Consider the following 70,634-nt stretch of genomic DNA (forward strand, 5'->3'; position numbering starts at 1 on the left):
GAGCAGCTACAAAACAACCCCACCCTCAAACCAGCTAACATATATTAAGCAATTATTATATGCCAGTTGTAGTCCTAAATCTGGCAGCTCAGCAGGTGAGGTCACCTTTAAACAGCCCCTGAAAAGGTGAAGTAAATGGAATTCACATCAAATGGAATCCCGTTTCCCATCAACCTGTGGGATCATTGCTGAGAGCCCTTCGTGAGCAGAGGCTCTGGAGCTGTAGTGTCAGGGCGCCCACAGGGGACAGCCATCCTTCCCGCTGCCTGCCTGCACCCTTCATCTGCCCTCCCCAGTCTGTAAACCAGAAGCCCTGCCCAAGGCCCTCGTGTGTGGGCCTATTCCTTCCTCCTTAGCAGGTCCCCATGAAGCTCTTAACTAGAAACCTCCAAAACCAGGGGCAGCTGGGGCCTCGACTGGACGTCTGCACTGGCCAGACTCCAAGTCTCCCAAGCAGCGTGGGGACACTGAGCACTGAGCAGCCTGACCGTTCCTCCAGCCCCACCCCCACTACAGCCACCTGGGAAAGGAATCCTACAGGTTGGGGCTGAAATGGTGGGATCTCCCCACTCTTAGATTCTTTCAGTGAACCTAGAGCTAAAGCCTGTGCCCACCCCTAACACGTTCCATGCCATTCATTTGTTTGCTCATTTATTAACTCAACAAATAGGGCACACGCCATCCCTTCCTTGTGGACTGTGATGAGTCTGGGGAGGTGGAGCTGTAGAGGTGGGCAGGTGGGAAGCAGGACACAGGCCTGAGGGCAGGGGCCGTGTCCATCTTCCTCCCTGCTTAGCCCAGGCCCTGCAGGGTGTCTGGCACGGCGCCGTCGGACCATCCAGACACATCTGCTCACTGCTTGCTCTCTGACACCTGAGTAATGAGGAATGTGACTCAGCTAGTGGGGGGACCGTCTATGCAATGCAGGACACTGAGGAGGTTTCACAGTGGTGGTGGCTTTTGAGCTGGACCTTGAAGCATGATGGGATCTCCCCCAGGGGAGAGCAGAGTTGCGGGGGGAGCCCTCCCTCCGTACAAAGCCAGCAGCCTCGGAGGAGGTGGTTTAGAGCGGGAGGTCTTGATGAGCGGAAACGTGGGGTGGGATAATCCGGTGGGGTGAGGGTCCAGTCATGCATTTGTAACCCTCTTTGGCTGGATGCAGGCCTGGGGTGGGCAGGTTTAGAGCAAGGAGACCAGAATGTGAGGACCCCAGGATTCTAGAAGTTTAGAACAATCAAACCAGATCCAGAGAAACCACAACTCTGCTCTACTTCATTGGGAGTGTTGGTGTGAGTGTCTGGGTAGGCCAGGGAGACTCCCAGGGGGGCTGTGAACTCATGGACTTCCTAGAGAGGTTGGAGATGGGGAGCAGGACAGGACCCCAGCCGGAGGTAAGTGGGTGCTCCACCTGCCCACGCCACAGAATTGCATGGTGGGCTCGCAGTCTCTGTCTCACCCACGCCTGGCTGAGCCCACTCGGCCAGGGCACCCCAAATCTTGGGAGCATGATCTGAAGAGATCTGGCCAGGATGAGCGGGGAGAGCCTTCCAAAATGACTTCCAGGTGGAGGGAGCAGAGTCTCCATGTTGCACCTGGGACATAGTAGAGTGGAGGTGCAGCTCTAAGACCAGAGCCAGAGTCCAAAGGGTCACTGAGGTCCACTCTTGGGCTCTGCAGACCTGGAGAAGCTGAATTTACTCAAGGCTACTCAATGTGTAAAGAACACAGTGCAGCAGAAAAATAGGTCAATTACTCTGGAAGTGGCTAGAGTGGACCCTAACCCCAAGCAGAACTCTAGAGAATGGGACCTCGACACCACCCCAAGCAAGTTTCTGCCTTTCCAGTCTCTGAAAAGCAAATGCCCCCTGGACACAATGCCCTTCTCTTTGGCCCCAAGAACCCTGACCCAGGCATCCCCACCCCTGTCACGATGGCTGCGGACTGGGAGGCCCAGGAGCCCTCCCCCTGCTCCTCCCACACGTCTTGCCTCCCTGTGCTCAGCGCGGGCTGTGGAGCAGCCTGGGAAGGGAAGGATGGGACTTTGGAGGTAGGGCGGGTTCCCATCTGGCGTGGCCACCGGACGGCTGTGTAACACTGGGTCTGACTTCCTGTAAAATGGGTAGGTGTGAGCACCGGCAATGACCATCACGAGGGCCTGGCAGGTGCCCCTTTAGAGCTTCTCCTCTGAACAGAAGCCTACAGGGAGCTGGGACTTAGGCCTAGAGAGGCGTAACCAGCGCTCTCAGAACTCCCAGCCCAGCTGGGGGGATACAAGTCACTGTAGAACGTGGTCCCAGCCCTTCGAGATGTGGAACATGTAAATGAGAGCCCACAGCGTGGAAGCCTCAGGAGGGGGCATCTAGTGCATGGGGGCACTAGGAGGGCTCCGTGGAGGAGGCAGCTGTAGAAGTGGCCCTGGCGCAACGAACAGGACTTTGAAAGGCAGAGGAGGAGGCAATGCTCACCCCAGGAAAGGCCCCACGGTGGGAAAGAACCTGGCCTGTTCAGGGCGGGCCAAGATGGCCAGGGTGTTTGGAGGGAGCTGAACATGCAGGTCGTGGACAGAGAAGGAGACTCCATGGGAGGACCTGGAAGGCCATGCTGGAGTTTGGCTCGACCTATGGGACAAAAGCAATGGAAGCCATTAAGTTCAGGGAGTTGGGGGTGGAGGAGTGTGTGTGTGTGTGTGTGCACATGCGAGTGCATGCCTGTGTGCAGTGTGTGTGCCTAGTGACAGAGGACCAGAAAGAGAACAAATAGGCTGGAGGCTGGAGGACCAGTTAGGAGATGACAGGGACGTTCTACAGAAAGCAGTGGAGAAACCAGGAGGGAGTGAGGGGAACTTTCAACAGCAGAAGCTTCAAGGGTGAGGAAAAAGCTTCTTGCCGGGGGCAGCATGGCCCATGGTCAAGCACATGGACCCTGTGGTCCTTCGTGCTTGGGTTCAACCCCTGCCCCATCACTTACTGGCTTTGTGACCGGGGGCAAGTTCCCTTATCTCTGTGAGCCTCTGTGTTTTTATCTATAAAACAGGTAGAACAAGAGGGCCCGCCTCTGACCCATGATTCAAAATTGTATATGCTAAGGTGCTTGGGGTGGGGGCTCCTCCATTCAGCACACATTTATTGAGCATCTACTAAATGCCTGGCACTATTCTGTGGGTAGCAGACATAGTAGTGATCAAAGCAAAATAGAAGTCCTGCCCTCACGCAATTATAATCAAGAAGGTTGGGGAGACCCATTCAACAAGATACACACACAAAATATGCCTAATGTGGGTGACGACCAGTGGTGAGGGGAAAGGAGAGGATAGGAAATGCTGGGAGACTGCAGTTCAAGGGTGAGTGAGCAGTTGTGAGGTAGGGCGGCCACTGATAGGGCGTGAAGTCCAGGGCATGACAGGGGAAATGAAGCCAAGGGAACTGACGTCCGGGGACCAGGGGCAAATGCCCAGGGAGCAGATGTGCTGTTCCTGCAGCCAAAGGCACTAGGGGTCCCAGAAGGTGTGTCAAGGGGACAGAGGAGTAAGGATCTTAGCAGGAGCAGCAACTAGGACCAAGAAGGGCACTCGCCCAGCCCCAAGGGGTGACAGGAATCAGCGGCACTTCCTGGAGAAGGGAAGCAGGGACTCGGGCCAGGATGGAGAGAGTCTCAGACAGGCACAGAGTCAGGGGGTCCACTGGCTATGGACAGAGCAGTGGTTGCAGGGGACATGGAGATTTGGCAAGACCATCAATGCCAGGGGCCAGCACAGGGGCCCAGAGGGGCGGAGCATCCCCATGGACTTTACCCTCAGCAGTTCCTCTGACAAGTCCCTGGGCCTGATGGCCAGAGGACTTCTCTCCCTTCACTGGACCAACCAATGGGAACCTCAGAAACCACCACTTGACAGCGTCATCATCACCAGCTCTTAGTGCCAGCATGATTCAGGGCCACTGGGATTTGCCAGTGAGAAAATCGGGCCCCGGTCCCAGCCCTGGCGGAAGGCAGGCAGATGAGAAGCAGCAAATATTGATATATCACGTGCTGGCAATAGGTGTGATGGGGAAAAGTGAAGGACAGGAAGGGGTAAGGGAGCAGGCCACGTGGACATCTGGGAAGAGCGTTCCCAGCAGTGGGAACAGCCCGTGCAAATGACCTAAGGCAGAAGCATCAGAGAGGCGGCGTCAAGAGGAGGGCAGCAGGAAAGCCACTCAGTAGGACCCCCAGGGACATGGAGAGCATCAGGGGGACTGAGCCATGGGGTCACGTGACTGGATCCTTGCCCCCGGAGGATGGCTCTGTCTGCCCTCTTTGAAACAGACTGTAGGGGAACGTTGGGGTGGCAGCTGTGGAGGTGACAGGAAGAGGTCAGGTTCTGAACCTGCAGCTTTATTTGCTCTCTGTCTCTCACGTCGGTTTCTGTTCTCACACCTGCCATATTCCCCACGGGGTCCCCAGCACCGAATGTCCTTTAGCGTCCTTGGGAGCAGTGCGCATTCATTCATTCATTCATTTCACTTTATGAATATGTATACTATTCCCTTTATGAATATTTATAAATATAAATAACATCTTGGCCAGAAGGACGCCTGTCACTTGGGAGTCACCGTTTCTAGGCCATCAGAAACCGTTGGTATTTAACGGGGGCCCCGGGAACTCCCACAGGCTGCGCCGCCCTCAGACCCAGATCAGCCCGCGGTTCACCAGAGAAGCACAGGCCAGCGCCCCAGGTCGTCCCGCTCTTTCTAGGGGCCTCGGAGAGTATGGAACAGAAGCCAACCAGAGAGCCAAGGCGCCCTTCTTAATAACCCTCCCTCCTGCTCTCTCCAGTCCTCCCCAAGGTCACTCTAAGGCCTGGATCTTAAGCCCCCCTTTCTCAGCTTCCTCAGCCCCCTCACCCGCCCCGGCCCCCTCTCATCCCCCTTTGGTCTCCCTCACCCCTCCAGCTGTTTGCCATCCTAAAAGTCAGGGATCTGGGCACACAGGTTACGTGGCAGACCGCGGGAGGAGGTGGGGAAGGTAAATGCATGATGGCGCTGCTCCTGACACCAGGCACCTGTCACCCGACATGGCCCTAGGCCCAGGCTGTGTCTCTCAGTGGCCTGCAGATGTGTGGCTGGCTCCAGGGCAGCCCCGGGAGTATCCTGTGGTCTTGGAGACCCTGGTGGGGAAGGAGCCGGAGGGGAGGACACTTCACATTATTGTTCGGGTCTCCCTCTCCCACAGGGGCAGCCCTGGGTTCTTCCAGGAGAGCATCCTCCAGCAGCACCTGTGTGTCCTTCACACACCCCAAACTCACATCCCTAGCTGAACACATCTCTGGAGGCCTCACTGTTCTGTCCCCATCTACGGGAGAATAACCGTAGATGGGAAGGTTTCATGGGGCTGGGGTGAGACAGTGTATGTACCTGGCACATTTTCATTATTTAATTAACTCCAGCTGCAGTGACTATATCTTCCCCTACTCTCAAATTTCCTCTGTCGATAGATTATAAACTCCCTGTGGTTGGGGCTCTGTCTTATCTTTGTACCTCCAGTGGCTAATTCTGGGCCTGCAATACAGTAGGCCCTTATCAATGCTGGAAGAACTGACGGCAAATATACATGAATGAGGCCCCCCAGGATTTAAAGCTTACTCCTGCCAAGAGCTTCGGACATTTTAAAAGCATGGGCAAGAAGAGAAATCTGGCCTTTGTGATCAGACATCTCTCATCCAAGCCCCACTCCCAGTGTGGGAGGACTGGGTTAGATAAGATGCCCCCGGCAAGAACCCCTGAAGGACTGAAGCTTAAGTCCAAGTTCATTGCCCGTCTGGGAGCTGATTCCCTGAGGGTGCATTCCCCAATTGGCATTCTGTCAGCAGTGAACTCAGGCAAGGAGGAGGAGAGAGGGAGGGCGAGTGTCCAGGGCTGTGGCTCAGTCAGGAAATGAACTCCGCCATCTTGTTCTGCAGTGGAGGTGCTCTGGTCTCCAGGACAGGAAACTCCTGAGAAGAGACACTGGGGATCCAGCGGCTCCCTCCTGGCTCTCGATCTTCCTCCAGATATCAGCCAGCCTGTCAGGAGATAAGCAGAGCTGAGAGCTGTCTGGGCTGGAGCCACAGGGAGAACACAATTAAAAAGACACTGCTGGGCTGGTGGGGGTTGGGGGGCACCTCAGGATTTGTGCAGGACACAAAGAGGACCTAGAGAAAGGGTAATCAGGGCTCAGTGATCAGCCTGGCAATTAGATGGTAGCAGGCCACCAGCCCACGGGAACTCGCACACCAGAGAGAGAACCTGACCTCGATCTTGCATTCCAGGAGGCCCTTTGTGCGACTTTGATTCATACTCTCACCCCTCAAAGGCTTGTGGTTCCTGGGGCGGCCTCTGGAGTCCACGAGACCATTGGTGCACTGGCCTGAGGAGCACTCTGAAGGCCTTCACATGGGACATATGAAAGCCACCCGCTCCTTCACTCATTCAGGAGGATCCAAGTTCTACTTCTGCAAAACCAGACGGGATCCATGCCCACCTGTGTACCACGTGCGCTGTGAAGGCGGTGACAAACGACAACCAAATAACCTCACGGAAAAAAAAAAAAAAAAACAACGGAACATAAGAAATTGGTAGAAATATACGGCAGGAGAGAAAACTGCCCCTGGGAGAGGGACGCCCAAGGATGCTGGGCACAGGGGTCTCGCCTCCCTGCAGAGGGGACCCCCGATCACACTGGAGAATGAGGAGGTTACTAGAGAAAAGTCAGGTGTGGGGAGACCTCCAGAAAGTAGCAAGCACAGAGCTGGAGAGAGCAGGAATGGAAGCTGTCAAGGCCCACCCAGCACGGGAACAAGGTTGTGCTGGCCAAGGAGGCAGGCTGGGGTGAGCACGCCAGGCCTGGGCCGCCAGGAGGGTCTCCATCTGTTTGAAGAGTTGTGGGTTCCATCGGTGGGCAAAGAGGGTGGTGGGCATGCATCCACGATGTGTATGGGAATGTTCCCTCTGGACACTGGGTGGGGAGTGGACTCCAGAGGCAGGGAGCGGATTCAAGAGGCCAGTAGGAGCTGCGGTCTAGGCAGAAATGGTGGTAGCTTGGGACCAGGGTGCTGGTGACGAGACGGAAAGGTATTGGCCAAGGAAGGGCATCTCCAGAGAGAAACCACAGGCCCTGGTGATGGGCTTGGGAGTGATGCCCCAGAGGCCTCACAGGATTTTGGCCTGTGCTCCTGGAGGGCATTTGGGCATCTTTGGGAGCGCTCCTCCCGCCCCCACCCCAGCCTAGCTGTCGCCTGTTGTGGGCAGCTCCAGTGCAGTCGAGGAGCGGGGACTTGGTGGCATTTTGCAGAGGAAAATCTGAGGCTCAGGGTCATGGGATTCACAAAGGGATGAGGTGGGGCTCCCACCCCAGCACAGATCACAGGGTGCTCCAGGTTGGACAGAAGCTCTTTGGGCTGACTCTGAAAGAATCCTAGCGGGCCTCACTTCTCTACCTGTGAAACACAAGGGAGGAGAATGGCCGCTCCTCCCAGGGGCCATGTAGTTACCCCGGGGCTCGCTCCTGGGAGACCTTGGGGGAAAGGAGAGGCGCTCTGAGTACCCGGGAGTCCGAGACAGGAACACGGGGTTGGGGAGGGTGGGGCCTCTCCCATCTCCTGCCTCTCCTGTCTCCTGCAGGCCCTGGAGGCTGAGTAGCTGGCGGGATGCCTGGCCTGCTGAACCGCCTCACCGGGGCAGCCCTGCCCCTCACCGCGTCTGATGTCACCTCCTTCGTCAGTGGTTACGCCCTGGGCCTGACCGCCTCCCTCACCTATGGCAACCTGGAAACTCAGCCCTTCCAGGGTAAGAACTCCCACTGGGGTGTCCCCGGGGCCACACCCCCCTCCAGGTTGAGTCCCTGTCCTGACATTTACTAGATGATTGACATGGGGTGCATCAGGCGACCTTCCTGAGTCTCAGTTTCCTTGTCAGTAAAACAGCCCTTCCAGTTCTGCTCTGCGGGCCTCAAGGCTGGTCAACAGAGGGTCTGGCTTTGAGCTGAGGAGGTTTAGGCTCAGCCCCCGACAATTGTCCCAGTGCTCCTTGTGTCCCTCAAGGCACGCTCCCTGCACCTGCTCCAGGGAACCTCCCCCAGGAAGAGGCAAGATTCGGCCCAAGCCAGGAGCCTAGTTCTAGGCATGGCTCTGGGTCCTGGGACCTTGGGGAAGCCCCGGTCCCCCTCCAGCTCAGCATGCTCCTCTCTGCCTGTCCAGGCGCCAGGGCTTGTGGGGAGGGGAATCAGCAGCGTGGCCAGTCAGGGTGTGGACAGACGCTGGCGCTGGCGGGTCAGAGTTCCTTGGAAATCACATGCCTCTCCCTCTGTGGAGGAGGGCTGGCCGGGAGGCTGACTGTGGCCAGGAGTCCCTCCTTAGTCATGGTGACGGAGCCTCCCAACCACAAACCGAGCTCCAGCCCCCACTGAGGTTCTGGAATGATTTCACTGCTGCCCTGGGGACCAACAGGAATTAGCAGGGAAACGTTCTTCTCAAAAATCCAGGCAAAGCAGATGGCCCTGCTCCTCTATTTGGGGGAATCCAGAGAAGGAGACCTAAAACAAGTCCCCCGCCTCGGGGACCTGGGAGACTCAACAACTGTGAGGCAGCTCCCTGGCTCTCCACGTGCAGGAGGAACAAGGGCCCCATTTTATAGACGAGGAACCCGAGGCCAGGAGGGACAGCCAGTGAGAGTTTGCGCAGGGTTCGCCGTGGACACAGCCCTGACTTTCCAGCATTGGAAGGTAGAGGAAGTGATGCAACAGGTCTCCTAACCCTGCACCTGCACCTTAACGAGACTCCCAGGCCATTCTCAAAGTTTGAGAAGCACTGAGATGTAAAAATACAGGACACATAGTTTAGTAAGTGGCGGCTATTTTTTTGGCCACGGCAGTCCTGCGAGTTGGCTTCATCATCCGCATCTTGCAGGCGGGGCCACGAGGCTCAGAGATGCTAAATATCTTTTCTGGGGTCGCTGGCCAGGAAATGAGCCAGGCCTGGATTCAAATCTCCAGAGCCCCAGCCCCCAGTGCAGCATGACAAACTGGTGGCCGAAGACCAAATCCACCACCCAAATGTGTTCCACTAGACCGATGCGACAGGTCACCTACAAATCCAGGTCCACGCTCTTTGAAAATCAGAACTTCTGGCCACACCAGGCTTGCCCACCTGCACAGTAAGAGCAGGCCAGAGCCAGGCGCAGCTGCCCCTGCCCACACAGGCCTGGCCCCTACTCTCACCCACCAGGCCCCACCCATGGGGCAGGCCCAAGGCTCCCTTTCCAGAGCTGGGGTGTGCAGGGGTGCCGGGCACCCCGCAATGCTGGCTCAATCCGGCAGGCCTCTTCGTGTACCCTCTGGATGAGTACACCACAGTGATCGGCTTCGAGGCAGTCATTGCTGACCGCATCGTAACGGTGCAGATCAAGGACAAAGCCAAGCTGGAGAGTGGTCACTTGGACCCCTCCCGCATCAGATCCTCCACTGTCACAGGTAAGGAGACCCGAAGGGCTGTGGCAGGGCCTGGGCCTGGCTGGAGGGTGCCTGGGTCAGAGCCTCGGGCAGATGGCACAGGGCAGGGAGGGCAGGAATCCCCAGATGGTGTCCTGTGTGACCTTGAGCCAATAATTGAATTCTCTGAACTTCTCGCTTCATTGTCTATAAAACAGGTTACTGTTCCTGTTCTCTCCTCCAAAGCGGGGTGAGAATCAAAGGAGGGCAAGGGAAAAGGGGGTTTAGAGGCATCTCTGGAGGACAGAAGAGCAAATCATTCCATCTCAGAGGCTTAGAGTGAGTCATACCGAGCTCTGACTCTCCCCTATTGCTCATGAGGGGTGTGAGCTTAGATAAGAAATGGTAACTTCATGTGTAAGTGGAATAAATAATTAAAGTCACCCAGTGCTTCACCAAATCACTTACACCCCAGAAAGTACTCAAAGCTTGGCCACTGATCCTTGCTACTGAGGAAACTGAGACTCAGAGAAGATAGTGACTGGCTCAAAGTCACACAGCAGGTTAGTGGCAGAGCCAGGGCTTGAACCCAGACCAGTCATCATATGATGGAAGAGATTCTGACCATGGACTCTATGACAGAGGTCAAGACTGAGGGCATCAAGATGTTCAAGAATCTTTTAAGGAGCACTCATTATGTGCCACGCTCAAAGTGCCCTTGAGTTGAGTTCTCATGACCTGGAAATTGAGACGTGCCCAGGAGTTCCCGTGATTCGGGACATCCAAAGTGGCTGTGCCAAGAAAGATCTTGGTAATGTTAGAGGAGGAAAAGAGAGGTCAAGGGTGAACCAGGGTGGTTCTCATGGAGAGGTTGGTAGATGGGTGAGACTGGCTAAGAAGAGATGAGGGACCAGACCTTTCAGATAAAGGAAATGGTGAGCAACAGCATGGATCCCAAAGATGGGGCACTTCTGTTTGGTTCTGGATGGGGGAATAGGATGGGTGGGATGGCAGTGTGACCTTCAGCAAGGTGAAGTGGGAAGTACAGTCCTGGGTCAGTTATTGGCTGAGTAACTTAAGCAAATCGCACTTCCACACTGGGCCTCAGTCTTGTCATCAGCAAAATGGGGCTGCTCAGACCTACCATGCAGTGAGCTTAGATTGGATCAGAGCCAATACACGCACAGCCCCTGACGCCAGCCTGGCACTTAGGGAACATTCTTCCAGAGGGGGTTTCCATCACCCCTCATTCCTGCACACCGGGAAAGGTGGCCTTGGATGAGGATTTGGAGCGGATCCTGTTCGTGGTCAACCTGGGGACCATCGCCCCCATGGAGAACATCACCATCTTCATCAGCACCTCCTCCGAGCTTCCGACACTGCCCAGCGGGGCTGTGAGGGTCCTTCTGCCTGCCGTCTGCACCCCGACCGTGCCTCAGTTCTGTTCCAAGAGCACCAGCCCCTCCAACCAGCAGGCCCAAGGGTAAGAAGGCCACGCCCAGATCACGCCAGTGGGGCGGGGGCAGCAGAGTCCATCAGGTGGACGCAGCAGGGCGCAGGGTGGGGGACACAGCAGAAGGTGAGGCTCTGCCTGAGAATAATTTGCTCCTGACTCTCAGGGCACTTAAGAGTCTCCCTGAAATGTCCCTGGGTTGGTCCCAGCAGAATTGGGATCAGAACTTCCAGGGTTTATTTTTAAACTCGCTTAAGAGGTGTTTTCTGAGCAGCTACTGTGTGCTAGACACTGGGCCAGATGTTAGGGATAGAGAGGGACCTACACCAACATGATTTCTGCCATTTAGAAACTTGGAGGAAGAGTTCAGCTCATTATGTAAATAATTATTTACATCCTTGAAGACATAATGAATTATGTAATGAGTGCAATGAGGGAAAAGTTCATTGGGCTAAAGGTAGAAAAGAGGGATATCCCACCTGGATGTCCAAAGACCAAACCAGGCTTTGCTGAGAGCTGACCATGAGGAGGTCGTAGGCACAGAGAAGGGTATTCCTTGTCTGGAGAATCGCAGAGGCAGCAAGGACGCGGCCCTAGAGAGGAGCTGAAGCACAGGTGGCTTTTGATGAAACTGCAAGGCCCTGGCAAAGACTTTGCCCTTCCCCCCAAAGCGAGGAACCATTAAAAGGGTTTCCAGTAGGCAAGAGGAGAAAAGACAAGCCCAGGACCCAGACAGTCCTCTGTACTCCCCTGGAGGAGTAGGAGGGGGAAGGAGGGGGTCATGGCCTTGGGCGTCTACAGCAGAGGTCATTTTCTAGGAAAGTGACCCTGTGTTGGTCCCAGCAGAATTGGGATCAGAAAGACTGGGTGGGGTGGGTGCTAGTTTAGTTAGAAGAGAGAAGGATTAAGCAATGCCTGAGGCTGAACTTGAATAAAGGGAGCAAGCCATGGAAATACTCTAAAGGAAGAACACTTGGGACAGAGAGAGCACTAAGTGCAAAGGCAGCAGCGGGTTCCGCGTGTTTGAGCAGCAGCGGAAAGGCTGGGATGGCTACTGCAGGGGGTGGCCAGTATGGCTACAGCAGGGTGGGAGAGGAAGGGAGAGAAGTCAGCGGGCATAATGGCCAGGTTGAGGATGCCTGGCACACAGAGAATCTGTGGCACAAGCCAGTCTTAAGCAAGGGAACGCCAGCCTACTTGTCATCTGCAGTTGGCTTGTGCATGTAAATGGCAGGGCCTCCCTGGGGTCAGCTGAGAGGGAGAACAGGGTCTGGAGCGGAAGGGAGCCCTTCAGCCCCCTCGGCCGGCAGGGCTGCCTGAGACTCACCTTCTTCTCACGCTGGCCCTGCCTTGCCCTGTGCCCACCCCTGCCACCGCCTGCACTTGTTACCTCCCTAGCAAAGACCGGCCTTGCTTTGGCACGCGGACCCTGGACTCCTGGAACAGGCTGTGCCTGGCCACTCTCCTGGACACTGAGGCGTCCAACCCCATGGAATACGACTTCAGCTTCCAGCTAGAGATCCGGGGGCCATGTCTGCTCGCAGGTGAGAGACTTGCCCCGCTGGGGTGGGGCCCAAAGGGGCCCCAGAAGGGAGAGGACAAGAGGAACGGGAGGACAGGATCCAGCTGGCCCAGACAGGTGACCAGCTGCAGCACACGGACACTGTTCCATTCCCCCAACCAGCAGCTCAGAGACAAACCCTTCATAGGACAGCTTTCAGGGCCACCACCCATCACCCCAAGGCGTCTCCAGGGCAAATGTCCATCAGGGAACAGCGTCCTCGATCCTCTCCTGGAGGCCACATACAATGGCCTAGTCACCAGGTGGAGGTTCCAGGGTCCCTCCTGGGTGTGGAATATTCAAAAGCTTCCCAGGTGGTTCTAATGTGCAGCCAGGGCCGGAATCTCGGATCTGATGACTCTCTGCCCCTGTGCACGTGGGGTTTTGGAGGACGCTAGGACATGGTTTCTTGTCATTCCACTGCAAGATGCAAAAAGCACCCACCTAGTAAGTGTTGAGCTCTTCCTATCAGCTCAGCAGCATGCTGGGTGCTTGGTGCACCGGAAGGGGAAGCAGCTTCTCTGACCCCTCCTGGACCCTGTGGCCAGTGTGGGAAGGGCCTTTAGACACCACCTCTCTAAGCCCATATTTTACAGATGGGGAAAGCGAGGTGGCCCATTCATGGCCACATAGCAAACCAGGAGTCATCTCTGGCCTGGATCCTGGTGTCCTCCACTGAGCTTCCATGTATTCTGGGGCTCCTGAGCCTGTTCCCACCCTCTCTGCCTTCCTGTGCCGTTCAGGGGTGGAGAGTCCCACACATGAGATCCGCGCCGATGCAGCCCCCTCTGCCCGCTCAGCCAAGAGCATCATCATCACACTGGCCAACAAGCACACCTTCGACCGCCCCGTGGAGATCCTCATCCACCCCAGCGGTAGGCTGCCCACCCCCCGCCCCCGGGCAGAGCGCTGACCCCGTGGAACCTAGCCAAGGGAAGGTGGGGGGTAGGACCAGCTACTTGGCTCCCAGGACTCTTGGCTCTAGATGGCAGAATTAAGCTGTTCCAGAGGCCTGGAGTCTCGTCTGTCCACTGGGACCTTTGCCACCAGGTCAGCGGATCAGAGGATTTTTGAAACTCTAAGCTTAGTGAGACCCTGGTCCCAGCCTCTATCCATCTTGCAAATGGGTCCACTGAGGCCTAGACAGGGTGGTGAGTCGTTTGTGGCCACCAGGCTGTCCTGCCTTTCAGCTCAGGCGTTCTCCCCAGCCCCATGCGGCTTCAGGTGGCCAAGGAGCCTGAGTCCTGCTCCAAGAAGGATCCGCCCCGGGAAGATCTGGTCCCCGAAACCAAGGCTCTGGCCTTCCCCGCATGCCACACAAGTTCTGAGAGTTGATCTCATCTCTGCAGAACCCTACATGCCACATGTCCTCATGGAGAAAGGGGACATGACCCTGGGAGAGTTTGACCAGCACTTGAAGGGAAGGACAGATTTCATTAAAGGGACAAAGAAGGACAGCAGTGCACAGCGGAAGGTGAGCCCGCGGCGGCGGCGGCAGGGCTGAGGGGAGGAGCGTTGGCAACAGGCTCCGCTGGACCCGTGAGGGACGGACACTGAGTCTAAGTGAGGGAGGTGAAAGCCCCCACATCCCCGGGCACATGGTCCACTGGTGTGGCAAAGCCTGAAACAGGAAGCATTTCCTAATGGGGGCTGGTGGGCCATGGAAGGCCGGTGGAAATGGACTTCAGATGCAGCCGCCACCCCGTCCATCCTCCTGCTCCTGCCAGGTGGACATCAAGTACCGCCAAGGTGCCTAAGCCAGGCAAAACCCACAGCGAGTGCCAGAAACAGTCTCGGCCCTCCAGGCCTCCTCAGCCCTCCAGCTGGGTACCTCCCAGCTCCCTCTCTACCTCCTGGGCCTCCCTGTTCCCGTCTGCTGAATGGTCCCTTGCTCTTCCTCCCACTTGCTATTACATGAAGGGTAAAGGCAGAGTTGAGAAACCAGGGGACAGAGCCTTCCTTCCCCTCTGCCATCCCCCGACTCATGAAGCTGAAGGTGAAGGAGGCGCTGACAGGGGGAGGGGGAGAGGCTGGGGGCGCAGGCCCAGCTCTGCCTCATGTGCCCTGCACACGAGCCGCAAACCCAATGCTAAGGTTAAAACCCAGGGCGCTCCTTTCTACTGAACCCTTTGTAGAGGAGGAAGCTGAGCCTTTGCACCCAAAGATAACCAGGGAGTTGGAGCTGGGGTCAGAATCTCAGGAGGTAGATTTAGTGACAACGAGGCTAAGGAATTAGATTGAATCATGGGGGACCATGTAGCTGGACTTAACAACTCCTCCGCCACCTCCCTGTTGGCCTAGCCGGCCCAGGGGACAGTGAGGAAGGAAGTGACAGCAAAGTGTGGATGGCTTACTGCTCCTGTCATCCCCATTATTGGAGACACCGCTGGAAGCACATGCCAGGTGGAGGACAGGAGGGACAGCACAGGGACAACTTGGTGGCTCTATGCCCATCATCTCCTCCCTGTATTTAGAGCCGCCCCAGGAAGCATCTGCCTCCCTCGATGGAGAAGGTGAAGCCCGACTCTCAGAGTGGGCTGTGTTGCCACAGAGCTCTGAGAACTGCAGCGTGTGGGCAAGGGGGCAGGCAGTGGGCCCCCCAGGACTGGGGCCCGCTGTCCTGCCTGCCAAATCTTAAATCAATTAGCGCTGGGACTGCCGCGGCAGAGGAGAATTAATTTGCCACCTTGGGTTGGTTATGCAAATGCCCTGTATTCTCCTGGGCTCCGGGGATGACAGGGATCGACCTTGCTAAGAAGTGACGAGTTTATTGTAATTGGATAATGGCAGCTTGAAGAGACTTCAGAGAATCCTGGGCCAAAGCACCCACTCGTTCCTCTGAAAGGCAGAAATCAGGTTCCTGGAGGTGGCTTTGGCAAAGGAGCTCTATATGGGACAGAGAACAGGATCCCTAGGCAGGAAAGAAGTCAGCTGGGGGTACCCAGAGGGCAGATATTACTCAGGAAGTGTGGGAGAGATAAGCTGTCAAAACCATAATTTAGAAAGGAGAGAGCAAATAATACCAAGCGTTGCTACGGACAGGAGACAGAGACGCAGAGACAGAGACTAGCAGTAAAGATGCACATGAAGGTCAGTGGCAGGGACAGAAAAGACCCACGCAGATGCATTCTCTCATTTATTCATTCAACAAACATTCAGTGCCCAATAGATGTCAGGCTCTGTCCTGGGCATTCAGGACAACACTGAAAATGACACATGACACTCTCCTTGTCCTCATGGAACTGATTCTAGAAGAGGGAGATAGATCTGAAGTGACCAGGCAGCAAGATGAGTCTGGGGAGGGCTGGGGCCATGGAGAAATACAGCGGGATGGAATGATGATGAGCGATTGGTCCTGGGTGCTCTTAAGCAAGGTGTTTAGCAAGTGCCTGTCTAAGAAGGTGAATGGTGAATGGCTGCCACGAGTGGTGTGGACAGAGAGCACAATACTTGCAAAGAACTAGTAGATGGGGAGCAGTTTGGAAAACAGAAAGATGGCTAATGTGGCTGAGATGTACAGAGCAGAGCAGGTAGGGAGGAGGTGGACAGTGGGCAGGGGTCAGGCCAGCTAGGGCTTCAGACACCATGGTGCCAAGTATGAGGGAAGAAGAGATGACCCTGTCCTGACCCTGGTGACGGTGATGGAGACAGACAGCACAGGACGAGCTCAGGATGTGTTTTTTGCTCGACCACCCGTGATCCTTTGTGAAGAATGAGATGGGGGCTGAGGAAAAGAGGGACAACTTCTAGGTCTCTGATTTGAACAATGGGGTGGGTGGTGATATGGAGAGACCTGTGTGTGTGTGTGGGACAGAGAGAGAGAGAGAGAGAGAGAGAGAGAGAGAGAGAGAGAGAGAGAGAGAGAGAGAGAACAACAGTAAGGGTGGAGGAAATAAGATTCTGTATGGAGAGAGGTGAATGGAGAGTCGGGAAGAGGATCTACAGCAACATGAGCAAGATGTGGTTTCAGGGACAGCTGTGATGACACATTAAAAAAAATAAAGAGAGATGCCAGGCATGGTGGCCCATGCCTGTAATCTCAGCAACTCAGGAGGATGAGGCAGGAGGATTGCAAGTTCAAAGACAGCTTGGGCAATTCCGTGAGACCCTTCTTTATAATAAAAAATAAACTGGGCACATGGGCGCACACCTGTAATCCCAGTGTCTCGGGAGGCTCACACAGAAGGATCACAAATGCAAGGTGAGCCTCAGCAACTTAGCAAGGCCCTAAGCAACTTAGCAAGACCCTGTCTCAGAAAGTAAAGTCTTGGGAATGTAGCTCAGTGGGAAAGTATCCCTGGGTTCAAACCCCCAGTACTGCAAATAAGAAGGAGGAGGAGGAGAAAGAGGAGGAGGAGGAGGAGGAGGAGGAGGAGGAGGAGGAGGAGGAGGAGGAGGAGGAGGAGGAGGGGGAGGAGGAGGGGGAGGAGGAGGAGGAGGGGGAGGAGGAGGAGGAGGGGGAGGAGGGGGAGGAGGAGGAGGAGGAGGAGGAGATGATGTCTTTCCTTTTATGTTTACGGATCCATCTCCAAAACAGACACTATATTAAGTCCTGAAGACCCGAGAGAGACTAAGGTGCACCTGCCTTCCAGTAGTATAAAAGCTCAAGACGAGACAGAGATAAGAGCAAAACCCTTCATTCCTTGTGCAAACTGCCTAGATCTCCAGGACAAATGACAGCATCATAGCAAGGGCAACGGTGGCGATTACTCTCTGGCAGGCAGCGGGCTCACAGGTGTGGCATTTAATCCATACCAGCCGTGCAGGATGTCCTCTCATCCTCATTTCATAGATGAAGAAGCTAAGCGAGGAAGTCCACCTGGAGGTGGGGAAAAGCTTTCCAAATGAATGAAATTTGAAGGATAAGTAGGAATTTAACAGCAGGAGAGAATCAGTAAACCAGGAAGACTAAGTTCACAGCCAAGATGAGCCAGAGAGAGGTTCACGAACTGCGTGTAAAACAAAAGAGATGATCATGCCATGGAGGGGGGCCATCCAGAAGCTACTGCTGGCCATCACCCAGAGAAGTGAACGTATTAGCCCCATTTTGCAAATGAGGAAACACCCACAGGAAGGATTGTCCCAAGATTCCATGTCTAGATTGTGACAGAGCTGGGATTCAAACCCATGACTTGCTGCCTGCAATGTCCAAGCTTATGGTTGTAACAGTGAATGTCTAATGAACAGAGGAGCCGGGGGCAGTCAGCCTGCGAGTCTTTGGTGCAGAGTAGAAGTGGGCTCTAGGTAATACTTAGCAAGTGATGGGGGACCAGCATGGGTCCCTAGGGGTGTCTTGGGATCCCTTGATTGCCCAAGTCAGAGTCACCCTTTCTCTTCCAGACAGAAATCATCCGGAAACGCCTCCACAAAGACATCCTCCACCACTCGGTCATCATGCTCAACTTCTGCCCTGACCTCCAGTCCGTGCAGACCAACCTGAGAAAGACCAACGGGGAGTTCATCTTCCTCATCGACAGGAGCGGCAGCATGAGCAGGACCAACATCTACCGCGTCAAGGTACCTGCTAGGAGGGCCCCGCCCCCGGGCCGGCCTGCGCTCTGCTCCGCTCCCCTGACCTGGCTCCCGCAGCACTTTCTGTTCTCAGAAACAACTTATTTTGAAAAGTCATTTTAAACAGAGACAACCAAACTCAATTTGCTCCCCAAATAAAACCCTGAAGTGATATAAGCAGAGGCAGAATTGTTGGCGTACCAGGGATGGAGTCATCAATAGCTGCCCTTGATATTTTGCACACTTTTGTCGTACGCCTGCTCTGTCTCGAACACCTCACCGAGTCCTGAGAGAGAAGGGGCACAGGGAACAGAGGCCAGAGGCTGACACTGGCTGAGGGCCTGCCCTATGCCAGCTGCAGTGCTCGCCACTTAAGTGAAATTTGGTGTTTAATCCAGATCCTAATCCTATGAGGTGGGTCCATTTTCCAAATGGAGAAAACAATCTTGAGAATCTCAGTCACTCACCCAAGGTCACATGGCTAGTGTGGCCTACTGCCTGATTGTTCCCACCACCTTACATCAGAGACTCCTGGGAAACAGCCCTGATCATCTAGGAGGAATCAAGAAAAAATAATAATAATTGGTTCTTTTTTTTTTCTCAAATGCCTAATGTGTGCAAAGCCCTTTGCTTGGTCATCAGAAAAACCACCTGGATGCAAACACACAGTCAAGTGAGGGACACAGGCCTGCTAAACAGATAGCTTGAGAGCTGGGTCTCCCTGCTGAGCAGAGCTCCCTCCGGGGGAGTATAAGAAAGAGTGGTGGGACCCTCCCCTTGCCCATCCAGAAGCTTCCTCCCCCCAAGAGAGTATTCATCTTGATTCTATTATTATCCAAAGCCCCCTTGTATTTTGACTTCTGCAGGTGTGTGTAGCCCCCTCTGGAGTCACAAACTCATCAAGGAAAGGGCCAGATCTTTCTTACCTCTCTCCCCTTGTGGGGCCTAGTTCTGTGCATGCACAAAATGCTCCCAGTCTGCTTGTGGAGCTGAGTAAACTATAGTTCAGGAGAATCAAAGATGAGGAACAAAAAGAGAGTGGGGCTCTGCTGTCACCTGAAATTTCACCCCTCCTGCCCTAGTTGGTCCTTGGAGCAAGCTCTTGTTTCCAGGGCAACAGGCCACGCCAGGAAAGGAGGAGCCAGGTGGAATCAGGGAGGCCAGCTAGCTCCTCAGGCTTGCTGTGCCTGGGCTCTGTCCTGAGGTTTGACAGAGGAATCACAGAGGAGACCCAGGGTCCTATCTGTGGCATCTTGACCCTAGGATGCCCGCAGGACTGGTTGGTACCTTCACACCCCACCCACCTCCAAAGGCAGTCAGGAGAACAGGGAGCTGTCCGAGGTTCTGGAGGACAGAAGCCACACTCCAGGACCTCACGGCTCTTCATGTTCCATGCCACAGCCATGTGGATGCATGAGACATCCTCAGTTACCTGAGGGCATCACAGGAGAGTAAACCTAAAACATCCCCTAGGGGGTGATTCATCCCTTTTCCCTCTGTTTACCAGGTAAGGAAACTGAGGACCCAAGAAGCTAAGTGGTTTTCCCAGCATCACAGGGTTCTTGAGGAAGACTGAGCCATCTGTATCTTGCCTCAGTGCTCATCTTTCTTACACTGCGGATGGGGAATTATACATGGATTTCCATTTAAAAAAGGAAAAAAGCTTTCTTCTCTGATTATGTCATTTCTGCTGTGTGGCCTTGTAGACAGAGCAATGCCTGGGGGCCAGGATCGATGCTGCCACTGAGTTGCTGTGTGGCTCTGGACAAATTGATTCTCAACTGTAGCTTTCATTTGTCCTTTCCATAACATGAGAAGGAAGGATTAATTCAGGGAGGGCCCCTGTATGTCACATGCCCCTCTGCTCCCCTCTCCCAGGAAGACATCAATAATTGATCATGTCATTTTCTTTTCCTGCTAAGCCTAGACTCAGTCTCTAAATCCCCCCTCATCCCCGTGTTCCAGGAAGTTACTTTCATTAAATGGAATCAGTTTATAAGTGGAAATCCACTTCCTGAACTAAAGCCCTCTCAGCCTTTGCTCTCTGACAATACATTTCCCTGGCTCTCCTTTCAGTTCCTTTCCCTCTTGGAGTCTCCCTTGCTGTTTTCCAGCTCAGCTCACTGAGTCCAAGGTCACCCCTTTGCAAATGGCTTTGCATTGGTGCAATCATGTTCTGCTAAACATGACCCTGTCAGAGAAAGGCTCAGAAAGGGCCACACTCCCTTTCCCCCACTGAGGTTGCCTGAGTCATTCAGTGTGGCCCATTGAGCCAATGTTTCAGGGTGAACTAGGCTTAGGGAGGAGGGAGAGAGTAGAAATCCTAACAGCCAATGCCAAAGGAGAAAGTTCAGCCAATTTAATTTCCTGCAGCTGGTCTCATTCTTCGGCTGCCACTTGCTGCCAAAAACATAGATTTAAAAATTCTAATAGGGGTGAGCAGAGACAATCTGTATGAATCAGCAGAGTCTCCTGCTAGCAAGGATAGACATTAGTGGCTAATGAAAAGAGCAGATCTTGAGTTCTTTTGCTGAGACACAAAATGCATTTGGCACAAGCAATGAAGAGGCTGAGGGGACGCTAGTGTTTGCAGAGGGGGATGGGAGAGGGTCCTGGGTCTGCAGAGCCTGGAAGGAAGTGAACATTGACAGAATCCACTGGCAGCTGTCTCTCTCTGGATTCTGGAGTAAGATGGCTTGTTTCTCTGAGATCCATGGGGTGCCATCCATAAAGTATGTTAGGGAGAAAGGGAGACCTTCGTTCCTGCACTCTGTGCCATGGAAGAACTCACACAAACAAGGTCTTCAGAGGTATGTTTTGAAAACCGTGGTCATATTCTTGGCTTTGGTGATCCAGTGCAATTTCTTAACCATTCTGAGCCTCGGTTTCCTTATCCGTAAAATGTAGGTATGAATCCTAAAATATAGCTCATTGGGTTGCTTGCGATGACCATTAGCTGGATCTTTACTTTGCACCTCACTAAGTCTCACAAGGGTGACATAACTAGCCCAAGGTCAAGTTAATAATGGTAATGGTGATATTCACACCCGGATCAGTTGAACTTTGAAGCGTACCACCTCAGCCACTCTGCTATAACCTATGTTAGAGCCATTAAATTGATGATAACTTGAAGTGCTAATCGCAGTGATGGTACACAGGAATTGCTTGATGTTTATCATTGCACTTATCATCGTCTTCACCTCCACGGCCACCTTTGTCACTATTTTTTTCAATATAACTTTACAAGGCCTCCTGGTGCTAGATAGCTCCAGAGGTATAGACTCTGCCCTGTGCACAGCCTTCGGAGACAAGGTGACTCATGTTTTGTTTTGTTTATTTATTTATTTTGTAGTTGTAGATGGACAGCATGCCTTTATTTGGTTTATTTATGTGTGTTGCTAAGGATCGAACCCAATGCTGCATACGTGCTAGGCAAGCGCTCTGCCGCTGAGGTACAACCCCAAGCCCCAAGGTGACTCATGTTTGAGTCCTGGCTGTGCTGTTTACTTACTGGATGTTCACCAACAAGTCACTTGACTTCTCTGGGCCTCAATCTTCTATTGTATAAATTGGGGATAATAATGTGCCCAGCTCCAAGGGCAACTGTGAAGATTAGTGAGGTAATGTACCTAAGTACCTCTTTTGCATTTAACAAATAGGAGCTAAAAAGACTGTCCCTAGGAATTTGTCCCTGGTTCATGATAAGTTAAGTCTGATGCAGAGGCCTTGGACGAGGGCCAGAAGCCATTCCATCCACAGTGTGACCTGAACCAGCCACTTTCTTCCCCTGGATGTCGATTTTGCTTTGGCAGAGGGAGTGGGTACTCCCTGTTCTCTCTGCCTCTCCGGGTCACTGAGAGGTGAAATGGAGCTGGCCAGCTATTATAGAGTGGCTTTGAGAAGTCAGACCTGCTGCATGGATGAGAAGTTTTATGATGGTGGCTCTGGTCCAGCCTCTGGTCAGAATTAGCAAGTTTTGTGACATGAGGGAGAAGGAGGTGATGGGTGCAAAGGGTGACAGGCTCCTTTGGAGGCAGCTCCTGTGCTGGGAATGGCAGTACTGGTATGTGATGGCAGAGTGGCCGTAGCCCCTGCCTGAATCCTGAATACCCCTTTCTCTCCTACCAGGAGGCCATGCTGGTGGCCCTGAAGAGCCTCTTGCCAACCTGCCTCTTCAATGTCATTGGGTTTGGATCCACATTTAAGACCCTCTTCCCTTCCAGCCAGACCTACAGTGAGGTAAAGAGGGGGAAGCTGAAGCCAGGAGGGCAGTGGGTGCTGGAGAACAGAGGGAAGGAGGGAAAGGGAAGGAAAGGTAACCCTGCGGCCAGACTCCACCTGCCCACTCACAGACAGCCCAGATCACAGGCAGGGAGCAGAAAACGAAGGAGAAGCCATCTTTGCTTAGGCGGTTCCTGACATCTCAGCCTTCTGACATCTTTCCTCCTCAAAATAAAATAACGCACTGGGCAAAGTACGTGAGTGCACAGAGGTGGAGTCCAGGGAAGGCAGAGAGAGAACATGTCTGTGGCCTGCCACTCACTGAGGCCTATCTCATGAGGAGCCAAAGGGCTGGACAGTGAGGGTGGAGAGTGAACGGTGGCCGTGGGGGCTGCAGATGGCACTCACAGGCCCAAGCTGCCATCTGAAACAGGAGCCCGGCCCCGCAGCACATCCAAAATGGCAGCATCTACCCAGAGCTAAGAAAAGGGAGGAGTGAAGAAGAATGGAAGCATGGAAGAGAGGGAGGGGGCTACTCTTCTACTAAGAGTAACTTTGAGTTTTGAAAATACGAGGCCAGTACGCATGGATTGTCTCATAATTTTTAAATATCATCAAAAATCAGTCATTTTCAATCTCCTACGATTCATCTCTCAGATAAAAGAACAGGAGAAAACACTGTTAACAGCCTCATCTCGATCCCCCCAGACTTTGTTCTATTCATTCACAATCAAGATAGGATTAGGTCTTCCATACAGTTCTGTAAGCCACTTTCCTCATCTATCATGAACCTATTTTTGTGCCAGAAAGTATTACTCTAGCATAACTTTAAGGCTGCCTGTCATTGCACAGATGCCCTGAGACCTATTTCACAGAACCCTGTTGTCAGCCGTTCAGGTTGTTTCCATTTTTTCCGGCTCCCTCGCCTCTGTATGGTGGGGTTTGCATGCATGCTTCATGGTTCCCTTGGGAGGAATTCCTAGTGTTGCTGCTTCAAAGCCTCCACACCCATCATAAGGCTTTGGATACAGGCTGTTGCTAAGAAGCCCCCTCCCAAGCACAAAGGTTGGGAGAGCATCTTCCTGAGCCGGGGACAGGAGGACGATGTGTCCTGGGGGAATCCACTCTTACTGTAGATATCCACCTTGTGTCCCTAATCCTGGCCAATTTGGTCCCACAATGTTGGTCCAGAAGGGAGGAAATCTGAAGCGCAGATTGGGGAAACAATCTCCTTTTCAAAGTGTCATAGGGAGTTGGTGCCAGGGTCGGGTCCAGTTCCCAAGTCTGATGATTCCCAGTCTAGTGTTCCCTCCCCCATAGGGCCTGCTTTCCTCATCAGAAAGGGGAACGTCCTTCATGCTGAGGAATTAGAGGTATAGCATGTCACCTTTCTCAAAGGGGGCTTATATTTTTAAAGTGGAGCCCAGAAAGGACAACACGAGAGAATATACTACAAACGGTGGCACTTCAGACATGGGTGGAGGGCGGCTTACAGAAAACAATTGGCCACCTCTTCTTTCCGAGGCTGGAACAAAGACCTTGTCCTGGAGGTGGCTCAGTCTCCATGCCACACAGTGACCCTGGGGACTGTCTGTCCCTGACATGGCCCTTCCCTGCAGGAGAGTCTGGCCCTGGCCTGTGATAACATCCAGAGGATGCGGGCTGACATGGGCGGCACCAACATCCTTTCCCCTCTCAAGTGGATCCTCCGGCAGCCGGTGCACCAAGGCCATCCACGACTCCTCTTCCTGATCACAGATGGAGCCGTCAGCAACACGGGGAAGGTGCTGGAGCTGGTGCGAAACCACGCCTTCTCCACCAGGTCAGCCAGGCTGCCAGAGGTGGGGGCCAGACTCAGGAGAAAATGTGCCAAATGCTAGAGGAAGAAGATAGGCCCATGGTCCCCCAGTGCTTGACTTCGAGGAGGGGGGGGGGCTGGCTTTCAAATTGGCCTTTTCCCCTCAGAAGTTCAGGGTTGCCCACACCTCTGTATGTGAGCCCCAGGGAGCAGCCTAGAAGGAGGTGGCCTTGACTCTGTGCTGACCGTGCAGCATTGATGAGCTGTGTGTGTGTGTGTGTGTGCGTGTGTGTGTGTGTGTGTGTGTGTGTGAGAGAGAGAGAGAGAGAGCGTGCACTGTGGATGGTCCTTCCTCCTTCTCCCTTGCCTCTGCCCCAGACAGGACCAGCTCCTAGTTGGCTCTGTCTCTTTTCCCATCAGAGGCAAAGATCCAGAGGGCCTGGCAAGTAGCAGCCTCTCTGTCCCCGTCCCCCAGGTGCTATAGCTTTGGAATTGGACCCAACGTCTGCCACCGGCTGGTGAAAGGCCTGGCATCTGTGTCCAAGGGCAGCTCTGAGTTCCTGATAGAGGGGGAGCGGCTGCAACCAAAGGTAGGTAGAGGGGCCTCCCAGCCTCCTCCGGGACTGGAATCTCACAGACCCAGGCAACTCAGTGAGATTTCACCCCAAATCTGAGCTTTGCACCAGGCCACACCACACCCCAGTGGGAGCCACGGAGGCAACAGCCACAGAGCAGGCAACTCTTGCAGCAGCCCCAGGAGCTGGTGCGAAACCAGGTCTCCTGGTCTCCAGCCACTGGATCACATGCTTCATCCACTGGCCAGGCAGGATTGAGGCTCCTGAAGGAGCCGCCACCTTTATAGATTTGGAGCTGAGCTTGGAGTCATTTCTGGCCACACTTCTGATGCTGACCACAGTGGTTCAGAAGACTCTAAAGGACTCAGAGATTAGGAAGGCTGCCATCTTCTCTTCCTTCTTGCACATTTGTCACAAATAACCCAACCCTTAGGAAATCCAGGAGAAGGGACCAAATGGATTATTCTGGGGTTGCATCTCTGAAAGATAGGAGAAGGGGAAGCAAGAGTGAATTCATCCATTAGTCAGTGAATTAATCCAGTGATTAAATTATAGCTCTTATAATCTAATTATTTCACCTCTGAACATGCCTACACTGTCTCACACATGAACTTTCAGGGAACCTCTCAAATCCAAACCCTAACACTGAGGCAGATCCACCATCTGTGAAAGGAAATGAGGTGGGGGAAGCAGATTGGGCAGGAGCTTCCAATTGTGATGTTCTGGAAAAGTCTTAGGCAACTCAGTGGAGCTCTGGAGCAAAGACTGCCCATAAGAGTCTGCATGGCCAGGCACTAGAATCTCTGCAATCATTGCTCTAGGGCTTCCAAGGAGAGGTGTGTTCTTGGCTCAAAAGCTAAAGCCCTGGATCTGGAAGCTGTCGCCAAACTACCTACAACCCTTGCAGCAAAAATGTCATGTCTTTCTGGAAGGAAGATTTGAGGATGTATCTACAGCCACCACAACCCCTAAATCATGTTCTCTGGGAAAGGGAATCAGCAGTCTAGGAGATACTAACCCACAGTTGTCATCCACTGAACACCTGGCACGTGGCAGACACTTCAAATCTGGTGTCTCTTAGAGCCCTCCAGCTACTACCTCCCACTTCAATGCAAGGGGAAACGGAGGCCCTGAGTGGTGAATTAACTTTCCCAAGATCCCTCTCCAGTTCAACCTTCCATGTTCCCTTGAGCTAGCCATAGCCAGACTTTGAGCCTCAGACTTTCTCCTTTTTATAAAACGTTCACCTTAGAGAAGATGAGAGCGAATACCCATCCCAATCCCGACAGTCCAGGAGTCTAAAAGGCTCGGAGGTGTGTCTATTGCTGAACAAGCCATCCTAGGCCTGCTGTCACTTCCTGCCTGCTGACACCCCCTCAAGCTCATATCCACACAGTCTTCATGTCCCTTGTCTGCACAACCCCTGCCCACGCATCCATCCCACCTGTGTCCCAACAGATGGTCAAGTCCTTGAAGAAGGCCATGGCCCCCGTCCTGAGCGACGTGACTGTGGAGTGGGTCTTCCCTGAGACCACGGAGGTCCTCATCTCACCTGTCAGCACCAGTTCCCTGTTCCCTGGAGAGCGGTTGGTGGGGTATGGCATTGTGTGTGATGCCTCCTTGTACATCTCCAATCCCAGATCTGTAAGTATTCTAGAAATTGCCAGGGAGCCAGTGAGAGTCCAGAACCCCTGCCCACAGACCACACTAGTGGCTAAGACTATTCATGTCATCTAGGAACTAACTGGAACAGGGTTTAAGGTGTAGGTGTAGCTGCGAGGCCGTGGGCATTGGATCATTGATGATACTGATTGGTTGGGCACCACCGTGTCCAAGTGTGGTTCTCAGGAGCCCCTTCAGAAGAACCACTCGAGGAACTTGTTTAAAATGCAGAGCTCAAGCCCAACCCAAGACTATTGAATAAGAATAAATGAGGGTCTGGTCAAGGAATCTGCATTTGACATCACCTCCCCTAAATGATACACTGGACGCTTCCCCTCATGAACAACGACACTCAAGTTTCTTTGAACATTTAGCAATTCATATCTCCTTAGATGAGCTTGTGTTTTATTTATTTATGGATAATTCCCTTGTATTCGGTGGCAGAAGTGGGATAAAAGCAAAGAACTTTTCAGAGGGAAGTGAAAATGTGTGCTAAAATGTGGGAGATTGGCTGATAAGCTCTTTTCTCACTTACCTACCTTCTTTAATGGGTCTCTCCATTACCCTTTAAAGAACTTCTCATCTTGATTGAAGGAGTTACAAACTCAATGCCTAGGGTGATTGGGCAGGTATAAATTGGATTTGTTGTAAAAAGTAAAAGGGGCAAATGACGTAATGGACAGCAGTCATCACTGAACTCACAGTCGGAGAGGCAATAAGGAATGGTGAGAACTATGGTAAACCGGGTAGCCCTGTCTAATCTGGGCAGCTCCTACTCAGCTCTAACAAACTGCTGCCATGCAGGACCTGTGTGTGGGCCTGTATTAAATGTGTTTCCAAGAGAAATTGGAACTGTATGTGAAATCTCCAAATTTTTGCATGTTATAGAATTTCTTAAGAGCCATTGTCAGGGCAAATGTTAACGTGTTGCCAAGAGCAAATTGTTCAACTGCAGGGAAAAAATGCTAAACAAGATGCTATCCAAGTCTCTGTGCAACTCAGGCCCTCCTTGGAGGTCTGAAAGACAGCAGAGCATCATCAGACCCTCCCACCTGATGTAACCCTATAAAATCATCAAATTCATTCTTCCTTTGTACCCATGACATTGGCAGATGTTGGATAAAGAGTACCCTCACCTGTCGGTGTCAACATGACCTGCCACAAACTTCATGGAAAGCAACCTAGAAATAACTAATGAAATTAAAAATAGATAAACCTCTCAACCCAGGAATCCCACTCCTGGAACTCTAACTCGGAGAAATGAAAGAGGTTTAATGGATTTGTGACCACCTATTTTTATGGTGGCAAAAATAAACATTCACAAAGTGAATGATTAACAATAAAAAGATGGTGGAATGTCGTACCATCGAATATTAAAGAGAATGTTTGATATGCAGGATTTCCAAAATGTTTTAAGTGCAAAGGTCAAGATACTGATAAATATAAGTGATATGGTCCAGTTTTCATGAAACAAAAATGACTCCCAAAGCCAATGTGTTATACAACACACACACACACACACACACACACACGTTTATACCATGAAGAATGAAATTAAGGAACATTTGTTCATTTCGGTTACCTATTAGGAGATAGGAATGACATTAGAATTACATTTTTTAAATTTTTAATGAACAAAGTCAATCATTAAAAACATCAGCAACATAAATGATATGAAAAGATAGTCCCCTTCTCCAGCTCTTGAACAGAAGTTTGCCTCAATCCCTTAAGCAAACAAGTTTTCCTATTCCACTGGCTCCTCAGAGGTGAAACCCCACCCTCACCCATACCCCTTGCCACCCACCCAGTGGAAGTTCTTCCTGATATCTAGCCTCGCTTGGCCCTTTTTCCTCTTCTCCCTCCAGGACAAGGAGCGAAGGTACAGCATGCTGCACTCCCAGGAATCCAGCAGCTCTGTCTTCTACCAGTCTCAGGAGGAGGGACTTGGCCCAGACAGCGGAGACAGTGCCAAGAGTGTAGGCAAAGCCAGAGAGACCCGGCCCTCCAGTGGTGACTCCACCTCTAGTCGCGGTACGCTCCCTTTTTCATAATGATGGCCACCTCAGGGTTTCGGTCAGCTTTTTAGCCACTGATCCCCAAAGACTTGACAGGAATAATTTTAGAAGGAAAAGTTTATTTGGGGCCTCACAGTTTCAGAGGTCTTAGTCCATAGATGGCTGACTCTTCTGCTCTGGGTCCAAGGTGAAGGAGGACATCAGGGTGGAAGGGTGTGGCAGGGGACAGGAGCTCAGGACCTGACCATTGGGAAGCAGAAAGACTGTTCCTCACCAGGGGAAAATACATACCCCAAAGGCATGCCCCAGTGCCCCACCTCCTCCAGCGCACGTGACCTGCCTACAGCTATCCACTCAGTTAATCTCTCTCAGGAGATGAATGCACTGATTAAGGCTCTCATAACCTAACGATTTCACCTCTAAACTTTCTTTTTGGGGACCCCTCATATAACACTTATAACTCACTAGCTGCAAAGCACTTTATAAAAACCATCTCGATGAATAATTAGCAGCCTGCAGAGGGAGGTACCATTTTACCTATTTTACTGATGCAGACACTGAGATTTGGAGAATTAAAGCAATGTGGCTAAGTTCTCAGAGCGTGAAGGAGGTAGACAGAGCACAGACTGAGTCTAGAGCTATCTCTTAAGTCCCTTTTCAGATTTTGTTTCCATTCAAAGGTCATTTACCAATTACTCAGTAAGGTTAGGTGGTAAGCACAAGATGAAGGCACAGGAGACATGGTACTGTCCTCCAGGACCTACCTCTCCATCTGAGAGAGAGATACCATTGACCTTTGCTCTGATGGAAGCAGAGCAACAGGGGCCACAACTCTGGGCAGCCAAAGAGAGAAGAGAACATTCCCTCAAGTATAAAAAAGACTGCATGTGGGGACTGGTTCTCAGAAGTGAGTAAAGAGAGAAGGTTCCAGAAACTTCCTGGATAAAGATGTGGAGGTGTGATACTTAAAAAGTGATACAGGTTGGCTTCTCATACAGTTTGGCGCGCACTGTACCTTCAAAACGGGGACAGAAGCCAGAGTCATTGGGAGGACAGATGAAGGCTAGATGAGGCAAGGCTTTGGATGCCAGGGAGGTACCTGCAGGTACAGCAATAGAGAACTTAGGAACTTGAAATGTTTCCTAGTAGGAAAAGGGTATCCAAGCCCCTCTCCTTCCCCTCTGTCCTCCACCCTGACAGCTCCCTTCTCACTGCCCTTGCCCAGGTGTGGACCCCTCCCAGAGACGGAGGGCATACAGCACCAACCAGATCTCCAACCACAAGACCTGCCCAAGGACCACCACAGCCAGCGACCCCACCATGTCAGCCAGGAGACATCCACTGCGAAAAGCCAAGCTGCAGGATCTCACCAATCAGACCAGTCCCGACTCCCAGAAGTGGCCGGCTGATTTGCAGGTACTCCAGCAGGGCAGGTTGGTGAGGAACTAGGGGGGACCATGAGTGGGGAGAGCTGAGCCACAAGGAGAGGGCCTGTCTATCACATAGATAGATGATGGATGGATGGATGGATGGATGGATGGATGGATGGATGGATAGAACACAAGAGTCCAGATCTATCTGAATTTACAGCATTAGGTTTCCATTTAAAAGATAATTACCAATTACCTACAAGGACTAGGCAGCCACCAGCTTAGGGAGTGAGCCATTTCCTCCTATTTTTCAACTGTCCTACCCCTAATGACACCGTCTAATAATGATGCTCACTTACCAATGAGATCACCTGCTCTCTGCATACAGCACTTCCCAGTTGGCAAGGCACATTTATCTGCATCTACTCTGTCATTAGATTTTATAGCACATTTGGGAGAGGAGGCAGTTTGGGGTCCAATCACTCCCACTCAGTGCACACACAGAAATTGAGGCCAGAGAGGTAAAGCAACTTACCCAGGGTGATGCAACCTGTCAGGGAACTGTAACCCAGGACCCTCTGTCTTCAAAGCTCCACTTTCCCCAATGCTTCTCTTCCAATCCCAGCAGCTGGAAATTCACCCAGGGCAGAGGGGATTTCAAGTCAGGGCTGGGTAGAAAGTTCACCTGCTGTTTCGTGAAATCAGGTTTCTCACCTCAGCACCATGGCCATGATAATTCTTTGCTGGGGAAAGGGACAATCCCGGGCATGATAGAAGGTTCAGTAGCACCCTTGGCCTCTGCCCACTGGAAACCAACAACATCCCCAGTCATGACAACCACAAATGTCCTCAGACGTTGCCACATGTCCCCTGGAGGCTACATCAGTTGAGAACCACTGTGTTAAACCAAAGCGTGGTTTAACCCATTTCCTTTAGAATGGACTTCATGTCCACGGTGCATGAGCTTGTGGTACCATAGAACCAGGCATGAACTCTTCCCAGTGTCCCTTCCCCATCTCAGATGCCACCTCAACCCTCCTTGCCTCCATAGATACCTACTGCCACCTTGTCTCCCTGGGAGCTCTCCTCAGTGCTTAGCCAGGGACCACCCCATGCAACCGGAAGGCACTGGCCTAGGAGTCAGGCAGACACTTCCTCACCTGCATTGCTTAGCCTCTCTGAGCCCCAACTACCTCATCAGTGAGGGGGAGAGAGTAGCTATGTGGGCAATGGAGTCACCACCAACAACAGATATTCTGGGGGAGCCAACTCCAAGTGGAGGACTCTTCCAGCCATTGGCTGGTGGAGGATACAGTGCTGACCAGCCCCCAGCACACAGTGGGCATCTGATGGCAGCTTTACTTGGCGAGAGCTGGGGCAGGTCGGCTTCCCTTGACTTCTCTTCAGCTTGCTCCCAAGCTCTTGTGGCCCACCTTTGCTCATCTCTTCCCCTTCCCACCTCTACCCACCCCTGACTTCTTCCCAGTCTGATTCTCCCCAACTGACTTACACACATGTGCATTCTCTCTCTCTCTCTCTCTCTCTCTCTCTCTCTCTCTCTCTCTCATACACACACACACACACACACACACACACACACACACACACACACTCCCTGCAGCCTCTGGCCTGTGAAGAACTGGATCTTAGATTCATCTATAGTAACTTGGGTTTCTCTCTAACCCAGTGGGGATGATGGTGAGGGCAGGGGTCTGACCCAGCATGGATAATGGTGAAGGCAAAGGAAGGAAGAGGAATCCCAGATCTCTGAAGGGCATGGGGTTAAGGATCCCTTGAGATCCAACAGTCATGGCCAGGAACCAGCTTCCATGGAGGCCATTCTAAAAGTGACCAATCTCCTCCTCCCACAGTCTTGTGCTATACCTTGAACCTCTGGCCCAGAGCATGAATGTCACCCCCATTTAATGGGGAGGCATATTCCGCCTCCCAATAAATATTTAATAGGAAAAAGCCCCATGGTTAATGATTGACCTAAAAAAATTCTGTTACACATAGTAAGTGCCTTTGTTTTCCTCATCTGTTCCACTACCAGGGGATGTATGAGGTCCCAGAAATTTGAAATTTATTTTAAATTCATTTAATATTCTTCAGTTACGAAAATAATACACACTCATCACTTGCAATAAAAATTCTCAGATAGTTCATTCAGGAATAAAGTACAAATAAATGTCCCCATTCCCTAGTCTAGACCACTTGATTTTGAGTGTCTCACATATGCACAACACACACATATATTTTTAACAATTACACATACAAACTCCTCTCCAACTTACTTTTTAAATGTCTTTTTCATTCACTTTTTATATACAGTAAAATTACTCTTTCTGGTGAACAGTTCTGTGAGATTTAGCAAAAGTCTTTTATGATCACCACAATTAAAATACAGAACTGTCACAACTTAATATTTAAAAATACGTTTTATCTTGGACATCTTTCCACATTGGTATGAAGAAATCTCTTTTTGCTCAGTGTTGTGAGGTTCCTGTGTACAGATGTAACTAACATACCCTATTCACTCTCCCCTGCCGATGGATCGGTAGCTTCCAGATTTTTACTTTTACAAATTATGCTGCAACAAATATACAGTGCTTGCACATAGATACTTATGCCCTTGTGGATTTCTAGAGGACTGAATTCCTAAAAGTAGAATCCTGGATCTCAGGGATTTGTTCATTTTAATTGTTGCTAAATAATTGCTTAATTGTTCTCCCACCGTGTGTACCAATTTGCACTCAAACCTACAGCCCAGGAGAGACTCTGGGTCTCTCCTGTATTTGTCAATCTGCTAGATTGTTTTAATTTCCATTGCTCTACTTTTTCAGGAGGCTAAGCTTCTTTATGGGTTTATTGGATCATTTTGCTATAAACTGCTTATGAACACCCTTAACCCATGATTCTCTTAAGCTTGTCTTTTTTCCTCCAGTGATTTATAAGAGCATTTTCTTAAAAATGATCTTTGTCATGCATCTTGTAAATGTTATTTCCCAGTTTACCACTTTCCTTTTGATGTGTGTAGCAGCACAAGAATAGATAGATTAAATCATCAAAATGGAACAGAAAGCTCATAAATAAGTCCAAATGGGCATCTGTGTTGGGAGAGAGGTGGGGAACTGATAAACTGTAGGGACTCAATGGATAAACTATTCAGTAAACAGTGTTGAGGTTTGTACCATTTGGAAAATCAAGAAAAATCTGGTTTCTGTCTCTAAAGTAAAACAAATTTCATGTGATTCAAAGATTTAAACATACAAACAAAAATAAAAATTCTAGAATATTGTTGCGTGGGAAAGACCTTTTAAGCATGACATATGGGAAGACATAAGGAAAAGGGTTGACAAATTTTAACCACACACATAAAAAATGTTAAACTTTATGCCCCCCCCCAAAAAATAGGTTTAGAATTATTCATGGTATGTGATTTTTCATGGTTGTTTTGGTTTGGGGTTATGTTTGTTTATTTTCGTTTTTGGCTTAGAATTTATCCATCATTTGGTTGGTATTTCTCATGAGTAATAGTTATGAGTTACTGGGTCCTGCATAAGGCAGTGCCTCAGGGGAGTTGCAGTGCCCAGGGAAAGATCCATTATTGGGGCAGGAGGGTCCTGCCACCACCGGTTTGGGTTCGGGTTCCTCTTCCTCCTCCTCCTCCTCTTCTTCCTCCTCCTCTTCTTGTGCCCATAGCCCTTCCCCAACAGTGGCCAGGAACTCAGCAGGGGCCCCAAACTTCATGGCCCAGGAGCCCGCAGGCCCTCTCTGCTGCCCCAAGGCTGCCAGCCCTTCCTGCTCTTGGGCCAGGAACCCCAGGCCTGGGGACTAACGGATTCTGGGTCTAGCCTGAAGCCTGTTCGGGACAGTCGCAGCCCAGGGGACTTGGGTAAGTGTAGGAACGTCCAGAACCTGGCTAGGGACAAGGAGAATCCTTGGCTGTGACCAAGGATTTAAAAGGCCCAGAGGGCCAATGCCTATCTGTCCCCTGAAGGTTTATTGTGGCCCACACTGCCCTGAGGACCTCACCAATCCCACCTTCCCCATTTAACCTTACCTTTGGGCAGCCTGATCATCCTCTGCCCAAGTGCCCCACCTGCTCCTATCGGACCCCCTCAGGTCCTGGCTTCCTGGGAAGTGGGATCTGATCCTTTCTGGGAGACAAGCTCATTCCACCCAGTCGTCCTAGAAAAGAAGTTGTCTGCCCCTGGGAAGGGAGACTGGGTTCTACTTGCATAGGGATGACTGCACCAAGGGGAAGTATATATCCTCTGGGGGGTGACCATCTTGTCCCTGGGCCCACAGAACCATCCCATCACCCCTCCGCCTTCGAGACAGAGATATCCTCTGACTGGGAGCCCACGGCCGAGTCTGAGGAGCTGGGCAGCTCCAGCAGGCCCACCACCCCAGGCCTGATGCTGGGCAAGGCTCTGGTCAAAGGCCTGCAAGAGAGCCAACACTTGCAGTGGGAAGTGATCTTCGAGCTGGGGCCCCCCGGCCCGGAGCGGGGCAGCGCGCGCGACGCCGACCTGTGGAGCGAGACCTTCCACCACCTGGCAGCCCGCGCCATCATCCGCGACTTCGAGCAGCTGGCTGAGCGCGAGCGCGAGATCGAGCAAGGTGAGCCCACGCCCTTGCATCCTAGCCCCGCCCAGTGCTCCGCCCACTCCAAGACCCCGCCTCCTAGAGCCCCGCCCAGCGCCCGCCCACTTCCCTCCACGATCCACCCTCCCTCAGCGGGCCTCCAGGCCCCACCCCTTCCTTGTCTCCCCGCCCTCCCCACGGCTCCACCCACCTTCCTCCCGCCTCCGGCCCTGCCCCTTCGCATTCTGCTCCAAGCCTGGTTTCCGCCCTGCTCTTAGCTCGAGCCCCCTCAGTCTCCCCACCGCCTCCCTCTGCCTGTGCTCCATCTCCGCCTCCCACCGCTGCCTCCAGGTGCCTCCCCTCACCACCCCGCCTAGCCCGGGGCTCCACCCGCTCCTGGATCAGCCAGCGGCCCCCTACCTCCAGGTCTCCCTGCCACCATCCCTGGGCTCCTCCCAGCCCCAAGGGTTGATGCGTCCTCTTCAGCCTCCTTTCCATCTCCTAGGCCCCCAGTCCCTTATCACGGCAGTGCTTCTCCCCTGCAGTGTCCCCTGTAGAGCTCCGGGAGACAGGAAAACGTGATAAACTTTGGAATAGCCTGCGCTCTCCTCTGGGACAGTCCTTTCCCACAGGGCCCTAGACCTGTTGGTCCACACACTTACTGAGAATCAGCCGAGGCCGTAGACTCAGCTACTCAGCAAAGGGAGCAAAAGAGATCCTGCCCTTCCCCACCCAGGAGGGCTTGACACAGACTAGCAGAGAGGTGGACATTAATCAAATAGTTACACAAGAAGTGATTTTTTTTTTGTAAACAATAGAGTTTTGTACAAATAAATGGTTGTGCAACTTCCAAGCTATCACTCCAACAAAGACATTTATCCAACTAAACATCTTTAAAAGTATCCTAACAATGTACAAATGCATTCACAACAGAATCTACTGATTAAAACACTCCAACAAAGAACCTACAACAGAATTTCCAGATGCCTACAATAGTTTGTAGATTTGTTTAGTTTACAGTTGCATATATTGCCTTGTTTTAAGAAATGTCATTAATACAAATGTATGATTGATAATGTCCCCATTATGGCAAGAAAGAAAAATACATTCATAAAATAAAATGTCTTTCAGGTATTTATTATGCCAAGTATTTTAATGATTATTCTTACTATGACATAAGATAATACTCATTTAGTAATAAAAGATAAGAACAAATATGTACTTGAGTGCATTTTTCCTAAGTGCTATTAAGAAGAAACCCAGGGATGAAGCCACTGTACAATAGGAATGGACTGAGGGGAGTTCATTTAGTCCAGAAATTGGGGCATTTTTTCCTCCAAGTGGTGGTGACTTTAGGATCTTAATGGAGCACATTTGGAGAACAACAGGAGAGTTGTATGATTTCTTTGACTGAGGTTATGTTTTATTTACATAATGATGTTGTTTATTTTTTTATTTATATTTGAATAATGCCTGTTGGTTTTTGCTTCTGTGGGCACTTCTTACAGTTTACCAAGCACATTTCCACCTTTTATCCCCTTGACTCTTCACACAGCCAGAATCTCAGGTTCCATTACTAATCTGCTGGGTGACCCAGCATTCTCACCCTCCCTCTCTGATTTTCAATCTTCTTGGCAGTTTAAAGGGTCAGGTAGGTGGCTCCCACCCACCCCTATGAAGTCCTGTGGCAAGGTTTCCATTCGACATCTGCAAAATTAAAATATAAAAACAGACAATATCGTTTATTTAAGAATCAACACTGAACTGATTTAAGGGAATTAGCTCTCTTCTCAGATAATGGGTTTCCTTTTTACATGAAAACATCCTTTATTTTGTGAAATGAAATGATGGTCGTTTTCTTAACATCTTTCATGAGCAAGTGGGCAACACCTTGATTTTAAAGGCCTATTTCATCCCAAAGCTGGGGACCACAGTGGAGGAGCCCTCTTTTTTAGCTTTCAGAGCTTCTCTGTCCGGCACGACTTCCCAAGACCAAGTAGTGACTCCGGTTCCTCCCCTGCAGGGTCCCACCGCCGCTACCAAGTGAACGCGGTGCACACCAGCAGGGCCTGCAATGTCATCAGCAAATACACAGCCTTCGTGCCCGTGGACGTGAGCAAGAGCCGGTACCTGCCCCTGGGAGTGGAGTATCCCAATTCCGGTAAGGAGGCTGGCGGCCGGGCACTGCTGAGGCCACCCAACCCCAGGGACTGGAGGAGGGGTTGAGACACCAAGGAGCACAGACCTGCAGGGCAGGGCCTAGAAGCAGGAAGCTCCCAGCACCCATGGTCCACCCTCCACCGGGCAGGGGACACATCAGTCTCCATCCTACTCACTTTTCCCACCAAATGAAAATGACTTTACTGTGTTCCCCCCCAAAAAAGGGGGGGGGAGGGCAATGCTATGTTGTTCTTGTAGAAAATTCCCAAGTATAGAAAGATAAAATAACTTTCTCTTGATGGGTATCTACACGTAGAGAAATCAAAAGACAGATAATGTCACAATGATGGGGACATTTTGATATGTGCTGTATTTTACAAAAGCTGGGTATGTAAAAAATCTGTCTACGAAGGGGAATCTAGGTGCTCATTTTAATAGTCGTAGCATATTCTACGGCAGCAGAATGTGATTTGATGATCAGCTATCATCCAGATAGCCAATTAGGGGGTGGGATTGTGGCTCAGTGGTAGAGTGTGAGGCACTGGGTTTGATCCTCAGCACCACATGAAATAAATAAAGTTATCACATCCATCTAAAATTTAACAATATTTTAAAATAATAGCTAATCAGAAAGCATCCAAAAGTGCTTTGTATATATTCTAAATCATTTAACTCTCATAAGATAATTCCGCAGAGTAATGGTATTACTAGCATTTTATAGATGGGACACAGGGGCAGGGGGTGGTTAAGGAACTTGCCTGAGGTCACACAGAGTGACAAGCAAAATCAGGCTTTGAATCCAGTGCCCTGGCTCCAGAGTCTCTTCTCATTGCCTTTTAAGATCTGTCACATTTTGAGCCTATTTAGACCTTTGGTTGACTTCTCATTGGTGACTGGAAATTCTACTGCAAAGAACATCTTGGTGCACCTGTCTGGCAAGTAGGCCTTCTGTGGCAAGAGTGCCCATCTAAAATCCCAGTGTACATTACCACACTGCCCCTCGCCCCCCAGGTTCCTTCCCACCCCTCCTCTCCAGCACTGAGTACTGCTTACCTTTCTAAACTCTGCCCACCTAGTAGAGGAGAAAAGACTCTCTCTGGGGCATTCCTTTAATTTTTTTATGAGATACTTTTCGTGTTTCTGAACTCTGTGCTGCTTCTTTACTGGATTTCATTTTCCTGTTCTTTGCAGTTCCTTTTTTTTTTTTTTTTTAAACACAGAACTGCAAAAAAAAAAAAAAAAAAAGTGTTTGAAACAAAATGGGCCCTTTCTCCCTCCTCCTGTCCCTGTTCCCTATGGTACCTCAATGATCAGTCACCCATCCCTCCATCACTGCTGATTGCTGCCATCTCAGGCATGGGTCAGCAGCCGTGGATGGCAGGCTGTGGCCACTGCATGTCCCTTCATGTTGCTAGGACGCCTCTGACTCCCGCCCATCTCCCACTGGGCTGCTAACATGCCCGGTGCAGCCCGAAGGTCAAGGACCTGGCCCGCATCTTAACCCAAGTCCCAGAGCTCCCTAGGCCTGGACCAGCACCTCCCCACCTGTGTGTGTTCTGAAAAATTCAAACTCTAGTTTCTCATCTTGAGAATATCCATTTGACACATAAATGGCAAGTCCCAGGTCAGGAAGTATACACCAAGAACATTCTCTGCGGCAGAACCTCTGAGAGCCCTTAGTATGCTCATGGACTGCGGTGGGAGAAGGAGAATGGTGTGGTCTGGAGAAAACCAGCCCTTTAACTTCCTGGAAACCTTGCTGTTTCACCCACATCATCTCAGCAGTGGTATCCACCTGGCCACGCAGAGATGGTTATTCCCATCTCTCCAGGTAGGGAATCTCAGGATCAGAGTGGACCACATCCCATCTGGTTAGGAAGGGCTAAGGTTCCAATCCAGGTCTTTTTTTCACTCTAGAGCTTATGGTTTGGCCTTGTACTCTGCTCTCCTGCTTTGGGATCATTGTGAGTGGAAGCCAGAGTTGTCTCTGCAGCCTTGGGGAAGGAGACAGGACAAGCACATGTGCACCACTGATCCTTCTCCTTGTGCTCCATGAAGGTGCCCCGCTGCGGATGATCAGCCAGATTTCCCGACAGTGGAGAGGCGCTTCTACTGGCTTCGGACAGTCCCAGATCACACTCAAAGAAGACTCGGCAGCCGGAGACTGCAAATTTCAGACCCTAAGTAAGAGCCACGTGGGGTATGTTCAGAAGCCCAGGCCCCTGAAGTTCCTGCACCCCCACGTCCGAGGCCCCAGAGGCCTCTCCGAGTCTGTGCTCTGGACTCCTTAGGCAGGGCCAGCACCAGGCCAGGCCTCCCAGGGCTGTCTGAGGCCTAAGATGGGCAGAGGGCCTCCACATGGGTCAAGCACGGCGCCACTGACATGGCTCTGTCTTTGGGGAGACGGCTGCAGGGTGCCCAGGAGCAACAGGGTCTCCCTGCACGTCTCCCCTTCCCACGGGCACTAACCCCAGGGGCTGGTCCACCCTCCAGGCTCCGAGGCCGCCCCCAGCTCTAGATGCCAGGAAACCCAATAGACAGATAGGCAGCCTGAGCCAGCCCTCACCCTCTCCTTGGCACCCTCACATGCACAGTGAGGAGGCCCTGCCTTCCGCCATGCATGAGGAGGACATGAGAGGTCCCCCGAGGCCACCAGCTCAGTCGTCCAGACGGTGAGAATGTTCTATCCACGCTGTAGGAGGTGACGGAAACCCAAAGCTGCTCTTCCAAATTAAAGCATTCAGCCCAGGGCTTGGCATCTGTGCCTTCCAAACCCCAGGGGCACCTGCTCCACCCTAGAGCCAGGCTGAACCTCCAGGGAATTTCCCATCTACCCCTGCCTTCTCCACAGTTCAGCTCTTGGTGGCCGGTGGCTTTGACCAAAATCACAAATCCCTTTCTTTCCATTGTCCCTCTATTTACACTCTTCAAACTCTGAACTCTGATCTACCCCACCTCCCCTCTCTCCCTAAGGAAGGTGATGGCTAACATGGAGAGTTTTCTAGGCACTGGACACTGTTACTATCCAGGTCTCCTCATAACCATATTGAGAAGGATCTTTTGGGTTTGTTTGTTTCCCAATTAAGATATGAGGAAACTGAGGTTCAGAGAGGTTCAGTGACTCACTTGAGATCACACAGCGGATATGTGAAGGCACCAAGATTTGAACCCAGTGTTTGGCCCAGAGGCCATAAGGTTGAGCATCATCCTATTTGCCTCCTGGTCCCCTCAGTGAGTCAGCCATTAGTCTCTAGTTCACTCTTGTGCTGGTTTCTCAGGGTCACCCACAAAACTCTACCTGGTCCTTATAGTGTGAACAGTCTCATTTGGGGAGACAGAAGCTTTGCTGCACATATTTGTCCATGAAGCTTCTGTCACCGGGATACTCCCTTAGAGTGGATGATCCAGCTCATTAACCCTTGCAATGGCAATTATAAGACTAATCACCTTAATTGTGTGTTTTTGAAAATAGTCTGTGCAGCTGTTACCCCCATTTTACAGGTGAGGAACTGGGACTCAGAGCCCCTCGGGAAGTCCGTTCCATGTTCTGGCGCCTCCTCAGGGAGGCACAGCCCTGGGAGGAGATGCCCACCTCTGCCCCCAGCCACTAAGCCCCGGTCCCTGTCGGGTGGGCCGCTGAGCACTTAGCCAGGCACTAGCATGAGCTGGTGTCATCTCCTTCAGTCCTCACGATGACACGGTGACATGGGTTAGCTCCAGTTGGCAACCAAACTTATAAAGAAAGTGAGTGGGCCAAGGGCCCGTGGTTAGTCCGTGGGGGAGTCGGGATTCTCCCCCAGGCTCACTGGCTTCCTGCATTGTAGCCAAGGAGGAGAACCCCTCTGCGTCCCTGGGCGAGCTCCTGTGTCCCGGTCGGGATAAGCACGCTGCTTCGGAAGGTGAGTGAGCAGCCGCGACTGGCTCTCCTAATTAAGACGGTGACCGTGGTGGGTCCTGGGATCAGAAGGAGACCTCAGCACCAACCCAGGGCTGGGGACTTTATGGGTTCTTCAAAAAGCCTTGTAAGAGGAGAAGAGGATTATCCCCAGTTTAAAGATGGGGAAACTGAGGCTTGGAGAGGTGAAGCCCAAGGTTACACAGCAAGTTGGTGACAGAGCTAGGCCTGGAGTCAGGCCTCCCAATTCCAGCTGAGGGGCCACTGTACCACCCCACTCTGCCTAGTACGCTCCAGCCGTGTGCAGGGGCAGAGTGTCAACCCATTGTCCCCATTGGGTACGTTGAAGCTTTCACAGCTCCCAGAATAGGCCAGGGTCCACCCCTCAAGGACGTTTGGAGGTCAGTTTCTTATATATTCCAGGCTTCTCTTCACCAGCTGGCTCAGAAGCACCTGCCTAGTGGTTAGCTCAGATCTCTCGAGGCATAGGGATAGAGGCAAGTCCCTTCCCCTCTCTGGGCCTCTGTTTCCCCAGCTGAGCAGTGAGCAGTTGGTCAGGTCACCTACAGGGCCTCAGTCTGTCATTCTGTGGCTCCCCAGGTCCCCTGCACAACCTGTCCACCACTGCTCTTTCCTCCTTGAAGGCCTCAGAAACTGTCTTTGGGTCCAGGTAAGTAGAATTTCTAACGGGGACACTCAGATAGAGGGGTCGCTGTCTTCCAGGGCTCATGCTGCCTCAACATCCCCGACTCAGCCACTGTTACTGTGTCTCTCACATTCCCAGGGTCTCTCCGAGTACCCGTGTCCCCTGGGAGGGCTGGCCTGAGATTCTTCTGGTCAGTGGGCTGGTCATGGCTACAGCATCAAAAGAGGGTCACAGGCCGGGCGTGTGGCACATGCCTGTAATCCCAGTGGCTCAGGAGGCTGAGGCAGGAGGATCATGGGTTCAAAGCCAGCCTCAGCAACAGTGAGGCACTAAGCAACTCAGACCTTGTCTCGAAATAAAATACAAAATAGGGGGATGTGGCTCAGTGGTCGAGTGCCCCTGAGTTCAATCCCTGGTACCCCAAAAAAACAAAAAGAGGGTCATAAAAGAACTTGAACCTGTTCTTGTCATGCTGCTGCTAACTCGCCGAGGCCTCCGTTTCCCCAGCTGTCCAGTGAGGGAGGCTGGAGGAGGCCATCTGTTGGATCCTTCTGCCTCTGGCTTTCACAGGCTTCTGGTGGGTCCTGGGGGCTGGGATGGCCGGGGACACTTGCCTTTACCCACACAGGCTGACTCTCAACAATTCCAGGCTGCTGAGCCGAGCAGCCAAGGGCTTCCTGAGAAAGCCACTGGTCAAGACTCCGGAGGCCACCCTGGGGAGCCAGAGTTTTGACTACTTGCCCCTGGTGAGTACCCCCACCCTGCCTCAGAGCCCCTCCAGCCCCGCCTGTGAGTCTCCACCATCCTTCCCCCACCCAGAGAGTAGGAGACCTTGTCTTCGAGTTCAGATCCCGAGTTCTGGAGCCTACGAGAGGGCCCCACCCAAGTAGCCAGAGGGAGTTAGCATGAGTCCCCCCATCCAGGTGGTGGGGTGGTCTGGGGTGTCGCTAGAGGCCAGTGCTGGCATCATGAAAACTTCTATGCAATCTGCTATCTTCACCCTAAAAATTCACAGGAATTTTGCATTCTACTTACCATCTATGTGTGTCTGTTTTTCAGTACATAAAAATAAGTCTTGAAATGACTCACAAGTGAGTAAAATTAACACCCCAGGGACACGCACCACGTTTAGCACATGGCTCTGCAGATGCCCCACATGCTGCAGTGGGTGAGGAGCCCAGGTCTGGGGTGGGCTATCTGGGCCTCTAGGACTTGGGGGAATCACAGGGTGTTCAAAGGAGGAGCACCGTTTACACCTTGCTGCCCGGCACTTGTCTCTGTCCACCCAAGGGCACAGTGTCATTTTGAATCCCTCAAAATGCATTTATGCACTCAGCAGTGAGCCAGGCTACTGTGAGGCCCTGGAGAGACAACCGTGAACTAGATCAATGCAACTAGATAAACTAGTTTCCTGGGACTGCATGGCTGAGAGTCCCGGGGGACCTAGAGGAAAAGCCAGGCATTTGGTGGTGGGAAATACAGGGGGTAACAACCCAGGCCTGAGACGGGGGCAGTGGCAAGATCAAGCATGACTTCCCAGAAAAGGTCATGGCTAAGCCAAGCCCAAAGAATGAGGAGCTGCAGCCTACGGCCTGGGGAGGAGAGAGCGAGCTTGGCAGCTAGGGAAGGGAGAGGAGTGGGGGATGAAAGCCCAGGGCCAACAGGGGCAGGTCGCACGGGGCTTTGTGAATCATCTCCTGAACTTCCTTTAATAGAAAATTGAAAACATGGAACCGAGCATTCAAAAAATGCGCTCTCTGTGCCTTCTGAAGATTCCCCTGGGTGCAGGGCAGATGGATTGAGGGAGGGGGAGAGAGGGGAGAGGGGCTCATCAGGAAGCAGAGGGTGCACGGCAGAGCCATTCAGAAGGTAGAATCCTCTTGGGATTGGAAACTGATCGGTGTGCAGGGTCGGAGAGGGAGGAGGAGGCCAGAGTCCCCTGGATGTCCTGGACAGTCACAGTGGCCAAGCTGGGCCCACCCACCCAGATCAAGAGGCAAGTTGAGCAGGAAGACATTGAATTGGCCTTAGAAAGAATCAGTCTTCAGCCCCTGTGGGAACTGATGTGGGGATGCTCAGTTGGCCTGAGTTTCCCAAATATCCCCCGGGGCCACAGGGTGAGGAGGGTGGACAGGAGCAGGCGAGCTAGGAAGAGCGGGCTTTTGCCTGGCCGGGGGGCTCCGTGGGCTGACAAGTTTGAGGCCCACTGAGGGCTTCCCCACACAGGTGTCTCTGCAGCTGGCCTGCGGGGCCTTCCTGCTCAACCAAGCCTTCTGCGAGGCTATCAACATCCCCATGGAGAAGCTCAAGTGGACCTCGCCCTTCCACTGCCACCGAATGTCCCTCACTGCCCGCCAGCCCGAATCCAAGACTCTGAGTCCCCAGCTGTGCAACAGCCCCTCGCCTCGACACCTGTCCTGCGACAGTGTCTCCCTGGAACCTCTGGCAGACAGCAGGCTGAGCTTGGAGTCCAAGGTGCTGATAGAGCACGCGGGGAAGCTGTGGGCCACCGTGGTGGGGCTGGCCTGGCTGGAGCACAGCTCGGCCTCCTACTTCATTGAGTGGGAGTTGGTGGCGGCCAAGGCCAATTCCTGGCTGGAGCAGCAGGATGTACCTGAGGGCCGCACGCGGGGCACACTCAAGGCCGCAGCCCGCCAGCTGTTCGTACTCCTGCGGCATTGGGATGAGAACCTGGAGTTCAATATGCTTTGCTATAACCCAAATTATGTGTAGTGGGGGGAGGGGGCGGGGTGCAGGGGGGCGTGGGCCATTTCCGCCCAGTGGGGACCTTTTTGAAACTGTAGCCAATATACTACTTGCTAGAAAGAGCCCTGGACTGGCAGTCAGGAGGCCTGAGTTCAATCCCCTACTTTGCCACCACCCACCTTTGTAAGTACAGGCCAGTCCCTGCCCGCTGCCTGGGCCTCAGTTTCCTCATCTATAAAATAAGAGGGTGAGATGAGGCATCTGGATTAGATCCTTAAAAATGGTTCAATGCTACTTGCTGCCCAGACATTCAGGCAGTGCTGGGGGGTGGGGGGGATAGCAAGAGGCAATGTAATTAAACCTGAGTTTTTTTCTGGAGGAAGACCGTGTGGGCACAGAGCAGAAACAGCAGCGCCCCCCTCAAATAAAAGGGGAGATGAGAGAAGCCAGCAACATATAACCAGACCTACTATCTGCATCTAGGCACGGAGAGGCCTCCTGTGTCTATGCTGTGGGATAGGCTTTTGTCTCCATGGTGACAGTCTAGGACCCCACTTCCAAGCCAACTGGAGAAACAGCTCTCCCAAGACTTTGCAAAAGAGTTGCTTGAGGGCCTTTTCTTTGGGTGAAGCTCCCTCTGTACATTTCAATACTGGTTTGCTGATCATTTGTGACTTCCTGTCTAAGAAGAGGTGTTGGGCGGCACCAAGGGAGGTTATCTGTGAGCCAAAATATTAGACTGAAGCTTCAATCTGTGCAGAAATAGTTCAAAAAGGACAGATGTGCTGACAGGGATCAGTGAAGAAGCTAAGGCAGCACCTGAAATAATCTATACACTTGCAGGAGTTGGAGGAAGTGAACTCCATCCCCTGTGCTGAGCAGCTAGAGGGGCATCTCCAAGTGCACTACAGCCCGGGATAGTGGGTCCCTCTCTAACCACTGGGAGGAGGGGGGGCCTACTTTGCAGACTGGTTCTTAGTCGTAGTGCATTTGGACATGGCAGTTTTGGCTAGGAGGCATGATTTATTGGGGGAAATAATAGGACCTTGAAGGCCCCCCCACCCCAGGCCCACCATGGGATAGCCATGGATTGGTGTGCCCCAGCCTCAAAGTCCCTCATGACTGGTGTCAATCACAGACACTCCCACAGACTCCCCCCAGAAGGTGGGTCTCCACCTCACCAAGGAGCCCCCATGAGCGTGACCCCAGGCTGAATTCACCCATCCTATAACCCACATATTTCCAAGCATTAGTCTCTCATCAAATTCCTCACCCGGGGTGGCTCCCAGGGGTCTGGCGTGAAGTCCTACAGGCATCCCTCCGCAGAGAGACTCTTAAAGTCACCCATGGGGAGCCTTGTGGCTCTGGCACAAGTCCCAGCCTCATGACGAGTCAAGGGGGGGCCAGTGTGTGACCGAGGTTGGTGGGGGGATCTCAGCAGAGTGCCACTGGTGTGAAGGGGGAACAGGCAGGCCCACAGGACATGGTGCCCGCTCTGTGTGCCCAGCCCTGCCATGCTGCAGCATCCCCGAGAGGGACCGTCTCCGCCCTTGCGTCACAGCGCAGCGGGGGATAGAGGCTCTAGGTTGTCTTGCTCGAGGCCTTGAGGAGTGAGGCGAGCTGGGTCATCTCTCTGCAATCCCCCTCCCCTGCTTCCTTAGCTGCCCTAGCTTCTGGGCAAGGTGAGAGGGGTGGCATCCACTTCGAGAACTAGCATGAATGTGAAAATTGTCTGCAAGCGGGAACACCCGGACTCAGGTCTCAGCTTTGATTCTGGTTTGGGCAGTGGTTTCCCTGGAGGTGGGAGATCTTCCTCCTCCTCTGACATTCCAGATTTTCTGACTCCAAGATGCTTCCACCTCGTGAACATGGATTGGCTCTACTCTCTACGTGGCCTTGAACTAGTGGTATGTGCATCCTGGGCCTCTTTCCTCCTCTAACATGACCAGGTTGGAAACCCCTGCCATGAGTCGGAGTTGGGTCTGCAGGCCTTGGTGTGGACAATGACCAGGGCTGGGAGCAGGCCAGCCACTGTCCAGTATGGAACTAATACCATGAGATGCTTGGAAGGAATAACCCAGAAACCCAGCAAGGCAGTGGGCACACCACCCTCCTCCCCAGTGAGCCCCTTAGACCCTGCCCCTGCAGCGACCACCAGAGCGCTTCTGCAACACAGCAAAGTGCTGATCTCTGCAACCCTTGGCTCCCCTGCCCAGCACCACATGCGCAGAGGAGCAAATCCCCCTGGTTTCAAGCAACCCAAGGGCTGCAGGGGACATCTGGACAGGAGTTTCTGAAAGGTCTACAGTGTTGTTGAGATTTCTCGCAGCCTCAGGAACTGCTCCAGCATTGTCAAGCAGAGGATCACGAGACCAGCTTCAAGGAAAAGACGAGAACGTTAGGGGATGTGCGCCTGCAGGGAGACTCAGAAGGCTGCAGAGGTCCCCTAGCTGAAAACACTGCCCCTGTCATCTGGGTTATTGGATTAATCTGGTTTGGTTCATTAAACTAGCCGCTGCTTCTGAGGTCACACCAAGGGATGAAATGCCCAATGTCTGCATCCAGCTCAGCCCCCACCCACGCTGCCTTCAGGGGGACTGAGCCAAGAAGTGGGGCACTTAAGGGTTAGTCCCACTCCCACGATCAGGGTGCTGGGTGACTTTTGGCAAATTGCTTGCTTCCTCTGTGGCCATATGTCATCTGCAATGACCCCACGGCAAAAGGATGAGTGAGAAGTGAATAAGACAGGCCATTCTGAGGGCAAGCGTAGTATTGGGGAAAAACTTCTTTAGGTTGGATGTGAAGTTCATGTGCACCATTTCCAATGAGGTGACCCAGCATGCGGATCTTCCCAGGGTACTCAGCTGGTCTAGATTCCCCCAGGGTCCTTTGGCATTGACATTCAAAAGCCTTTGTGGAGTGCTTGCTGTTTGCCAGGCATAGAGGGTACTGTGGGCATCCCAGGTGCTGTCGCCATCCCTTTAGAGCTGCACAAGAAGCATTTGAAGAGACTCCTCCATGGACCACGGTCCCCCTCCCTGGTGTTCCAGGCGGGTTGTCTAGACAGACCATGCTCCCAGCCCCGAGGTCCCCCCATGTGTGGGTCCAGCCTTAGACTAGCACTGCCCAAGCACCTGGCACGGACAGCCAGCCCACCGAGTCTCAGACACTCCCTGACGGCCATGGCATTGGGCGACCAAGTAGAACTCCCACTGCAGACCCTCTTGTCCAGGTCGGGCAGGTCCCCGAAGCAGAGCCCTGAACCTGAGGCCCCTCAGCTGAGGAGACCGATTCCAGATCCCGGGAACTCTGGCCCCATGCCTAGGAATGCTGATGCCGCTGTACAGAGGCCGCTCGGTTTCCAGCCTTCGCCTATTTCCCAGCCAGTGCCCCCGGTGAGAGCAAAAGGGACGGTGTCCACTGTCCCGCTTGACCCGCTTTGGAACTTACTCTGGCTGATGAATGGAGAAGCTGGAGCCACTACAAGCTCCTGGGGGTTTCCACCTGCTCTTCAGTTGCATGAAAAAGGGTTCTTCCCCCGGCTCTCCTAGGGCAGTAAAGATTTCTGGAAGTTTCCTCTAACTCCTGCTTGCACCCTGCTATCCCTACCCTTATCTGGGAGCCAAGCTTCCTCCTGTTTTCCTGTCTCTCCTTCGTCAGGGTCTCCCAAGGAAAAGGAGTAAAGAAAGGAGCCTTCCCCCATCTGGGTGCCTCCCCCTCCTGGGGATTGGCTGCCCCGTCACCCACCTGGTTAGAACTGCATGACACCCCAGCAGTCGCCATTTAGGGCTCCCACTGCTGCCTCTCATGACTGGCACATTGTGACATCTCCAGGTGACCCCAGACCCAAAGACGTTCCATATCCTTAGTACCCTGGGGAGGGGAAGGGAAGGGATTGGCACCCGGGAACAGGGCACGTATTCGTGGCTGTGACTCTTGGAAGAGGGCTTTTTCCCCCCAGCAGGGACTAGAGAAGTCAACCAAAAAAAGAGGATGTATCGCTCAGCTGTGAACAGCATCCTCCGCCACGCCAGAGTAAAAATAACCAGGGCAGGGCTATGGCATTCTGCAGCTGGGGTAGTCTGAGCTGCAGAGATCAGTCCCCCCACCACCCCATCTGGGGCTCAGCAGCAGCACCCAGCCAGGCTTCCAGCCTCCTGCTACGGAGCACCCTGACTCGTGTGTCCGGCCCTGCCCCAAACCATTGCCTGTCGCTCAACAGCACCTCCTTCCTGGGGTACCTGACGGTGGGACTTCCCGCTCAGGTCTCCTTGGCTCGGGGCCAGCTGTCTCGAGCTTACAGCTGCTTCCAAGCCAAAGCGCCTAGCCTTAATGCGCTAACCGTGGCGACACGTCATATGGTTTCACTGTTTGCACAGGTCCGTGGCATGGCTGGTGCTTGTCCCTGGCAGAGCCTCAAGTGCCTCTAATATGCTGCCCACCCCTTCACCTGCTCACCTGTAATGACCCCACTGTGCCTGTAACACATCGTCCTTCTTATCTGCATCACCTTCTCACCCAGTAGCCAATTACATTATAGATGTTGCAAAGGTCCTGGGATCGGCCCTGGGCATCGGTCCTGGGCCCTGGGCATCCACCACACTTAGAAAATCTTGCCCCGAGGTTATGAGTGCGTCTGTTCTCAAAGGAATGCCTTCTTGTACCTGGTGGCTACTGTTCTCCTGTAGGCCTTCAGCACATAAAAACCATCCATATGGCAAAATTATACTTGTGTCTTCTCTTTTGTTCTCAAAGCCCCTAATCCTTGGCTTCCAAACTAACAGTTCAGGGATCTGCTTGCCTCGCTTAGTGAATCATCTCTCTCTTGTTTGGGTTCCTCCTAAGGTGGCCAATGGTCCCAGTTTGCCCAGGACTGAGGGAGGGTGCCAGGAAAGTTTTAAGGCTAGAACAGTCCTGGACAAACCAGGACAAGTTGGTCATGGTGATTTGCCCAGAAGCAGAGCCTGAGACAAGGATTCAGTGCCAACAGTCTACTTGGGGATCTCAGGAAATGCCCTTAGGGAAGGACACTGACCCAAGGAAACTTACTAAGCTGGTTAGTGCTGTGGGCGGGGACCCTCCTCCAAACAGGAGCTCTAAGAGTCCAGGTAGAAGCACATCTCAAAGCTCACAGAGGAATGGGGCATGTGCACACCAACTCCACTCAGTCACTGGCTGTGAGCCACTCAGGGGCATCAATTCCTTGGTGCTTCTGGCCTGCCACAGGCACACAAGGTGAGCAGGTCCCTGCAGCCTGAGTGAGCTGCCAGATGAATGAATCCAATAGATCAGAAACGTTTCTGTGATATGCCAAGAGCCCCTAACAGGGCTGATGAAAAATGCCAACGGGCTGAGATTTAAAGGGTCAGTAGAACCCTGCTCCCCACCATGGCCTGGTGGAGATCAGCGGGGCCGCAGGCTCATCCTGAGATAGATGAGCCTTTTCACCCTTCCCATTGGTGCTCCAGGCTACAGGGAGACCTGAAGGGCCCCTGGCACCTACCTAACTTGTGAGCCAGACACCGCCTCTGACTCTGGGAGAAAATGTGCTTCTTTGCTCTCATCCCCCATTGTGCCTCCTGTAAAAGCCAGGTGTGTGTGTGGGGGGGGGGGTGGGTGTGTCTGGAATAGCAGTAAGGGGCTCCTCACCCTTCATCCAGGGAAATACATGCCAAGGAAAGCAGGGGCTCAGGCCTCCTGGGTTCACTCCAGGAATTCTGAGGGGGAGAATGAAGAGAGCCCGGTGGCTGGGTTTCCGGGTCTCCTAGGTCCTCTCTCCTGTGGCAGCCAGTTTGCCCCCAAGGCACTGTTTGCCTCCTAGGAAACCTGAGCTCCCCTGAGCTCAGTTCATCTTTATTCTGGTCTGATCAGGGGAGAAAATACCGAGTTGATCCCCAGCCCCACTCTGCCAGCTCTCTCGTTCTGCATTGAGACACAGTTGCTCTCGTTCCCTCGGAATACCACCTGGAATTTCCCAGTCATGAATCCCTCCCAGAAGCATCCAGACACCCACACCCAAAGTTCATCTGCCCCAGATCCAGGGCCTTGAGGAAGAAGGGGCACACCTCCTCCATGATACACGGAAATATGGGGGCATCTAGGGTGACACCTGCTGGGAAGGGTCCTTCCCTAGCCTGGGGAAGGGGATACCTAGGATCTTAACCTAATCCCCAGATGGCTGCAGGACTAGTTCAGCCATCCTAAACTGAACAATTCTCAGGGTCCCAGATCCTCCAGATGGCAGATAGGGCCCTCCCAGGCACTGACCCAATCTCTGCCTACCCTGCATTGGGGGCTTCAGATTCTGGGGCTTCCCCAGGGCAGGAAAGCAGGAGCTATTTGCTTGGATTAGGCTGGCATACAAGGGCACGGTGCGGCTCTGCCTCTCCAGCAGAGGGCGCTGTGGGTGTGTTCTGCCTTCCGCACCCAGGGTCCCTCACAACAGAAGTGGGGAACCAGGAGCGCAAGAAGGAGAAGCTTTGGAAGCTATTCCTGTCCCCTGCCAACAGTCTTTTTTCTTTGCTAAAAACGGGTGCTTCATGATGGCCAAGAAGCCCACTGAAAGGCTGTCACATATTCGGCGTGTGTCCAGACAACCAGGCTGGCTCACCTGTCTAGAAAAGAGAAGGTGACCATTTGGTCCTTCCGTGCTTGGCTCCTCCCTGCTCCTCCTCCTCTCTGCCATATTGGCACACACCCCATAACCTCATGCAAAACCCACTTCTTTCAGGAAGTCTTCCCAGACCTCCACGACGTGGCAACTTCTTGTGGCATATTTTACTAATGCATGCATCTGTGGTCTGTCTCCCCATCACACCGGGCAGGTGCTCCTAATTGCACTTGCAGGTCTTTTTCCAATGCAGGTCCCACCCCCACCAGATTGGAGGTTCTCCAAAGTCAGAGATCTTACCTCCTCCCTCAGACAGGGGTTTTCCCAAATAGGGCTCTGCCTCCTCCATCTGCACCCTTGGGGGCAGCCCTTCTGGAGCACTGTGCATGATGGGTTTGGGGACAGCCCCTTTTCCCACCCTCCCACAAGGGTGTCTGATATGACCCCAGATACTGTGAGCTTTGCATATCAGGTGAAAGAGAGGTGAGGTTTGGACAGGAAGAGAAAGGGTGCAGGGAGACAGGTAAGGAATGAAGTCCTCCAGCTCCCCTCCCCGCACCACCCTTTGCTTGGCAGGTCTCCCTCCATTTGCACTGTCATCTCGTCACCCTGTCCTCCTCACTGCTCTCTTGTACTGTTTAACCCCTGCCCTGTCCTCCCTGCCTCCAAGTGGGCCTCTATACCTCCAGGGGAATCCTCTAAAATACCTTCAGGGGCTGCCTGCCTGCCTCCCAAACTTGGCTTGACATATAAGATTCTTTTCACCATTTTGCCCAAACTAGATTTTCAGGTTCCTTCTTTCTCTTCCTCCGTGTCATGCCAATATCCATTCCTTCGAGAGCTCTGAGCAGAGTTACTTCTAAACCCCAGGCCTTGTTCTAGACTCTGGAATGCAACAAAGAACAAATCAAAGTCTCTGCCTGTATTCATCTGCTAGGGTTCCCATAACAAAGGACCAGGGGCTTATAAACGGTAGGCATTTATTGTCTCACAGTTCCAGAGGCCCAAAGTTCAAGATCAAGGTGTTGCCAGGTTCCTTCTGAAGGCTGTGAGAGAGGCATCTGTGCCAGGCCTCTCTCCCAGCCTCTGGCAGCTCCTTGGCTTGTGGCAGCAGGTCTCTGGTCTTCATGTGGCCTCTTCCCCATGTTCATGCCCGTCTCCAAGTCTCCCCTTTTTTATAAGGACACCAGTCCTATTTAGTTAGGGCTACCCGGATGGCCTTATTTTGGCTTATTACCTCTTTAAACAACTCATCTCCAAATAAGGTCATATTCAGAGGTCCTGGGGGCTAGAATTGCAACGTATTTGCTCGGGGGAACAAGATTGGCCCCACTACACTGCCCTCGTGGGGTTGATGTTCTAGTAGAGAGAGAAACATGAACTTAGGGCCAACACCAGGCCATGATGACAGGTAGAAAAACTGAAGCAGTGTTAGGGAGAGGGAGTGAGAGTGGACAGGGTGCTGTTCACCCAGGGCTAGGAGACAGCACCTCCTGACAAGGTGACACAGGAGCACAGACTAGATTCTCAGTGTCCCCCAGACATGCAGTTCAAGTCTCTGCACCTTTCTTTCCCTATAAGGGGCATTCCCCAGGGGCAAACTCCCGCGTCCTTTCAAGTACAGTTACAGCCCACCTCTTTCAGGAAGCCTCCCCTGACCTGCCGCTGCAGAGCAGATTGGTCCTGTCCAGACTCTGCTCCCGTGGCCCCTTGGTACTCTCCATAATGGCTACCGGGAGGCCATTCAGTGCTATTTCAGGGCTGTGTGGCCGTGAGTCTCCTCCATCAGATTATGAGAGGCCAGAGAGCAGAGATGGTGTCTCCCTCATCTCTAGGCCATCTGCAGTGCCTGGAACACCTTAGATGCTCAGGAAATGTATGCCCGAGTGCACCGTTAGAGGCTGACCCAGCCATTCTATCTTTAGTAAAAATAACCAGAAGTTACCATTGGAGGAGTCCTAAATGTCAGACCCGATTCTAAGGCCTTTGTATTGATTCCTCTCATTTCCTCCTCACATCTCTTGAAGTATCATTTGGGTGGGACAGATGGGGAACCTGAAGTTCAAAGACATCAAGCAATCTGCCCAAGGTCACCAGCTAGAAACTGGTGGGGGAGGACTCAAACCCAGGTCCCTTTACTTCAAGGCATTCTCCATTCATTCACTCTGTCTGTGACTCACTCCACACCTACTGTGTGCTGGGTACTCCCAGCAGAGGCTAATGGGGCCAAGGAGGGAAGGGAAGGGGAGCTTCAAGGACTGAGCTTTTCATTTTTTGCCTGAGTTAAAGAAAGAACTTCTCTTCCCTGCTCAGCTGCTGGGCCTGCAGGCTCGCTCTCCCCTTGCCCAAGTCCCCCCTCCCCACCCCATCCCAAGAAGACAAATATAGCCCAACTCTTCCTGTCCCTCCCCAGGAAGGCAGCTGGAGACTAGGATGCTTAGGACACATGAGGAGAATCGGTGACAAATCTTCCTGTCTTTCGGCTGCTCACTGGGGCCCAGTACTGCTCCCACTGCTGCCCCAAGCAGAGGAAGCAGCAGATGGGCCCTGGCCTAGAGGACCCACGAATCAGCTGTGGGCAGTCCCTAGATGTCAGAGCTGGAAAGGATGCTTAGAAACCTCCAAATGCCCACCCCACCTCCACCTTACAGCTGGAGATGCTGAGGCCCAGGGAGGATGGGGCCTGGACCAAGGTCACTCAGGTCCCCCCCAAAAATGCCTTCATGGGGTCTAAAGGTGAGCCACCATGAAATGTGAGTGCATGCAGGTAAAGGTGAGGGCCAGAAAGGACATTTCAGAAGGGTCATCACACAAGCTAGCCACTTGGGCTGGGGGGAGTGGGAAGGAGTGAGCTGGAGAGACGCTGGCACAGACGGGAGATAAGCACACACATGCCCACCCCCAGATCCCCCAAACTGCAATAAGATGGAGAGACGCCATTCCTGACTCCCTGCCATCATTCAGTGAAGGCCCAGATTATTCCAGGTGCTCCAATTGTTTGCCCGTAGGCAAGACCCTTCCCCTCCGTGGGCCTCAGTTTCCCCATTTGTTACAAGATGGCCGAGATGGCGGAGAACCGGATGACTCCCAAGGGTTCCCTCCAACTCTCAGGCCATGAGCTCAGCATTGTCGTCCTATATCCAGAACATTCAAAGACAAAGGGGTGGCAAGGATTTCCCCCAGCTCCCTCTGAGGTTGTGTCACCTCTCCCAGAGTCAGGAATCTTCTCCTGGGCCAAAGGCGCCAGTTTCCAGGAGCTAGGATCTAGCATGGGGGCATCTGGTCCTAGGACGGAGCAATAAGCTCTGCGAACCCAGGAACATACAGAGCCGACAGCCATCCCCAGGCCACAACCCCAACCAGGCAGATCCCTGGATTCAGTTCTAGTAAGCTCTGTGACTTCCAGGAAAATGTCCCTCCAGGCCAAGGGACCCAACAAAAGTACAACCACCATCAGAGGTTGAGCCCCAGACAGTGGAAAATGCAGTAACTGCCAGACCAGCCACCAGCCAGCATCTGCCCCTGCCCCCACGCTGGGCACCTCCCTTCACCTCTCAGTATCCTGGTTTCCCACCCGGAAAACCACCACACCTACCTCACCAGGGTTGTCTGTGCTTGGCCCAGCTGAGGCATGGTGGTCCCAGGAGACCCTTGCCCAGAGGCCTTCAGATCAGTCATTACTAAGTGAGGGACAGGGCAGAGTTCTCTGGGTTTCATTAGGCTGTAACTCCCAGCCTAGAGAGGGGACTTTCGGGGTAACACTGACAAGGCCTTAGAGTTGGCAGACACTGTACCCACAGTACAGTAATAAAATTAAATGAATAAATGTCCCAGATAAGCCCTGTGCAGATGCAGGGAGGCTGGGTGGTCCCCAGCATGGAGGGGGGATGAGGGCCTCTGCTAGGCAGTGGCACAAGCCAGCCTGGCAAGGCCCCTCTCCCTTCCTCCTGCGTCTATGCGGCCTCCATATCCTGTTGTTGCCTGGCTGTATTTGCCGGTTCTCTCAGTATTTTTCCAACCCCTTCCCCCTCCATCGACTAGTCCCCACCCAGCAGAGCGGTATTTCTCCTTAACCCAAAAGCCTGCCCATGAAGCCTCTCCCTCCAGCTTCAGCTGCGGCTGCTGAGGCTGGGAGAACCAGGTGAGGCGAGGCTGCCTATGCGGGTGGGGCGGGGAGAGGCTCAACAGCCTTCAGTAGCCTGCACCAGAGCCGAGTGCAGGGGATCCAAACCTCCCTGCAAGATCCCACTCAAGTTGGGGCTCAGTAGTAGAGCGCTTGCCTTGCACGCCGTGAGGCCAAGGGTTCCATTCCAGCTCTGCAGAGAGAGAGAGAGAAAGACAGCCAGACAAGACGGGAAAACATCAGACATACACCCAGGTTCCCTGAACAGCCCCTTGGGGGCTGGCAAACTGCCCCCCACCAAACACACACACCTGCTCTAACTGCCCCGCCCGGCACTCCTCGGGTCCCCAGTGCGCTCCCAGCACCCTCCACGCCCCCGACGGCGCACTCCCCGGCCCTCTGCGCCGCCGCGGTCCCCGCAACCTGCGCACTCGGTCCTCAGTTTCCCTGCTCTGAGCAGCTCTGGCTCCGCCACCATGAAGGCATCGCCGTGGGAACCGGGAGGTGGCACATTAAGATCAATTAGCCCACGCACAGCTGGCAGCGATACCTTGATAAATAATAGTCTGAACGGCGTGTAAATAAATATTAGAGCGCACTAGGCGGGCGGGAGGCGCGGCGCGGCCAAGGCCGGTGGAGACGCCCCCGCCGCAGGAGACTGGCGCTCCCAGGTGGCGGCTGCCGGGGATCCCCGTGCCCTGGGGCCTGAGACCAGCTGCCAGGAGGAGTGGAGGGGAAGCCCAGAGAAAGAGCCCAAGAGAGACAGAGGAAGGCACCAAGACGGGAGGGGGCGGGGGGGATAAAAGGAGAGCAAGAAGCAAGGACTCACGAAGCGCCCACGTCCTCCTGCCTCCGTGACTGCCCTTTCCCAGTCTCCCTCGCTGGCTCCTCCTGTCTCCCCGGTCCCCACACTGGGGGACGGGAATAGGACTCCTTGGGCCTCTTGGCTTCTACCCTCTCTCACCAGATGAGCACATCCGGTCTGGACGCTTTAAAGGCCACCGTGCGTACCGGGCCCCAGGCATCCCTCCATCCAGACCCAGAACAACACCCTCCGGGGCTGGCGGAGGCCTCGCCTGAGCCACGTCCTCCCGCCCTGAAATCAGCCCCGCCCGCGGTCTGCCCAGCTCCACCGAAGGCAGCTTTTATCTTTCCAGCCCTTGAGGCCAAAAACTGGGAGTCATTCTTGACGCCTCCCTCACACCTCTGTCTGGCCCATCAGAGAGTGCTGCCATCTCTACCTTAAACACGTTTCCAGAATCCCTCCATTCCTCCCTGCTCCCTGGTTCCCAGTCAGCCAAGCCCCCTCCTCTCTCCCTGGGTTGTTGCAACCCTCCTCCTCCTTGGACTCCCACCTGGACCCTGAGGTTTCTCTGTGGACAGAATGGAGCTATAAAATAGGAGTGGGATCAGGCCACGCCCCTGCTCAGATGTTTCATCCAGAAGTCACAGTTCTTAGAAAGATCCTCCAGGCAACCTCCCTTCCATCTTCCCGACAGCTCCGCCCTCATTCAAGAGGCTGGCCTGGCCTCTTCCCTGATCCTCAAACCGCACCAAACCTGCACCCACCTTTGGGCTCTGGCTCTGGATGTTCCCTCTTTCTGGAACATTCCCCAGAGTAGCTTATCACCTCCTTCAATTCTTTGTCCAAACATTCCATTCTCCAAGAGGCTTACCATGGCCAGCCTATGAAAATTGCTAATTTCTCTTCCATCTCAAAAAAAAAAAAAAAAAAAAAAAACACTTTTTTGTCACCACCCTGGTTCTATTCCTCCATAGAACACAGCCCCTTCTAAAGCACTAGGGGACTTGCTGGGTTTGTCCACCCTCCCTCCCAACAGAGCGGAAGCTCCCTGAGGGCATGGGCTTTCCCCCCACCCCCACCCCTCTGGGCCTAGAATAGTTCCAGGAACACAAAAGATACCCAATAAATATGTGAAGGAAGGAAAGAGGGAGGACTGGAGGTTGGAGGGAAGGAGAGAGGTAAAGGAGAAGAGGAAGAGAGTCCTAGGGGAAGGGGACAGCAGGGGCAAAGGCAGGGTGGCGTGGGCAAGCAAACAGTGTGGGAGGGCTTGGGAGGATGGGGACTGGTCAGAGATTGGGGTGGGCCTGGGGCTGGCACATATGATCCGCTCCTTTGCCAGCCTGGTGTCCAGGCTGAAGGGAGTTAGACTGGGGATCTGGGATGCAGGAGACCCACCCAGCAACACCCCCAACCCCAGGGCCGGAGCCCCAGCTGGGAGTTGGACCCCGGTGCTGCTGGCGGCACTGCACGGGTAGGCCCTGGTAACAGCCACAGTAATTACTGGTTGTGTGCGATTAGGGGATAATTATGCTTAATAAGTCCAAAAGTAATTACCATGCAGACTGCTTGCTGCTTTGGAAAACAGAGGCCCCCAGTGAGCAGGAGCCAGGGAACTGAGAAGGGGGAGAGTGGGCCTCATGGACACTGGGGTTCTCGCCTGCTTCTCTAGCAGGTGCCGCACCCGCCCAGCTGCACCTCCACCAGGGGCTTGCTTCCCTCCAGTGATGAGGCACTCACTGTTCCAAGGCAGCTCCCTCCACCTCCAGAAGACAGCATGTACAATTCTGCAAATGATGTCACTGCACAAGGCCACCCTGAGACCTCGTCACTTCCTCACTCCACATATTAGCATGACATAGAACTGAGGCATCGTCACAAAAGAAGCAGCATGTGTCATCATGGGGTCATCCTGGATTATCTTACTGACACATGACAAGGAAGCAGGGTTCCATTTGTCCCACTGCATGATGAGGAAACAGAGGCTCTGGGGCCAAGCTCACAGTGGTATTGGGGACCAGAGTCAAAACTTCCATGACAGTCAATCTGTAGCTGAAGTCCATGTCCCCAACCCCCAGGGCCTGCAAGGCCACTCCAATCCTGCTCCCAGACACTGACCCATATATCCTTGGGTTTTTTCTTCTTTACAAAGAAGTCAATGGCTGGAGTCACTGCAAGTGTCCCAGATCCCTTGTGTTATGACAAAAAGAACACCCTGTTTCTGCTGTCAACTTCCCCTGAGGCCTTAAGGAAAGTTGCTGGACTTCTTTGGGCCTCTGTTTTGCTACCTGACCAAAGGCTCCCTCAGACCAACTAGAAGCTATAGTAGCACCAAGCCCACACTGATCCGGGGCTTCCACACCAGGGCCAGGAAAGACTGTGACCTTCTGCAACTTTGATCCTGTTTCCTTTCTTCTTTATTCATCTACCCTTAAAAGGCAGCAGAAGATGCATTACAAAGAGTATTGACCAACATTCTGATCTGGTTACACAGCCCTGCCCTTCCCCAAGCTCAAACATCTGCCTTCTACCTCATTCTTAGAACTCACAAAGAGCAGTGGAAGTTTTCAGGACTCCAGGAATATCATGTTACATTTCAGTTGTATGATTATAGTAAGTGACGATGATTTACAGGATGACAATTTGTGCCAGCTTTTTTTATTTGATCTCTACCCATAAAGACATGGACAGTGCTGTCCATATTGAATTATGTGTGATATACATTAGGCAGTCAAGACCCAGGAAGCTGAAACAACTGTCCAAGGCCACATAGCTAGCAAAAGACATAGTCCAAGATTTGAGCCCAGATTTGGTTGCAAAACCCATACTTGTAGCCACTGCTGTGTTCCTCAGAGCCTGTGTTCCTACCTGCTCTGAAATCCAGGACATTAGAGGACAAGACAGAATGCAAAGGTACAATCTACCCTTTTCTTCAGCATTAGAAGCCAGAAAGTCCTAATGAAGTCTCCTGTTCCCAACCTTCTAATAGAATGCCCCCAATGCTACTCTTTATTCACAGTAGAAGATTCTCTCCAGGGTCCCAGAGAAAATCAGTATCTGGAAGAGCAAATACCACAACCCAATCTTCTCACCCATTTCCAGAGCTGTGCAGTATGGGGACAGTGGCCCATGAATATACTTAAGACCATTTCAACCAGCCAAACCCCAGGCCTGCATGCCCAGGGGAAGGGTGGACTTTATTTAGCTCCTGAGGACTTCAGAGGATCACAGATACCAAGCAGGAGGCCCAGAGTGGAAACAATGCTCCTGCCTTCAAAATAAGAGAATTCCCAACAGCCTGTGAAATCTGTGCCATTAATATGAAACATATCATGATTTTTCCCTGTGAAAGTATCAAAATTACAATGTTTTCCAGAATGTCAGAAAATAACATGACTGATAAGCAATGATCCATGAGACAGATATGCTAGAGTTGGGATACACAAATACCCAAGAGAATGAGGTTCCAAACCACCCCCTAAGAGATGTTCAAACACGCAGAAGGCTTGTGCCAAACCCTGGGGATTGTGATTCATCAGGTGACATGCCAGACCCCGGAGACACAGTATGATGTGGTTCCTTCTCCTTCCCAGGAGATTCTGCAACAGCTCTTCTTGCTAGAGCAGGGGATTGGGGACTCAGGTGACCAGTGATGTTTCAGCACCAGGGACAGGGGCACAAACACTGGTCCTCCCAAACATCCTTTCCTAGAACACCTGTGGGAACTGCCGACACTTGCAGAGCACTTACTAAGTGCTGGGTCCTCTTCTAAGATCTTTCCATTTAGAGGCACTTAATCTCCATGGCAACCTATGAAGCAGGTACCATTATTATTCCCATTTTGCAGAGAGAGAACATGAGGCAGAGAGATCAAGGACTTGTCTAAAACATCATGGCTGATGTGCTGCAGGGCAGGGATGGGAGGCAGGCAGACTGGCTCCAGCCTCTGTGTTTCCACCACATCCCAACTTGAGGGCCTGGGGTCCATAAGCCACAGAGTGGGGAGTATGGCCCTAGACATACGCTTGTTTAGCTTTGGACATTTTGAGCAACCCATTTATATATATATATATCTTCTTTTGGTCTAATCTCCAGATCCCCTGGGCAAACAGGCAGACCTAGATGATGACTGGGAGGCGGGGGAGCCCAGTGTGGATCTCTTAATTATTATTTATTCGTCTATTTTTAATTAAGATTGGCTCTGCTGTGCAGGAAGCACAGAACGGCTGTGGAGACTTGAGAACGGAGAGAGGGGAGGGTGATGCCGGAAGGAGGGAGGGAGAAGAGAGGGACAGGAGAAAGGGAGGGGAGAGGACTGAGGAGGGGGGGAGAGCGAGGAGAGGAGAGAGGCTGAGCAAAGAGGGGAGCGAAGACGGACTCCCCCTGAGCTTCTGGGCTCGGGGACCCTCTGCCCTCTCGGCCTCCCATCTCCCCCAGGAGCAGCTGTGGAGGGTCCTCCTTCTTCCACAGGACCACGAGAGGCCCTGGTCCCTGTGGGGACAGTGCCCTGCAGGGAGTTGCCAGCAGACTTGAGGGTAGGTCTGCCTGCGAGCTCGGGACTGTCTGGGGAGGCGCCTGTCCCCTGGACCCCTCCCGGGCCAGACTCCTCTTCAGGCACTTTTCCATACAGTTTTCCCAGTAGAAATCTGCACCTGTCACCCTCCGCCAGGAGCTTCTGCTCCCCTGCTTCCTCCCTGGAACTTCAAAAAGGCCCCTCGAGGTTGCTCAGCAGAGAGTCCTCCCTCCTCAGCGGCGCTTCTCATCTTCTGGTTAAGAAATAAATAAATAAAAGTGAAACCTGGATTCTGCTTCTCTCTGCACAGGAGCCTCGGCAGGAAATTGAGCATCAGTTGAGCATCGTGGTGACAGTCCGCACTCAGGGCTCAGCCCTGGGGCTTCCTCGAGGGCATCAGCTGATGTCATCCCACTGGCCTGAGCCCTGTTGACTTCTGCCTCACCAGGCCAGCACCCACCCCTGCCTCAGGGCTCTCCCACCCCAAGTCCAGCTCCCAGCACCTCTAGGAGGAAACTTGGGGCCTGTGTTGTCATGGAAACCAGGGTACCAGTGATTGTTAGTCATTATGTTCAGGGGATGGGATTATATGACCTGGAATTCAGCAATGCAAAGCAGCCAATGTGACGGAAACGGAGGTGGGTCAGGGAGCCTGATCCGGCTCAGCCAAGTTGCTCTCAAGCAGAGTGACTCTGACCAGGTTACCTGCCCTTGCTGGGACTCAGTGTCCCCACCTGTCAAACAGTGCACCTGTGTGAGTGTTGGGAAGATGAATGATCTGACCCCTGTTATGATCTGAATCCAAAGTATCCCCCAAAGGCCGTGTGCTAAAGGCGTGGTCACCAGCCTGTGGCACTAATGAGAGGTGGGGGCCCGGCTGGAGGAGGTGGGTCACTGGGGGTGTGTCCCTGAAGCCACCACTGGTGTTCTGCCTCACCTCAGGTCCAGAACAATGGAGCCAGCCAAGCTTGGACTTTGACCTCTGAAACCAGGAGCCAAAGTAACTTTTTCCTCCCCTAAGTTGATTTTCTCCCCTACGTTGTCACAGTCCCAGGAAGCTGACTAGCACAGCCACCCAGCCCTCCAAACCAGCAGATGCCTCCAGAAGCACAGTCCCAAGGTGAATGCATGATGAGCCCCTCATGCACCCCACTCACTCTTGGGAGAGGGTGAAGAAGCAGGCAAAGGGTGTCATCAGAGCATCTGTGCTAGGTTCACTCCCACTGCCGGGAGGGAGCCGGGAGCAAGCCTGTTAGTCCACAGGAAGGTGGCTTCCCTCAGAAGGGAACTGCCCCCCTCAGGGTGGACTACCTGGACCCCTCAGCCTCTTCCCACCCACCCACCCCAAAGGCAGCCCTGCATGGACCCAGATTTCCTTCCCAGAAATAGATGCCCCTAAAGTATAGAGAAAGCTTGAGGGCCCAGAAGAGTGTCCCAGCGCCATTCACAACAGAGAAGCCTTGGAGACCACAAAGGAATGGCTAAGGAAATTAGGCCAGACCTCATATTATGCCTGACCAGACCATTATGACAGCCATTAAAAATATACTTACTGAGAGTTTCTACCCACATGGGGAAACGCTTGGACTTTAATGTTAAGTCGGGAAAAAAAGACACCAAAGGGTATATGCCGTGTGGTTTTATTTAAAAAGAAAAAAAAAAGTAGGGGGGGATTTGGTTTAAAGCAAACTCCATTTCTTTTTTGAATGCTCCTTTGCTTGCCAACACTGCTACGGCAGCCTATATTGGCACATTTTAGAAAAATGAATAAGCCATTCCTAAACCCTAGGCCTTGACAGGGAGGTCACAGGGTTTGACTGTCCTTGTTCAACTCTTGGCTCTGAGATTCTCCAGCCAAGGGCTAGAGGATTTCCGTGGCCTCTCTAAGCTGTGGCTTCTTTACATGGGATGGCCATGATGCCTACGGCAGAGGCTGGTGTGACAAGGTCCCTAGAGCACTCAGCAATGGCAGGTACATAGTCAATGGCAGCTATTGGCAGTTCTATATGGCTCCGTGGACAGGCAAGGAAAGGCATCCAGGCAGAGTGGAGATTTGGGGCCTGTGTTGTCATGGAAAAAAAGTGCCTGAAGAGGAGTCTGTCCCAGGAGGGGTTCAGGGGGCAGGGGGCTCTCCAGAACGGGCCAGGAGCTGGGAGTATTGAATGTGGCCAGATGGTGAGAAGATGACCTGCCCTTTGCATGACTTCCTTTGAGCCAGGCATCTCCCTTTCACAAATGGGGAGACTGAGGCTCGGGAGTTATGTGACTTGCCAAACGTCACCCACCAGGTAAACAAAAGAGCTGGGACTCTAAATGGCCATGATCTCGCCCCTTGACCACGAGTTGTGAACCTCAGCTCAAAGTTCACAGAGATGCAGGCCACGGCCGGTAGGCAGCCAATGAAGCAGATGCCTGAGCACAGGGTCCTTCTCTGCTGCCCTCAAAGGCAAGGGGCCAGGTACTGCTCGGGGCTGCAGAGAAGGCTCCCCAGGCAGGAAGGGCAGAACCGGCCTGGGAAATGAGCCTGGTGGTGTGAAGGGTCGCTCTCCCTCTCTCTTGTGCCCCAGTGCCTCAATCTGACTGGGCACCCTCTCTGGCACTACCAGGACCCAGCTGCTGGAGATGGCAGGTAGACCACACAGCGGCCACTTGTTCCCAGCCCTGCCCTGGACCTGCAGGAATCAGTTGCGGGCACAGGGCCATGCCTGGGTGCATTACCACCCAAGACCTGTGGGTGGCAGTGCTGAGTGCCACAGCCCAGAGCCTGTGACTTCAGGCAGCACCAGCACCTCCCAGTCTCTTTTCAAAAAAAAGGATGTGGTTTGTCCTCCAAGAGTTCATGTGTTAGAAGTTTGGTCCCCAGTGTGGTGATGTAAGGGGTGGTGAAATCTTTAAAAGGTGGGGCCTAGCACGAGGCGATGGGATCATTGCAGGCACTGCCCTCAGAAGGGATTAGCGCTGACCCCTGGAATCCAGGGGTTGTCATAAAAGAGCGAGGCTGACTCATGAGTCACTCAAGACTCCCATCTCACCATGTATTCTCCCACAAGCACTCCCGCCACGATGCCATATGCCACCAGTCCCTTACCAGAGCCCAGCAGACAGAAGCCAGCACCATGCTCTTTAACCTCCAGAACTGTTATCTAAAGAAACCTCTTTTCTTTAGGTATTACCCAGCCTCAGCTATTTTGTGAAAGCAACAGAATATGGACTGAAATAAGGAGGCTGGTGAGGTTGAAAGAAAGGGAGTGATGGGGAAGTGGCAGGGCTGAAGCTGACTGGGCCGCACGCTCAGAAGGGGGTCCTGGGCGGCCCATGAAAGGAGGGTGACACAGGAGCAAGACCCCCTATTAGTAGCAGCAGATACGATCTCTGATCCCTTTCCCTTATTTTCTAGCTGCTTTTTCAGATTCCCCCGGGTTCACCTATTTTACCTCCTCCAAAGCTGGAAAATCATGGGTTCCAGGGAGGGGTGGCCTTTGTGCCCAGGAGGGGCCTTGGAAGTGGCCAGCCCATCCCTGTTGGGGGAGAATGAACCAGGACTGACTGGGTCTGGGACTCTGAGAGGAAGTGGCTCTTCCAGGCAGCCAAAGCCCTGAGCCCTGGCGAGGAAGGGTGGTGGGGTGGGGTGGGGCTTGCTGCCCTCTCCTGGCACCTGCCAGCTAAGCTGTGCACGTTCCCCGGAGACCCCTCTGACTCTCCAAGACAGCTGGGGGCATCAGTGCCTTTCTACCAGGTGCTCAGAACTGCTGCTGCTCAGGACAGACCCTACCCCACCCCACCACCCCACCGCCAGGTCCACCGCTGCCCGACTGTGGCTTTCTTTTTTTTTTTTTTAAAGAGAGAGTGAGAGAGGAGAGAGAGAGAGAGAGAGAATTTTTAATATTTATTTTTTAGTTCTCGGCGGACACAACATCTTTGTTTGTATGTGGTGCTGAGGATCGAACCCGGGCCGCACGCACGCCAGGCGAGCGCGCTACCGCTTGAGCCACATCCCCAGCCCCCCGACTGTGGCTTTCTCTCCCCTCAGTCTTGACCTGTGTCTGTTTTCTTCTCCCTTCTCCATCTTCATTTCCTCTCCACCTCTTCCCCTGTCCTCCTCCCCTGTCCTCCTCCCTGTCTCCACCCACCTCCCCTTGTCCCCCTCTCCCTGGGATTGACTAGATTGGATAGATGATTGGTTGGTTGATTCTCATATTCATCCTCTCTCTCTCTCTCTCTCTCTCTCTCTCTCTCTCTCTCTCTCTCTCTCTCCCCTTCTCCTTCTTCTGGTTCCCAACAAATTTCTATGTAGTTTACAGAATACATAAGACTCAAGGTCAACTATGACCCAGTCGGCTCTGTGCAGCCACACTCAGTCCAGGAAATGATGTCCACAATCCCCAAAGAGGACGGGGCTGCCTGGAATCCATCCTGGACTCGATCCTGCCACGAGCATGTCTCACCACAGAGCTGTGGGTAAACACTGGAACAGAAGGCAGTGAGTTCAAGGCGTGTCCCCTGGCAGGTGTCTGCAGGACAGCACCCCTCACCCCCTGCTGCCCAAGACAGCTGAACTGGGGGCTTCCCACCAGAGTGCCCCCGGGGCAGCCAGGGGAAGTCCGAATCACCTGGGATCTTCCGTGGAAAGAGTGGACCCCAGGCCCAACCGAACATTACCAAACTGGACTTTCTAGGGCAGGAGCTTTTAACAATGTCCCCAGGAACTTCGACAGACAGCGGGGACTGAGGAAGCCAAGTAGGGTCGGGGCTGAACTCCCCTCCGTCCCCATCCCTGGGCACCTCTACGCCCAGACACTGCTCCCAGCCGGGTTTACTCGGTGAAAAATACAGACACAGGCCACCTGGGTGGAGCTCTCGGGATCCTGATCCAAAACAAACCCTAGTGTGACCCTAGCACGCCTTCTAGGCCCCGTGTGACATGGCCCTGCCCATCTCCCTCTGCCCTCCTGTGCCTGCAGCCCTGGCCTCATCCGGCTTCTCTGCTGCTCCCACCACTTGGCATTTTCCCAGCAACTCTCTGCTGTCTGCCTGACCAGACCCTCAGCTCCTCAGGCCCACCGTGCTGCGGCCTCGTCAAACCCACTCGCCCACCAGAGACCGAATGGATGTGACAAGAGGCGGAGCCCCAGAGGGCTAGGGTTCAAGTCCTCCCCCCCACACACACACTTCCAAGTCATATATTATTGAACAAATTATTCCATCTCTCTGTGCCTCAGTTTCCCCATCTAGTTCTTCTAGAAATAAAAGTGAAATGAGCTAACAGGAACGAGGTAAAGCACTGAGAACATGATAGAAGACAGAGGAACGGACACACGGAGGTCTAGCCCAGGTGGCGGCGGTGCTCGGCCGGAAGCCCAGCCTGCGCAGCTTCAAGAAGAGCTGCCACCCTCTCGCGTGAGCACTTCCGGGTCCCTAAGCAGCCCTGCCTCTTTGGAGGAGAGCTGGGAAGTGTTTATGATCACATTCCCCTCACAGAACTATGGGGGTCACGTCTGTCGGCCCTTCTTCCCCACAAGGAAAGAACCCATGTCTCCTCGGTCCTCCGCCCTGGGCCCCGCTTCCCAGCACAACGCCTGGCCCTTCGTGGGATGAGCAGCGGAGGAATGGAGCGGGACCCCCTAGAGCAGGCTCCTTGCCTCCTCCCTGAAGCCAGCCTCAGCATGAGTCACACTCAAAGGAACCGGAGTCTCAGACTCCGAGCTCATCAAAAGGCAAGTGGAAGCCTTTCTGCAGTCTCCGGAGAGGATGCCAGAAGGTGGGAGTTCCATTCCGCACTCAGACCAAACAACTCGGAGGCCCTCTTGCCTGCCGGTCCAGGTGGGAAGCCCAGGCTGGAATGCTGCTGGCCCATTTCACGGAGGAGGGATCTGGAGACCACTCCCCACGCTTGGGGCCTTCCCCATCTAAGGGAAGGGCTCCCTGGCCAGACACGGAGAATATAAACCCTGAAGAACTGGTGGACAAAGAGGTCTTGGTCCCCTGCCCCAGACCCGCCCATCTGCCCTGAGAAGGGGACAAAGAATGAGTGACAGCAGGGGCCGGCGCGTCCCCCGTACTCCCCCTCTTCACTGCATAAACCAGCAGGTGAGGAAGGAGGGTGCTCACGGGAGAGCTGCTGCTTCCATTCTTGATGAACTTAGAGTCCCGGGTCCTTCCAGAATGGCTAAGCGGTTGGGAAATGGGAAAGGAGGTTGAGTCTGCCATTGACGGGTTCTTCCCTTCTCCGTCTCCGTCTTCTCCGGCTATGAAAGGGCAGTGGGACTCTTTCCATCCCCAATCAAGACGGTGGGCCGGGGAAACCCTGAGCCGCAGAAACCACTGGCCCAGGTACCGGCCTGTGGAGTTAGAAAGAGAGCTAGGCTTCCCTGGAGCTGGCCGGACCCCTGGGGCGGTCGGAGAGGCAGGAGGGTTCTTAGGGGACCAAAACTCCTCGGACAGATTTTATCAAAATGTTTGTATTCGGAGGGGTCCCTCCAAGTTTGGGTCTTAACCACGATTGATCTCCCTCCCCCATGGCTCAGGGTAGTTTGCTTGCGTCTCTTTTAAGACACACCTTTAAGCTGTTTCGTATTAATTGTCTGTCTGATCTCCCTCGGGGGAGGTTGTTAAGGTAAGGATGTGAGGTGTCCCCCAGAAACTCCTGTTGATGCAGGATGATAGCTGCAACCTCGTCCATCCATCCCACTTGGAACGGACTGGCTGGGTGGTCACTGTAGGCAGGGGGAGCGCGGCTACAGGAGGGGGTCACGGCGGTGCCTCTTCCCTGGGGTACCCCCCCCACCCACTCTCTGTCACTCTGTACTTCCTGACCCCACGTGAGCTGAGCAGCTCTCCTCTGCTGGCCCCTTCCTCATGACAGGATGCCTCATCTTGGGTCCAGAGCCATGGAATCAGCCATCTATGAACTAAAACCTCTGAAAACCATGAGCCCCAAATAAATGTTCCCCTCCTCTAAATTGTCCTTGTTGGACATTTTGGTCATAGCCACACAAAACCTGACTAAAACAGATATAAAGACCCCCAAGGTCAGAAAGCACTGGTTTTGGCATCCCTAGTCATCAGAGGTACCGTATCCTGCGTGCTAATAGATACTCATTAAATGTCTGACTTGAGTTTTAAAAAAAATAATAATTTTAGCACTTTCTGTCTATGTGATGTTGTGCAAGTTTTTCAACCTCTCTGAGCTTGAGTTTTGTCATCTATAAAATAAGAATATAAAATGTACCTGCCCCTAAGGGCATTTGGAAAATTAAAGAAAATTATGCACATAAGGTACTTAGCTCTAAATCTATCTCAGGTAATAATCTCTATAAATGTTAATAATTAATAGTATTATTAATTGTGGTAGTTATGGTGGCAATGGTGGTGATGGTGTTAGTGATGGTGGTGATGATGATGGTGATAGTGGTGGTGATGATGGTGACGGTGACGGTGGTGATGGTGGTAATGGTGATGGTTTTAGTGATGGTGTGAGGGTATTACTGATGGTGGTAATAGTGGTGGTGATGGTGTTATTGATGGTGATGGTGTTAGTGGTGGTGGTGAAGGTGTTACTGATGGTGGTGATGGTGATGGTGATAGTGGTAGTGATGGTGGTGATGTAGTGGTGGTGATGGTAATGATTGTGATGGTATTAGTGATGGCGGTGGAGGTATTACTGATGGTAGTTAAGGTGATGGTGATAGTGGTGGTGATGGTGGTGATGGTAATGGTGTTATTGATGGTGATGGTGTTAGTGGTGGTGGTGATGATGATGGTGATAGTGGTGATGGTGATGGTGTTATTGATGGTGATGGTGTTAGTGGTGGTGGTGAAGGTATTACTGATGGTGGTGATGGTGACAGTGATAGTGGTGGTGACGGTGTGATAGTGATGATGATAGATAGTGGTGATGATATTAGTAATGATGTTGTTATGGTTCAGATGTGAAGTGACCCCCCAAAGCTCACACATGAGACAATGCAAGAGGGTTTGCAGGTGAAATTGCCGGGTTCTGAGAACCTTAACCCAATCAGTGAATTAACCCCTGATAGGCGTTTCCTGAGTGGTAACTGTGGGCAGTAGGGTGGCTGGAGGAGGAGGTCTGGGAGGGCTGCCTTTGGGAGTTATATTTTCTCCTTGGTAAACAGAGCTCTCTCTGCTTCCTGGTGCCATGCTCCAGCTGCTTTCCTCCACCACCTACTTCTGCCATGATGCTCCTCCTCACCTCGGGCCCTGAGGAATGGAGTTGGCCATCTGTGGACTGAGACCTCGGAAACCGTGAGACCCCAAATAAACTTTTCCTCCTGAAATTGTTCTTGTCAGGTCTTTTGGTCATAGCAGCAAAAAAGCTGACGATGGTGATGGTGGTGGTGGTGGTGATGGTGGTGGTGGTGGTGATGGTGGTGGTGGTGGTGATGGTGGTGGTGGTGGTGATGGTGGTGATGGTGGTGGTGGTGGTGGTGGTGGTGGTGATGGCGGTCATGTGGCTGGCAATGGTGGCAATAGCTATGGCAGAGGTGATGCTGGTATTGGTGTCAGTGATGAAGACGCCCAGGTGATGGTGAGGACGGCCCTGCCTGGGTCAGCCCAGGTTAGCCCAGAATCAGGTCCCACTGGCCCTTGGCTCCAGCCACAACAGCAGACACTTGGAACCCTGACGAGGCCTGTCGGCCTCAGTTCTGCTGGTGAAGCAGAAGCAGAAAACAGACTCCCACACTCAATACGAGGCTGGATGTTTTGTGTGGCATGTTCTGCCAACAAAGGGTGAATGTAATAATTTTGAAAGGAATATTTGCGCACTTGAGCTACTGAACAGCCATCTAATCCTGTGCTCTGTGGGGAAGGCGGGACACGTGGGCAATGAGACAGGCAGATCTGTTACACCCAGGGGACGCAGGCCACCCACGTGGATCAGAGGCTGGCTTCTACTTGTCTGGGAAGGGGCTGCCTATGGAAGGAAACCCCAAGCCTCTACTGAGCACCAACTGTGTGCATGCCTGGCTCTGCGCAGGGCACAGCTGGGCATGAAGCCCAGTTGTTACCTTTGAGAAGCCAAGGGCACGCCAGGCACCATGATGCACACATACAACCCCTGCTACTTGGGAGGCTGAGGCTGGAGGATCACAATTTCAAGGCCAGCCTGGACAACTTAGTGAGACTCACTCTCAAAACAAACAAAACAAAAAAAGAACTGGGCCATAGCTCCGTGGTAGAGCACCCTGGGTTCAATCACCAACACCCAAAAGAGGAAAATAAAAGCCTTCCCCTCCCTACGGGAAGGCAGAATCTAGAAAATAAAACCCTGGCATCTGGCCACTCCTTCCACAAATGCACACCACAACTGGCCTCCAGCAGGCCCGCGGTAGACACTGGGGATGCTGAGAAAAGAAGAAGCTGTCCTCTAGGCTCTGAGCCTGGTGGGGGAAAACCAATGAGGACATAAACAGCAGAAGAGCAGTGGCCAAAATGGGCCTCCCCTTAGGGTGGCAATAAGCCAAAAATGCAAATCTAAAGACGGATGAGGCTGGGTGCTTCTAGAAGGTGCAGGATGCAGAGGGATTCCTGCAATGAGGAGCAGCGGTGGGAGGACACAACCCCACCCCACCTCTTCCCTGACTCCAGACCCTCTACCCAGCGGCCAGGAGGAGACCTCAAAGGCAATGCAAACTCAGCGCAACCCTAATTCAATTCGGGCTCCTCTTCCCCCACCCAGGGCCCCCCAGGTCCCCCAGCCCCATATCCATCACTTCCCTCAGTGGCTCACTTTCCTGACTCGGAAGGTGCTCGGAAATCTAGTCCTAATTGTCAATTACCCTTGACCTCCTACCAAGCCTCATCTGTGTCTGACGCCCCCTGGTGATCTCACGGCTCCTTGCCCTTCCTTCCACCTCCACCCACAGTCCCCCAACACAAGCTCTTGCCTCCTATCACCTGCGTGATCCCCACAGCTCCGACTTGTGCTCCTATTTTAGCTCTATCCATGCTTCACACTCTCCTCATGTCACTTCCTTGCTTAATGGTGATGGCTAAATAAAGGCATATCTTCATTAAAGATAGCCTTCTAGAATGTGCCAGAAAGGTGAAGAGTTAGCCTGGCTTCCTATCTACTGACTTCCCAGCCCTCCTCCCTCAGTCACACTGCCTTCCTGTCCCTTCTGCTCAGTCTCCTGCTCCTTCCCACCTCAGGGCCTTTGCACATGCTTTTTATCCTGTCTGGAAGGCTCTTCTAATTCCTCTTTACCTAGCATCTCATACTTAACATCTCAGTGGAGATACTTCCTTCAGAAATTCTTCCATGACCTTCAAGACTAATTCTGATTTCACACACAGCACCACAAATGTCTCTGTTGCATATCAAACTTGCAATCGTGCTTTGATCTGGGCAGACATCAGATCAAAGCCCTTCTCCTCCTAACTCCCCGTGGGCAGGGACCATGGCTGGTTTGACTCACTCCACAACAGAGGGCCTGCCTGGTACAGTGTAAGCACCTGGTGAGCAGACTCAGATGAGTGGGTAAGTGAGAGAGAACTTTCTGGTTCACCCCCTCCCTCCCTCCTGTCCAGTCAACCCTAGACTCCTACGAAGGCAGGTGGAGACAGAGAAGTGCCCTGGGCAGGACCAGAAGAATCCAGGCTTCCTAGGTGCAGCGGCTTCCAGGCCTTGCTGGCCTGGGTCTGTGTTCAGGGCTGGGGAAGGAAGACTGGAGGCCCTGGAGGCAGGAGGAGCGGCCAAGGCCTGGTCTTTGCACACCCGGGCTCGGATCCAGGCTGCCAGCACCCTGGCGAGAAAAACGTGTTTTCTGCATGTTGTGCTGGGTCCTGCGACACCACATGCAAATGTATGCAAATTATGTGCAAACACAGTCTCTGGCTTGGATGAAAGAAATCAAAAGCCTGGAACCAGGGGAAGCCATCTAAAACTAGACCGAGCTTCAGCCCTTCTGTCCTGTGAAGCTACAAAACTACCATGGCCACCAGGTGACCCCCAGAGTCCCCATACT

General features: G+C 52.8%; 1 protein-coding gene across 1 annotated transcript; it reads left to right on the forward strand.

Moving 5' to 3' along the window:
- Positions 1 to 7,660: 7,660 nt before the first annotated feature.
- Vwa5b1 (von Willebrand factor A domain containing 5B1) lies at positions 7,661 to 43,628 on the forward strand. The gene is made up of 21 exons (XM_026413034.2): positions 7,661 to 7,799; positions 9,328 to 9,480; positions 10,651 to 10,921; positions 12,290 to 12,435; positions 13,196 to 13,327; positions 13,802 to 13,926; positions 17,793 to 17,969; positions 22,092 to 22,202; positions 23,804 to 24,006; positions 24,458 to 24,572; positions 26,016 to 26,201; positions 28,085 to 28,250; positions 29,460 to 29,650; positions 33,307 to 33,499; positions 33,916 to 34,230; positions 36,218 to 36,355; positions 38,413 to 38,520; positions 40,179 to 40,253; positions 40,850 to 40,919; positions 41,524 to 41,641; positions 43,122 to 43,628. The coding sequence occupies exons 1-21, from the start codon at positions 7,661 to 7,663 to the stop codon at positions 43,626 to 43,628; spliced, it is 3,639 nt and encodes a 1,212-aa protein (XP_026268819.2).
- The last annotated feature ends 27,006 nt before the right edge of the window (positions 43,629 to 70,634 follow it).

This window comes from Urocitellus parryii, chromosome 11 (genome assembly GCF_045843805.1).
Source record: "Urocitellus parryii isolate mUroPar1 chromosome 11, mUroPar1.hap1, whole genome shotgun sequence".
Lineage (NCBI taxonomy): Eukaryota > Metazoa > Chordata > Mammalia > Rodentia > Sciuridae > Urocitellus > Urocitellus parryii.

Coding starts and splice junctions, on each gene's coding strand:
- Vwa5b1 (XM_026413034.2), top strand. CDS start 7,661: ATGCCTGGCCTGCTGAACCGCCTCACCGGGGCAGCCCTGCCCCTCACC. Junction 9,481..10,650: donor CAGATCCTCCACTGTCACAG/GTAAGGAGACCC, acceptor CCTGGCACTTAG/GGAACATTCTTCCAGAGGGG. Junction 17,970..22,091: donor CCAACATCTACCGCGTCAAG/GTACCTGCTAGG, acceptor CTCTCCTACCAG/GAGGCCATGCTGGTGGCCCT.